We start from the raw sequence: 57,770 nt of genomic DNA, 5'->3' as shown, positions 1-57,770 counted from the left end.
GTGCGTGTGTGCGTGTGTCTTTGGGGAGCGGTGGTGTAGCGGTTAGCGCGCTGTGCTATGAACCGGACGACCCGGGTTCGATTCTCGCTCACGGCCAACACCACGGTGACGATTATCTGAACCGGTCCTGGGCCACCCCTAGGTCGACTCAGCCTCAAATGAGTACCAGGTGCGGTGTGTAGTAAACATCGCCACTGGGGAGACAAAGGCGGCCGGGCGTGGTGCTGGCCACCCACCCCATCGTGTGCCGTGCTGGACTTCGTCGGTGCTCGATAACAACACTTGCCCCAACAATCTGTTCAGGCTATATGGGGGATCTTTGTCTTTCTCTGTCTGTATGTATGTTTATGTCAACATGTCTCTGTTTACGTCTTTGTGTCAATATGTGTGTGTGCGAATGTGTTTGTGCGAATGTGTGTGTGCGGGTGTGTGTGTGCGAGTCTGGCTCTATGTGTGCGTGTGAATCTGCGTGTAGGTAGACATCGTAGTGCTGCCCATCCACCCCCTCGTGCGCCGCAACGGGCCATGATATAGTTGCTCACGAACAGCACTTGCCCCAAGAGTCTGTTAAAGGCTGTTCGGGGATCTTTGTCTTTGTGTTCGTCCATGTATTTGAAGGACAATGCCAATATTCGGCAATTGCTTTGCTCTGGTCAGGTTATGTAAAGAGCGATTGTCTACAGGCAGTCCGCGCGAAACGTCGACGGAGTTCCAGGGAGCCGCTCGTGTCCATTTAGAGCTTGCCCCTAAACAGCCTGAAGCATTTCAGGTGATTTACCTAAATATTTATTTTCAATTGATTTCGTGCCTGCCGTTGTATTTACAGGCTGCGTGTGCCCGTATGTGTTTGTGTGCATGCCTGTGTGTGGCCAACACCATTGACGATTATTTAAACCTGTGCTGGGCCTCCCCTAGGTAGACTCAGCCACAAATGAGTACCGGGTGCGGTGTGTAAACATCAGCACTTGGGGGTGGAAGGCGGCCGGGTGTTGAGCTGGCCACCCACCCCCTCGTGTATCGAGCTGGCCACCCACCCCCTCGTGTGTCGGTGCTAACAGCACTTGCCCCAACAGTCTGTTGAAGGCTATACGGGGGATCTTTGTCTCTTCGCCTCTGTGTGCGTGCTTCTGTGTGTGTACCGTCACACGTGCTTGCACTGCACACGTGTGTGTCGGTGTGTCTCTGTGAGTGTTCCCGTGTGCGTCTGTGCGTCCGTTTGCCTTGCTGCCTACCTCCCGTCTTGTGTGTCTAGGTGTCTGTCTATGTTTACATGTCTGGCCCTGTCTCCACCCTGCCTGCCTTATCGGGAGTCTGTGTGTCTTTTTCATAACCTACCTGAGCACCTACCCGTCGTTATGTGCTGTATGCCTGCCTACCTACCTACCCACCTACCCATACCCGATTTTCTGTGGCTCTGTCTGAAAGGAATGCGTGTCTTTTGCAGTGGGAGCCTTCACGAATGTTCGTGCCTCTGTCCACGTAATCAGACCAAGGAGGCAAAGGTGGGGGGTCACGCAGGTCGGGGTCACGCAGGTCGGGGTCACGCAGGTCGGGGTAACGCAAGTCGGGGTCACGCAGGTCGGGGTCACGCAGTTGAGGCTCAACCCTCTGGTGGATGTTGCCGGCGTGTCTCGCACTAATCGCTCCGTTTATCAGCTCGTGCTGTTTATCTCCGCGGTTGTTTATTTCGGAGTTTGTTTATCTCGGAGTTTGTTTATCTCGGAGTTTATCCTTTGGAGAGATCAGGAATTCTCCTCCCAAGGCTTTGCTCGCGCACGGAGTCGCGTGGCGAGCGCAAGAAACAAACAATACTGTATAGTATACCATCAGCAGCATAGTCACCATCAGCAGCCTAGTCATCAGCAGCAGCATCAGCAGCAGTAGCATTGTCTTAAATCACTGACAGACCACTCCTCATTGTCATTTTCATCTGGCTCGTGTAACGTGGGATTGCGACTCAGACGGGAGAGGAATTGTTATTCCAGCATCGGTCCAACGTATGGGTTTGGATGAACGTTAAAGGTAGGGTGAAAATTATGTTTACGGTTAGGGTCAGGGTATCAGGGTCATGGTTAGGGTTAAGGTTATGATTCGGGTCAGGGGTATGGTTCGGACAATGGCTAGGGTCAAGCTGTCAGGGTTATGGTCACGGTAAAGAGCAGTGCTATGGTTCGGTTTAGCGTGGGTCACCCTGTCTCAACTGAGCACATCAAAGCCACGCAAACGGCTGCTCTTGCTTCGACGCGAGCTGTCGGTGATCGGAGCCGAGTGTATTTGTGTGGAGGTATCGAGTCGCGAGCGGAGGAATTGTTTTGGTTCCGGGAGCTCCCTCGATCGTTGTTCACATGGACGACGTCCTGCTGCGTCGGGGGAACACAGCGGCTGTCCGTCCGTTCGTCTGTCCGCTCGTCTGTCCACGTGTCCGTCTGTCCGTCCCAGGACCCCGTCACGTGATGTTATAACGAAAACTAACAAACAAAAACCTTCAAACAAATTTTTTTTGGGGGGGGGGGGGGGGGTGAAACTAGGCGCACGCACGGCTCACGACTAAGAACGAAGCCCAGGGGTCGTAGAGCTTTTGGGGAAAAATTGGCAACGCAGTGCTGTTGTCAATAACGAGTTGTTTTTATTACCAAATAAATGCCGCGTTACACTGCGAACCCCCGCGTCCGTTTTGCCGGTTTGCGCCATTCCGCGGGCATTGCGTGGTGCGATACCCTCAGGCCGTGGAGGAGGCTCGCTTCGTGCCCTGGCTTGGCAGCTTGGGATCGTCATGGAATTTAACTCACGAACTATTTTTATTTGACCAGGTGAGACCCACTGAGCTGTACAGCTCTTTTTTCAGGAAGCGACCTGGCCACAAGTGATAGCGCAAAGAAATGGCTTATCGTCGTGTGGAAATGCATAGCAGCCAAATACTTTGAACGCGTGTTGATTTTAAATGTGGAGGGGGAAAAAAACGGATGGACCCGGAGAAAAATCCACGCGACCACGGGGAGAGAGACAAGCAAACTCAATATACTGGCGTTAGGGTCGAGGTCGAACGCACTACCTCCTGTATACCAGGCGAGGTAGTTAACATCTCGCCGCCGTGCTCCCAGTTGCCCGCATGGCTCGGGTTGAAGTGGCCGGTGTTTGGCCTAGACCGCTCCCCCCTCTCTTTCCCTTCCCCCCGCTTCCCCCCATTCCACCCCACCCTCCTCCTCCTCCTCAACCCAGATACGACCCCAGCCCCCACCAGCGCGTCAGCCAAGTATTCGTTTCAGGCTGAGTCGACCTCGGGGAGGTCACCCTTGGCTCAGCCGCCTGCAATTAGGACCCAAACATGGCAGAGAAGCGCCCCCCTCCCGGGTGCTGATTTGGATCGGGGACTTGGAGAATCGGGGATGCTGAGGGTCGGGGACTTTGAGAGTCGGGGCTGTGGGTTTAAACATTCGTCTTTGGGGGGCGGGGGAGGAGGAAGAGGGGGGGTAAACCTCAGTGGCCAGAGGGGGTTGAGTTGAGGAATTAATAAGGTGAAGGCGGGCGGGGGGCGGGGGCGGGGGGATCAACCGATAGGGGGAACAGACTCTGGTCCCACGCACCGCGACTGAGTTCGTGTAGGCGGACTTGAGGTCGCGAGGCCCTGCGTGTGTGAGCCTTGGGACTGTGTGTGTGAGTGTCTGGGTGAACGCGTGTGTCTCCAGCGTGCGCGTGAGTCTGGGTTTGTGAGTGCGCCTTGGGACTGTGTGTGTGAGTGTTTACGTGTGAGTCTGGGTCTGTGTGTGCGTGTGTGCATCTGGATACGTGTGTGAGTTTGCGTGTGAGTCTGAATCTGTGTGTGTCTGGCTGTGTATGTGTGTGTGAATATGGGTCTCTGTGTGTCTGGATCTGAGCATGTAGAAATGCAGAAATTATTTCGCACCGTCCGTGGCCAATCGTGCTAATCGGAGTGCGGAGGAAGGACAAACTGCGTGCGAGTCTGGGTGTGGCTGTGTCTGGGTGTGGCCGTGATGTCTGTATGGGGAGCGGTAGTATAGCGGTTAGCGCGCTGCGCTATGAACCTGGCGACCGGTCCTGAGCCTCCCCTAGGTCGACTCAGCCTTAAATGAGTACCTGGTGCGGTGTGTAAACATCGCCACTGGGGAGACAAAGGCGGTCGGGCGTGGTGCTGGCCACCCACCCCCTCGTTCGTGTACCGTTCCGGCCTTCATAGGTGCTCGCTAACAGCACTTGCCCCTACAGTCTGTTAAGGCTATACGGGGGATCTTTGTCTTTGTTTGTTTCTTTGTATCTTTGTGTTGCTGTTGGGGCACATGCTAATGCAAGCTATCGGGGGATGTTTGTCTTTGTTGTGTGTGTGTGTCAGTCAGTCCATCCATGACATTTGGGTCTGTCTCGTGCCCCGTCAGCGAGCCTTCGACACTTCACGTGGCCTCAAAGTGCACCGAGCCTGGCACAAGCGCCTAAGGGACGTCACCGCTACTTAGTGGCGAATGGTGGCTGGTGTTCTTGTACTTGTCTATAAATATGTATATCATTATTGGGTAAGTGCTCGTGAACAGCACTTTCCCCAACAGTCTGCTCGAGGCTATATGGGGAATTTCTGTATGTGTTTGTATGTGTGTGTGTATGAATGTTGTGTGTGTTTGTGCATCCACTTCACGCGAGCTGTCCTCCCGGTCTCATTGTTCTCGGAGTCTGGGTCCCGACCGCGACTCGGGGCACCGCCCGTCCGGGACACCGTGTACCCCACGTCTGCTTCGCGACCTCGCACCCATCTCCCGGGTCCTCCTCCCACCCTCCCTCCCGTTCACCAGCTCCCACACAGCGCATCGGTCCACGCTCACATATCCCAGGTCCCCACTACCCAGGTCTCAGCACCCAGGCCTGGCAGAGTATGGCGCAGAGCTTCGGGGGTGTGTCATGGTGCAGGGTGGTGGTGGTGGTTTAGATGGATAGTGCAGAGAAGCGGAAGGGGGGTGCTGGGTGGTGGTGCATAAGGTAAGGTGTTATCGTGCAGGGTGGTGGTGCAGGGTGGTTCAGGGCGCGCTCTGCGTGACCACGTGATCGCGTGTGTCCCCGACCCGTGTCGCCCGAGTTTCCCAGGATTGAAAACAGGTTTAGTTTGGGGGGGGGAGGCGGCGGTGTTGTGGGGGAAATGGTGGGAGGGGGGTGAAGAGGGGTGTAGCCGGTAATTGCGACGCGCACTCAAGACATGACATCATCGCCGGCGCGCTTTGTATTCACGCGAACTCTAACCGTGAACAGCAGCATCAGTCACCACCTCCACCACCACCAGCATTAAATACAAAGATCTCCCACACAGCCTTCACAGAGTTTTGGGACAAGTGAGTGCTGATAGCGAGCACCAACGAAGGGGGTGGGTGACATCACCACCCTAATCACGGAGCCACATCTTCATTACCACCACCCGCACCACCACCTGTACCACCAGCTGCACCACCAGTATCACTTCCACCACCACGGCCATTAAAATCAGACATGCATCACAACCTCCACCGTAACCATCTCCCTCATCACCTCCACCATCACCTCCACTACCACCTCCACCACCACCTCCACCATCACCACCTCCACCATCACCACCTCCACCACAACAACCACGCTTATCAGCTGTCGTCACCTGACATGAAACATTGTAGCCCAACGGATCAACGACCCCAACGTGGTTGCCCAATTGTGTCAGGGTCAGGATTCCGATACGACAATCGTAAACCGGTAACCGTTTTCGGTATTTAAAACAATTCACCGATTGACTCGCGTGAAGAAGAAACGACACGGGGGGGGGGTATTTGGTCTACTCTTCCACGCTGTGACCACACATGTTGGAAGAGTTGGGTGCACACAAACTTTACCCCGCCACACGCGACCGACTGTGGTGTAGCCATTGATGTTGCCGGGCGGACAGAGACGGGGGGGGGGGCGAGCGGAGGGTTCACGAAACGTTCTTCATTGTTTCACCTGCCGCGCCGGGAGGTCGGTTCGAACCACCATGACGCCGCTGTGGCCGCTCCACTTGGTACTCGGAGTTCGACTCCCGATCACGGTTAGTGGGGAGTGAACCTGCTTTGACTCTCCCCTAGGTCGACTCAGCCGTAACTGAATAACCGGTGCGGTGTGCAACCATCAGGATTGGGGATACAAAGGCGTGCGGGTGTGATGCTGGCCACCCGTCCCAGCTTTCATAGGTGTTCGCTAAAAGCGCTTGCCCAAACAGTCTGTAAAGGATATACGGGGGATATTTGTCTTTGTGTGGGTGTACGCGTGTTTTAGAGTTTGTGTGTGTATCTTTGTTTTACTTGGTGCGTGTGAATTAGTCTGTGTGTACGCGTGTAATGCATGCGTATGTATGCATGTATGCGGGTGTGTGTACGAGTTGTATATTATCTTAGTGCTTGTTTCGCTTTCGGGGAGGTTGAACAGTGTTGGAGTGGGGGTGCTGCTTGGGCTCAGTGTCGGAATGCGTCCCCCCCTCTCCTCCCCGAATCATCGCCAATTTTCTCGCCTGAAATCAATGCGCGTTGGCGATTTCCATCTGGCGTGCTATGATGGTGGCGGTGATAGCAGTAGCGGTGATGATGGTGTGGTAGTGATGACGACGACGATGATGATGGCAGTGAAGGTGATGATGGGAGTGATAAGGATAGTAGTGATGAATGATGATGTTGGAAGTTATAATGATATTGGAAGTGATGGTGATGATGGTGGTGGTGATTGTGATCGTAACGATGATGCTGCTGCTTGTGTGATGATGGTTGTGGTGATGGTAGTGACCACCCACGCGAGTAAATGGATAAATTCGTTCCTTAATTAATTCATTAATTAAGTTCTCGGCAGGGGTGGGAAGTGGCGCGAGGGGAGGGGGGTGCCGCCTTTTCCGCGCCGCTCAATTTGTCGCGAGAAATGCGCCGCGCTGCGGGGGGCGGGGAGGGGGCGAGGGGCGGAGGGAGGGAGGGGAGGGGGCGAGGGGCAGGGAGGGGAGGGGGGAGGGGAGAGGGGAGGGGGGAGGAGAGAGGGGAGGGGGGAGGGGAGAGGGGAGGGGGGAGGGGAGAGGGGAGGGGGGAGGGGAGAGGGGAGGGGGGAGGGGAGAGGGGAGGGGGGAGGGGAGAGGGGAGGGGGGAGGGGAGAGGGGAGGGGGGAGGGGAGAGGGGAGGGGGGAGGGGAGAGGGGAGGGGGGAGGGGAGAGGGGAGGGGGGAGGGGAGAGGGGAGGGGAGAGGGGAGGGGAGAGGGGAGGGGAGAGGGGAGGGGAGAGGGGAGGGGAGAGGGGAGGGGAGAGGGGAGGGGAGAGGGGAGGGGAGAGGGGAGGGGAGAGGGGAGGGGAGAGGGGAGGGGAGAGGGGAGGGGAGAGGGGAGGGGAGAGGGGAGGGGAGAGGGGAGGGGAGAGGGGAGGGGAGAGGGGAGGGGAGAGGGGAGGGGAGAGGGGAGGGGAGAGGGGAGGGGAGAGGGGAGGGGAGAGGGGAGGGGAGAGGGGAGGGGAGAGGGGAGGGGAGAGGGGAGGGGAGAGGGGAGGGGAGAGGGGAGGGGAGAGGGGAGGGGAGAGGGGAGGGGAGAGGGGAGGGGAGAGGGGGGAGGGGAGGGGGGCGAGGGGGGGACGGAGCGTGAAGGACGTAGGGGTCGCGTTCTTGAACCTCCAAGTATTTCACACAAAGTTTCTCTAGTACCGGGGGTTCGTGACGGTGGTGATGGTAAGCGTCATTGTGGTGGCGATGGAGTGATGATGGCAATGGTGTTGTGGATGTTGATGACGGTGTTAGTGACGATGTTAGTGATGATGTTGGTGATGATGTTGGTGATGATGTTGGTGATGATGTTGGTGATGATGTTGGTGATGATGTTGGTGATGATGTTAATGGTGATGTTCTTAATCACGAGGCGTGGCTGCTCACGCCTCTCCGCTCCCCGTGGCGCGCATCGCTTCTATTTCCCGTGACTTTTCATGACCCCCCCCCTCTTCCCTCCAGATCATTCCCCTCGCTCCCAGGGGGGGGTTACGGTGACCCCCTCGCCGCCCGCCCCCACCTGAGGAAGACTCCCCACTACCGCCCCTCCGCCCAGCGTAACAATAACAAGGCGCGCATCCTGCACCCGCATCGCGACCCCCTTGCGCACCACGGGGCAGTTTGATCCCCTGCATCGGTGAGGATGTTGGGGTGGGTTGGAGGGAAGGCGAGTTAGGTAGGGGGATGGTGGGGGGGGTCTAATGTTCTCTGTGGTTTGTTTTATCCGTTGCCCACAAGCGCAGCGCACGCCGATCCCAGGGGGCCGCGGTCTGCACCGCGCTCCTGACGTCACCGCCAGGACCCCCCCCCCCCCTGTATCCCATTCACCGCCCCCCCCCCTCTCTAATACCCCCGCACCCCTATCCCCGTAGCCCCTACCCCCTTCCTGGTGGGAGGGCCGCGCCTCTTGCTTCCCTCTCCAAGGTGGAACTCGCAGCGCGCGCGTTTCCTCGGCCCCGCGTCTGCAGGAGGGAGCCGCGCGCGCGCACGCATTGGTCGCTCCTCGACTCACGCCCCCCCCCCCTGTCTGTCTCTCTGCTCCCCCAGACTCCCCTCTGCTGCAGGAGACTCTCCTCGGGTCCCCTAGACTCTGTCTCCTTCTTTCCGTGTCTCGCGACTCCTTCCTGTTCCCCGCTCCTCTTTCTCGCTCTCTTCTTCCTCTGAGCTCTCCTCGGCTCACGCACCCCCCCCACCCTTCTCTCCTCCTTCTCCGCCGCGCTGCAGTGGAGGGGGAGGCGCTGAGCCTGAAGCTTGGGGCTTCCTACCGGAGGAGAGAGGAGCAGGGAGAAAGAAGCGAGAGCTAAGAGAGAGAGAAAGTGAAGAGAGGAGCAAGACACACAGCAGCGTCGGTTATAGAACTCAGCGCGCAAAGACCAAAACGTACACACACACAGCCAAATATCCTCCGTGTAGCGTTTAACGGACTCTTGAAGCAAGTGCCGTTCGAGAGCACCTATTACACACACACATACACACACCCACACTGCGCGCGTGCACATACTCTGACAACGTGTACATTACACTCCAACCCTACAAGCCTGCGCATCTGAATCCGGGCTTCCACTACACTCATACAGAGCTCACCCCTAACACACCAACGCGCAACAGCACACTCACGCCGCTACCCTCGACCCCCTTGCACCCCTACCCCTCCACACGCCAACACCCCCGACACACTCGACTCGTCCTTCCGCGGACGCGATGGGTGCTACCGGCGCGACGCTGGGGACTCTGCTGGTGGCAATCGCGGTTCTCCTGGAGCCCGTGGAGCCCCTGGAGCCCGCGCAGGCGGCAGCAGCAGCAGGACGAGAGGGACACGCGTACGCGCGGCAGCCGCTGGGCCGTGGCACGATTCGCAAGAGGTTGGTGCCGGGTCCGCCCGGCTCCGCGCGCCTCGTGTCTCTGGCGTGGGACGAGGTGGTGGTGCTGGGAGCCGGGGACACGCGGCACAGCGGGTGAGCGCGTGGGCTGTTCCTCACCGACACCTCCTCACCTCCACCATCTCACTGATGCCTCCTCACCGACACTATCTCACTGATGCGTCCTCACTTCCACCAACTCACTGATGCGTCCTCACCGACACCTCCTCCACCGCCTTACTTCCATCTACCCACCTCCTAACCACCTCATTACCACCACCGCCACTTCATCCAGCGGTGCCAATATACGTCATACGAATACTAATTAATACATATACATGCATGTACACAAATATGTTAATATAACACACGTATACATGGAACACAACATACGTGCACATACACACACACAAAGTGTATGCACTTACACACGACATGCAGCATCCATACACACACCCATACTACATGTACTGTACACACACACATGCACCCACGTCAAAGTACATTACATGCATGTAACATGGATACATGCATGCAAAACCCCACATCTTAATGCGTGAACACATGAATACATGCACACACATGCACATCACGAAAGCACACGTACAAACATGTACACAACGATCCCCCGTGTAGCCTTTTACAGGCAATAAAAAAAAGGTTTTACTCTTTTTGGCCATCAAGCAGGTGTTAAGATGTTCAAACACCAACTAGAAACCTCGTGCAAGGAATCGTGTAACAACTTTTTGAATTTTTTCATACTTTGTGACTGGCAAAAAAAGGTCCCGTCTTTAACAGACTCTTCAGGGCAAAGCTTGTTGGCGAGCTCCGATGTAAACGCCCACACACAGACACGTACACACCACACACACGCGCGCGCGCGTGCACGTGTGTGTGGACGTGTGTGCACGTGTGTGTACACGTGTGTGTACATGTTTGTGTACGTGTGTGAGTTGGGACAGAGGTGTAATCGGGAACTTCTTGTTTTGGTCGGGAATGCCCGGACACAAGCAAAGAGTAATTTAATATCACCAGCAGCAGCGGCACGAGTAGCAGCAGAATCATCACCATTATCATCAATCAGCAGCATCTATTATTGTTATCATCGTCTATGATATTCCTAGGAAAGCCTCACTGAATCTCAAGACGCATGTCACCGTGCGTCCTGCCTCGGGTCGTTTGGCGGATTTCACCCTGGGCAGTTTTGTGTCCCTTGCGCCCGCTCCCCCACGACGCTGCTGATGCTGATGGTGCTGTTACCATCGCTGATGATGATGATGGTGCTGTTACCATCGCTGCTGATGATGCTGATGATACTGACGGTGCTTTAACCATCGCTGCTGATGGTGCTGTTACCATCGCTGCTGCTGATGCTGATGGTGCTTTAACCATCGCTGATGATGCTGCTGCTGATTAGGGAAATGTTTCTGCTGATGATTATTTTGACACTGATCCTGCTGCTGATGATGCTGTTGTTAACGAAGCAGTCACTGCTCCTGCTGCTGCTGATGATGATATAGTATGAGAGTGACGTTTAGAGGTCACGCCGTGTTTACTTTAAGGGGCGATACCCCCCGTGGTGCTTGGTGGGCTGTTTTCGGGGGGTTCGAGGTGGGGAAGGGGGGGGGGTGCAGATTTTAAGAGTCGATGGCGGGAGGGATGGAGGGCAAAGTGGGTGGTGCGGGGATCATGAGAGTGGTTAGTGTGGGGGGGATTGTAAGAGCGTGATCATGAGAGTGGTTAGTGTGGGGGGATTGTAAGAGCGTGATCATGAGAGTGGTTAGTGTGGGGGGATTGTAAGAGCGTGCTTGAAGGAGCGAGAGCGGCTCAGGCTGGCAGGAGTTGATGTGTGTTGAGCGTGCAGACCCACAGTAGTAGTCGAGGAGGAAGAGGTGGGGGGATGGGGGGGGGTGCAGGGAGGGGGAGGAGGAGGAGGGGGGGCTGTAGCTGTAGCTGTCACGCGTGTCTCGCGGCGCCACACAGCCGCCTTTGTCCTCCGCGGCGCTCTCGCCAACTCGATGCGACGCTGATTAAACCCGGAGTCACGGGCGTGACGGCCCCGGGAGGGGTCTCGCTCCTCACGGCTAATTACCCCCCACGCAGCCAGTCGGGGTCGCCGCGTGTGGCTCAGTGCGTCGGCTTGCTGGGGGGGGGGGGTGCAGGGGTGGAGAGGGAGTCGTCCGAAACGACGGAAACAGCGAGAGGCGGTAAGCGGTGCAGTCAAAGTCATCAGGGTCACGAGGTCAGTAATGCCAACGCAGCCATCGCTTCCTTCCTGCCGGCGCATTACGGCAGCTGGTTCGCAGTCGACGCCTATTAATGTCTCACCACCACCACCACCGCCGCCAGCAGCAGTTAGCACGAGACCTCGGGTCTCCTTTTCCCCTTGGGGCACCGGCTTTCGGGGCGCAGCTCCGATGGCCCCCCTCCCTTACCCTGCCCACCACAGCCTCGGCTTCCCCGGGCATCTCCATCGCGCCTTCCCACGCCACGCTCCATGCGGGACTGAGCTCATTTGGACTTTGATTGTCCGGCATGGCATTGCTGTTCGCGGGGTTTGCGAGACGACGAGGGTGGTGAAGAAGGAGGGAAGGGGGAAGGAGCTGGCGAGGTTCGCTATTGGAAGAGTTTTGCGGTGGGGAAAGGGGGGTGAGGAGGGAGGGCTCCTTGGCATGGGGTATTGGGGGCTCGTGACCCCATTGCAAGGGGGCCATTGTTTCCAGTGCGCCGAGTTTTTGTTGCGGGACCAAGAAACGAGGACAAACAAACACAACGACGACAGCCGCCACTCACCGACGGTGACGTCGCCACAGCGCTCGTGCCAGGCTAGGTGTGCACTTCAAGGCTATCGCGTGAAATGTGGAATGCTCGCTGGCAGGAGGTCAACGGGCAGACCCACGTGTTGAGCATGGGTCAACTGAGTGGGATACGTGTATGTGTGTTGAACATCTTTCACATCGTATGGAGCGAACCGTGCGAAACGGAGGTGCGGGGGTAGGACAGCAAACTCGAGACAAAGAGCAATTTTAAAGGAACGAGTTTTCAATTTATATTTTAAAAGTGCATAAGCTCCAGGGGCATCCTGACATCGCAAGGAATATCGTTCCAGACGGCCGCAAAAGCGCGTCTGGAAGCGCGTGGCCGTCTTTGTTCGATGACTCGCCAAAAGCCGCCGCCGCTGCCAGGACGAGCGGAGTTCGCGTGGTTCATTTTTGACGAAGGTCCCGATGACCCCCCGCCCCTCTGCAGGGTGAACGCGTGCGAGGGGGGGCGGTGCTGCCCGGGATGGACGACGGGACCCGACTCCCAGCGCTGCTCCGTGCGTGAGTGGCTCCCCCCCCCTCACCTCCCAAGAAACCTACCCCCCCCCGCCACAACATTCCCCACTCGCCCATCCCCTACCACCCCCCCCACACACTCCCCGCCAACTCCACACACTCAACCACTCTAATTAAGCTTAGTAAACATAAATAGTAGGGGCAAACCAGAGGAATCGCGACATCTGCAGCTTTGCCTATCAGCACGCTTACCTGTCTCCCCTCTCAGCTGTCTGTCCATTCAGCTGTCTGTCCACTCAGCTGTCTGTCCAATCAGCAGTCTCCCCACTTACCCGTCTACCACCTCACCTGCCCTTTTGTCTTCATGTGAGTCCATTCAACTGTCTACTCACTCACCTGTTTAGCCACTCACCTGTCAACTCACCCGTCTACCCACTTACCTTTCTCCATCGCTACATGTAAATCCACTTACCTTTCGACTCACTGACTTGTCTACTTACTCACCTGCCGGCCCACTCACCTGTCCTTCGTCTACAGATCAGCCTCCTTACCTGTCTTAGGCCCCTTCACCTGTATCCCCACTCACCTGTCCACCCACTCCCGTGTCTACCCTTCCCACCTGTCAACTCACTCACCTGTCAACTCACTCGCTTGCCTATCACCACGCCCACCTGCCTTCCTTCCCAATTACCTGCCTCCTTGCCGACCCGTCCATTCGCCCGCCTGTGCTCCCGTCCACGTGCTCGCCGCTGCTCGCCGCTGCTCCCTCTGAGCGGCCCTGGCACCGCGATGCCGCGCTGAGCCACACGGGGGCGCCGCCTCCACTACGTGGGCCGGGAGCCGCAAGGGGCGGGGGGCAGCGGGTGGGGTTGTGTGGGTCAGGGGAGGGAGACGTGGAGGGGAGGGTGAGATGCTGGAAATGATAACGGTGACTGGATCGACGTAAGAATCTAATTAGTTGTAAGTCGTGCGTGTGCACTGTCCATGTGATTGTGAGTGCTTTAGAAAGCCACGGAGTTACCCGCGCCAATGGAGATTCATAGAGAGAATTGGACTGCCGCCCCTCAGTGAATTCCCGTCATGCCCCCCCCCCACCACTCGCCTTGCTTTCCTAGCTAATTGATACCCCCCCCCCCCGCCGCTCTAAGGGTGTTGATGGAGAATAGGCGGAGGCTCTCCCACCCGCAGTGGGAGTGCGACCTCAGGGCCGCAACGTTACCCATGCCCCCTCCCCCCCGCCCGTACCCCCGCCCTCTCTGCCGCTCTAGCTCACCGCACTTACTACCCACGCGGCTGGAACCACAACAACAACTTGGCGACTTTCTCCGTCAATCAGCGCTCACGATGCCGCTCTCGCTCGGTCCTGAGCAGCCCCCCCCCCCCACCGGCATTGTGTTGGGTGGTGGTTTTGTTGTTGACTCCGTCCGGAGGGTGTTTGTGTGGAAGGCGCGCGGGGGGCAACACCCGGCGGCTTCCCGCGGGCACCACCTCTGGGTTTGAGCTCCGAAATTTCCGAGCTTTCTCTCCAAACATCACAACTCACCCCTCCACCCACACCCCCACCCCACACCCCACACCCTCCACCCACACCCCACACCCCTCCACCCACACCCCCCACCCCACACCCCTCCACCTACACCCCACACCCCTCCACCCACCCCACACCCCTCCACCCACACCCCCACCCCACACCCCTCCACGCACAACCCCCACCCTACACCCCTCCACCCACACCCCCCACACCGCGCACTCTCATTTTTCCTAGAAGTTACCGCTTTCCCAAATCGATGGAGGAGAAATCAAAATGATTCACGGAGCCCAACAGAGTCGCCTGGCGGGTGCGGGCAGGGCAGCCTGCCCTCGTCTTTCCACATTAAACTGCTACCCCCCCCACCCCAACCCCCCCCCCCCCCATGTCCAGTTACCCACTACCCTCTGTTCACTGCGCTCAAGGCTCTCAGGATCCAAGTGCGCTCTTGAAAGACCTTCCTCCGCTGTGGAGCCAGAGAGTTGGCGGAGCTCCACTGTGGAGCCAGAGGGTTGGTGGAGCTCCACTGTGGAGCCAGAGGCTTGCAGCTCCACTGTGGAGCCAGAGGGTTGCAGCTCCACTGTGGAGCCAGAGGCTTGCAGCTCCACTGTGGAGCCAGAGGGTTGGAGCTCCACTGTGGAGTCAGAGGGTTGGAGCCCCACTGTGGGGCCAGAGGGTTGCAGCTCCGCTGTGAAGCCAGAGGGTTGCAGCTCCACTGTGGAGCCAGAGGGTTGCAGCTCCGCTGTGGAGCCAGAGGGCTGCAGCTCCACTGTGGAGCCAGAGGGTTGCAGCTCCACTGTGGAGCCAGAGGCTTGGAGCTCCACTGTGGAGCCAGAGGCTTGCAGCTCCACTGTGGAGCCAGAGTCTTGCAGCTCCACTGTGGAGCCAGAGGCTTGCAGCTCCTCTGTGGAGCCAGAGGCTTGCAGCTCAACTATGGAGCCAGAGGCATGCAGCTCCACTGAAAGCAAACAGCGAGCGGTGAACGCAAATGTGAAATTTCAAACGGTGCGCGTCAGGTCACAGGGGAATCGCGTTGTAAACCCCTCCCGACGCCGACACCGCGTTGCGTGTCACTGAAGTTTATTCCGCGGCTCGCGTCTCCCAGGGGAGCTGTTCCACGGCGGAGGAGGCGGCTCTCGCAGCCTGGAACGGGAAAACCCCGCATTGTCGACCGCGCATTGCAGCTTGGCCGTAGTGTCCGTTAGACAACTTGCTGCCCCTGTGCCCTCCCTGCCCCGTGCCCTCCCTGCCCGGTGCCCTTCTTGACCCCTGCCCCGTGCCCTCCCTGTCCCGGGCCCTGTGCCCTCCCTGCCCCGTGCCCTCCCTGCCCCGTGCCCTCTCTGCCCCGTGCCCTCCCTGCCCCGTGCCCTCCCTGCCCCGTGCCCTCCCTGCCCCGTGCCCTCCCTGCCCCGTGCCCTCCCTGCCCCGTGCCCTCCCTGTCCCGGGCCCCGTGTCATCCCTGCCCCGTGCCCTCCCTGCCCCGTGCCCTCCCTGTCCCGAGCCCTCCCCGCCCCGTGCCCTCCCCGCTCCGTGCCCTCCCCGCCCCGTGCCCTCCCTGCCCCGTGCCAGCGTTATTCACGATGGGACAGACGCGAGTCTCGTTCTGCGTCTGCTCGGAGAAATTCACGAATTCGTCACGAACTTCAGGGCGGCTCCTGCTGCATCGGGGGGAGCACGAGCGAGGCTTGGCGGCCGTGTAGCCATGCACGTGGCTTAAGCTCTGCACACGTGGCTTAGCCCTGCGCGTGGTACCGTCTTAGCCCTGCGCGTGGTACCGTCTTAGCCCTGCACATTTTAATCCCCGCATCAGGCGCTGCCGGGTGCCAGCAGCAACAGCAGCGAGGCTTGGCAGTCGATTGGATCGCCTTAGCGCGACCCCGCGCGTCCGCCCGCCTCGCCGCCCCCCCCCCCGCGCCTTGCATTGTGCGTGGTGCAGGAAGATTGCTGCTGGACGCCGCCTCGGCTGGCGAGGAAGAGACGGGCGGAGGGGGGGAGGGTGCGGTGAGAAATTTGTAGGGGTGCACGGAGAAGGAGGTTTGGGGGGGGGGTGAGGGGGGGTTAGGGGGGGGCGCCCTCCCTTCCCCCTCCCTCCCCCCCTCGTGCCGGAATGTGCAGCGGTGAACATTTTATGGAAATGAGATCACTGCTACAAAAGTAAGTAAATAAATAAGGCCCCGAGCCCCGTCCGCATGTTTCAGTCTCGCCGAATTAAAGTAACGAATCGCGATGACGAGGGGCGGATGGGAGGAGGGGAAGGAGGGGGCGGAGGGGGATGAGGTGGTGAGGGATGGGGAGGGTGCTTGAGAGAAGGGAGAAGGAGGGGAGGGACGCGAATGATTGCAGGGGAAGAGCGGAGGAAAGTAAGAGAAGGGATTTAAGGGAGGAGAAAGATGCGCATGATGGGGACGCGAGGGTGGGATGTGAAGAAGGGGAGTGTATTGTGACTCTCCCCTCTCGCGTGGGGTCGTCTGTCTCCACCCATTACCGTCCACGGATTGACTCCACAGTCCTTGACATGGGCGAGGGACGTTGCAGAGGGCTGTGTAAGACGGGGACAGAGGCGACGATGGCAGAAAGAAATGCGAGGAAGATCGGAACGGATGTGAGAGGCGCGTGAGGAATGTGAGCTCGAGACGTGAGAGAGACGTGTGCGGTGTGAGATGTTACAACTTACACGTCCGTTGTACGTCTCGGTACAGATGGGGAACGCTCACACCTGCGCTTACACCTGTGACCCCGCGTGACCCCGCGTGACCCCTTGTGCCCCCAGCTCTGTGCCACCCCCCGTGCCTCAACGGGGGCATTTGCATACGGCCGCAGGTGTGCGTGTGCCAGCCCGGGTCCCGTGGCCGCAGCTGCCAGGAGCTCACCTCTCCACCCCCCGCAGCGCCGGCCATACCTCTTCCTCCGGCGGCGGCCCTGCCATTGCCCCTGGCCGTGCCCTTCGCCCAGGCTGGGATGCCCTCGCTACCCCCGGCTGCCCTCGTCGCGCCGCCGCGGGGTCCCAAACGATCGGCGGAGCGCGCCGTGGGCCCCCCCGACTCCCACGAGGCGCCGGGGTCCGCGCCGGGCGTGTCGCTGCTGCGGGAGGGGACGGCGGTGGTGGTGATGGGCACCCCGGGGTTGCCCTCGCCGCATGCCCCGCCGCCCCAGGACCTGCCCTCCCTGCGGGACCTGCCCTCGTCGCCCGAGGAGGTGCAAGAACTGCTGCGCACGGCGCCGGAACGCGTGGCGCAGATGCTGGCGGGGTCCCTGGGCGAGGCGGCGCGACGCCTGGGGGGGCCTCCGGGAGGAGCTGGGGCCCCGGGGAGTCCGGGAACGCCTGACTGGGCAATGCTGAGCGCCGTGGAGGAGGCGGCGCAGAAGATCCTGAGCCCCTTGGGGGGCACGGCGCACATGACCGTGCGCATCCAGAGGCAGCCGGCGCTGGTGATGTCCAACCAGTGAGTGAGGGGGAGGGGTGGGTACAGCGCATCACCTTTTGGCCCTGATGGCGAGGAGAGCGCCGATACATATCAGGCAGTTTATAGGCAATCGATTCAAGCGAGCCAGACTGCTAATGAGACACTGAATGTGGAAACGGGTGCTAAATCAATGCTGCTGAAATTGTGCACTTCCAGAATGTCGTGTGGCCATTGGCTTGTGTAAAGACATTCCTTCGTGTTTTGTGCGCAGAGACGGAGATGTCTCGGCACAATCCGGGTCTGGCGAATGATCACCCCTCGAGACGCTCCATAAATATGCAGAGGAAGAGCAGCGTAGGGGGGAGTGGTGGCGCAGTGGTTGTCCAACTGCACTACGAACCGATCGACCTGATTTCAATTCCTGGCCACAGCTGACATTAGTGGCGCATGATATATGACTCCCCCCCGCCCCCATCACCTAACCCGAATACTAAGCAATTAACGCTGTCTGCGTTTATTGGATCCGATTCAAATTAAGATTGAGATATCTGTGTGTGTGTACACGTGTTACACGTGACGCAGACAGCGCTAGTTGTTTAGCGTGTCACATGGGACGTGTTTAAAAGCATCGGAGGCGTGCAGCGTGGAACGAGTTAATTTGTATTTGAATGGGGAGGAGTAAATTGGTAGACGTGGTTGCGTGGTCGCGTGGTCGCAGTTGGGGGGAGGGGGGGGGCGCAAGGTCTGGAGTTCGTGAAACCCCGGAGCAGAGCGAAAGTCGCCCCTGATGAGTGCTCGCGGTGCTGCTGCTGCTGCCATGCCGCTTTCCCTCTGCCGTGATTTCGGGCTGTACCGCCGCGCGTCGTTCGGCACGATGGCCGACGTTTCGCTCCACGTGCTGGGAGCTTCTTCGGGAACCGCAGAGGGAGGTGTTGACCCTGGACCTGGACAAGGGGAAGGACCCCAGCAGGGTCAGGCCATGGAGGAGGCGGCAACGCCGTTTGTGGGGCAGCTGCCTGAGAGGTGACGGTGACCCCGTCGCGGTATTTCCCACGGAGCTGACCTGGCGGTGGGCCGGTTCGTGCGTGTCTTGCAGGGTGCGGACGGTACCCCACGGGGTTCTGCCCCCTCCCCAATCTCGGGGCACCGAGATGCGCCTCTCCGCGGCGGGGGGGTCCCCCCACATGATCAGCACGGGGAGCCAGCACTTCATCATCGGTGGCGAGGGCAGGGCTGAAGGTCAGTCCGGCTGGTACTTGCCTCGTTCATTCACTCACTCGATTATTAGCTCATTCACAAACGCATTTAATCTGTCGTGCGTTCAATCAACCACTCATTCATTACTTGGTCAGTCACCCACGCATGAATTCACAAATGCATGCGTTCATAATGTTAATTAATTCACTAAATTAATTTGACACGCACTCACTGACCCGCACACACGCCTGCTCACCCACCCACTCACTCATTCTTCCATTCACCTAGCCAATCAGTTTCTCACTCTTAATTCATTCATGCGGTCTTATTAACTCAATAACCCACTCACTTACTCACCCACCCAATCCACTCATTAATTTGCGTACTTAGTCATTCACCCACTCACATGCTCTCCAATTCACTCACTCATCCACGGTCTTTTCACTTACCCACTCGCTCACCGATTCACTCACCCACCCACCGATCCACGCGCACATCCGCTCAACCAGCCACTCAACCAACCACTCACCCAACCACTCACCCAACCACTCACTCACTCAATCACCCACTCGCCAACTTACTCGTCTATCCGCGACAGTTTGTCAAAACGCTGCAGAACGAATGCAGACTCGTACATGGTGATATCATGGGAAAGAGGAGGGATTTTATTTACGTGGAGGAAAGACGGGGGGGGGGGAGGACATGAAGGTAATTCGTGCCAATAATCTATCGCTATCGCTTTTAGCCGAGCGGTTGTTTTATAACCCTCAATGTGTTCTCGCGCGCTCGCCTTAAACAGAAACACGGGCGGGACGCGACTGAGCGCGCCCGGGGAAATGAAACCCACGTGGAACCCACGTTGGACGCGCGGCCGCTAATTGAAGACACGTGACCGCGCCTCTGCCGCTGACAGCTCATTAAGGCAATCGCAGAGCCACGCGCCCCCCTCCCCCAAATCGCCCCCCACCCCGACCACGCGTGAAGTTTGTTTCCCCGTGCATAGACTGGTTTCCGCCGTGGGAATGTGGGATTTCGACCACTGGCTGGAGGATTGCGCAGTGGATTGTGGCTGCTGCCACGTGCGAGGTTTGGCGATGGAGACAGCGGCGCTCCACGCAGCAGTGCGGAGAGGAGGGGGCGCCTGGCCAAGCGGCCGGGCTGAGGTCAGGGGTCAGTGGCAGGGAGAGTACTTGTGGCTGGGTGGGTCGTTGGGTGGTTGAGTAGTTGGGTAGATGAGTAGTTGGGAAGTTGTTGCGTAGTGTTCGGCGTCTTCCTAGTTACTCGCGGCCCCTTGGATACGTCGTTCACCTTCGGAGTGTGGGGTAGGTCTCCCGTTCGGTTGACTAGTTGGTTAGTGCCAGGGGGGGTAGCGCTTAACGCAGTTGTTGATTGGCTAATTGGAATATAGATAGAGGTAAACCGAGTAGCTGATTGATTGTTTAGGCAGGGCTCGAGTTGATGGTTGGTCCGTGGTTCCCCTCCCCTACTACACACCCGGATCCCCCCCACCACCCCGCCCCCCCCCCCCTCACCAAACACTCACCACGCTGTCAGGCTGGAATGGCGGTGAGGTGCTTTGGCTCGGAGCCGAAGTCTAAAATGGTTCGAGCCCACAGGGGAGCACGAGAACGGTGCTGGGGGGGGGGCTCCTGTTAACTCCCCACCCCCGCGTTTTATGTAACCACTTGTTACACAACGTCCGTGTCAATCGGCGCGGCACGACCGTCATTGCGGCGTGACGAGGGCATCGATTCATCGCGCAAACTGATTCGTATGGAGAGAGTGGGGATGGGAGGGAGTGGGGATGGGAGGGAGTAGGGATGGGAGGGAGTGGGGATGGGAGGGAGTGGGGATGGGAGGGAGTGGGGGTGGGAGGGAGTGGGGATGGGAGGGAGTGGGGATGGGAGGGAGTAGGGATGGGAGGGAGTGGGGGTGGGAGGGAGTGGGGGTGGGAGGGAGGGAGTGGGGGTGGGAGGGAGTGGGGATGGGAGGGAGTGGGGGTGGGAGGGAGTGGGGGTGGGATGGAGTGGGAGGATGGGAGGGAGTGGGAGGATGGGAGGATGGGAGGGAGTGGGAGGATGGGAGGGAGTGGGAGGATGGGAGGGAGTGGGAGGATGGGAGGGAGTGGGAGGATGGGAGGGAGTGGGAGGATGGGAGGGAGTGGGAGGATGGGAGGGAGTGGGAGGATGGGAGGGAGTGGGAGGATGGGAGGGAGTGGGAGGATGGGAGGGAGTGGGAGGATGGGAGGGAGTGGGAGGATGGGAGGGAGTGGGGGTGGGAGGGAGTGGGGGTGGGAGGGAGTGGAGATGGGATGGAGTTGGGATGGGAGGGATTGGGGGTGGCAGTGGGAGGATGGGAGGGAGTGGAAATGGCAGTGGGGATGGCAGTGGGAGGATGGGAGTGAGTGACGATGTGATGGTGGGAGTGAGGATGGAAGGAAGTGATGCGTGAAGAGAGTGAGGGTGGTGGGGTGTATGGGTGAGTGGTGGTAGCCAGTATGGGAGGGTGGAGGGATTGAGGATAATTTGGAGTCTTGGGGCACGAATGAATCGCGGGGCTCAACTCCGGGCGGGCGTAGCAACGACTTTCAAACGTGGGGGGCATCTATTCCCCCACCCGACCCCCACCCTCACCCCCCACTCTCCACCACTCCCTCTTCCCCTCTCATAAATTCACATCGCCGTGTAGAATTTAAAAACCGCGGGATACCCGTGGCCCGAGACCCCCCCCACCCCCCACCCCCCACCTTTCCCCTGATCCTGCCCTGTCCGTCTTTGTATCTCTCGCTCTCTGTCTCTCTGCGTCAAGGGCTCCACCCCAGCATCCCGACTGTGCGCGAGGTTTGTTCAGGGCCAGGTCTGCGTGCCGAGTGCTGCGAGCGTGTGGGAAGAGAGTGGAATGCCGGGAGTGAGACCCACGCCAGCGAGGGGGGGATGCCACCCAAATTGTCGGTTGCGCGCTGCGCGTTGCGCTCAAAACCGGCGGCCCCGTCGAGGCGAGGGAGGTGGTGCCGCCAATAACATCTGGCAGGCGAGCAGCAGCAGCAACAGCTCTGTACAGTGCTTGTTTGAGGATGGGAGCCGTGTTTACATGGGGAGACCGCGCGTGAATCGTGCAGATTCGCGTTACTCGGAAACGGCAGCGAGCGAGAGTTGCTTGGCCGAGCGGAGCGGTGGCGCGGCGGTCAGCGCGTTGCACCCTGCACCCGGTGCGCCGAGTTCGATTCCAGGCAACAGCTTGACATCGATAGCGAGTGATGTCTCAACCGATCCTGGGCCACCATCCCTTCACCGACACGCACTGACCAGCATGGGGAGGTATGGTCAAACAAACTCCAATACCCACACGCCGTGGGATGGCCTTCATCCAGCAGTGGATTGACAAATGCCTATATGTTGCGGCAAGCGAACCTATTTGGTATACTCTCACCTGCTGGGCAACGCTCAGCGCTGCAGGCGGGGAATCACCCGCACGTGGTGATGATGTCAGCGTGGTCACACTCAACGTGGGTCAGCTGGGATCAAGGGGAGGGGGGACGGGGGGGGACACGCCGGGGTCACGAAGATAGAGGGAGGGGAACGGGGGGGGGACACGCCGGGGTCTCAGGGGTCACCAAGGTAGAGGGGGAGGGGGGGTTCCCCACACCCAAACCCGACCCCGTAGCGGGGATACGGCGAGGAGATCTTCCCGAGCCTAGTGGGAGAAGTCATCGCGCAGCTGCGCGGCATCGCTCCCCGCTCATCCCTGCAGCCGCACAAAGCAAACATTTGTAAGCGACTTGGCAGGCGAGGCAGGTGGGAAACAGGGGGAGCGTTTGATGTCCAATTTCAACTCCCCACCCCCACCCGCCACCCACCCCTGCCACCCTCCAAACTACCCCCCACACCCTTCAACCCTCTCCTCAAATACACCAAGCAAGCGAGCCCGGCCCCATCCGCCCTCCTCTCTCTCAGTCCCCACGTGGCCCCCGCATCTGATGTCATTTTGGCAAAAATGCACAGGGGGGGGGGGGGGTTAAGGGCACCGCGCCTCTCGCCTCCACCGAGGCCCCCGGCCGCGCTCCAACTTTGGCTTTTTTGGGATTTGGGTTTTGGGTCGCTGCTCCCCCTCGTCTCCCTCTCCCCCTCTCTCCTCCCCCCCCGCCCGCCCGCCCGCCCCCCCCCCCTCTCTCAATAAAGGTGTCCGCGTCTCTCGGCGGGACTCACAGTCTCCCCGAGAGGCGAGAGGAGCGCGGCGAGTAACGGAGAATTGCTGAGCGGCGCGCGCGAGTTCTGTCTGTCTCGGTCTCTGGGTGTCATACTGAGCCACACGCAGACAGACACGGTTATCGATACACACACACACACATATATACAAAAACACATCCACGGGCGCACACGCACTCCAACACACACGTGCGCGCACACAAATACGTAGCCACCACACCCACAGAATCGCACATTCACCCCCATACACCTACACGCGATGCGACGCAATCGCTGGCCCAATCGTGGCGGGCCCCCCACCTTCCCCTACGCTCTCTCCGGGTCCCCCGCGATGCCCGTGGCCCGCCTTCTCCTCCTTGCGTCCGTGGTGGCAGCAGCGGTCGCAGCAGCAGCCGCGGCGGGAGGCGGGGGAGCGGCGAACGGCACGGGGGGGCGCATCAGGGTGGTGCTCGCCCCCACGGTGTGTCGCGCCGTGTGCTCGGCCCGCACTGGGTGCCGGAACGCGTGCGAGCGCGGGAACGCGACCACCCTGGTGAGCGAGACCGGGCGCGGCGTGGACACCCTCACCGGGGCGGGGTTCACAGTGGGTGAGTGGCGTGGCGCGCGCACGCGCGCACGCGCACACGCACGCACCTACAGCCAGCTATGGCGACACACACATTTGCAGCCAGTGTGATTGACTAAGCCATCCACGATAGCGGCACCATCACTATCAACCCCCTGCCCCTCTTCACCAGCTCTGGCGAACTCGGATTCGCATTCGGAGTGAGACAAATCAGACTATGGGCAACACAACTTTGATTGCATTTATGTCCAGTCCAATTTGAGTTCATCGCCACCGTCATCGTTTTCGTATTCCCGATGATTGCACTCAAAGTAAGCGAAGTGATGATGCAAATGTTGCATGTCTAAAACACTCTGTGTGACATTTTACGTCTCCGGCATATCGAATTGTGATGAGCAGCGATCCGTATCCATCCATTCCCATTCTCTCTCCGTGGAAAGTCTCACAATGTATCTGACGTACAACTCTACCTCTCTGCCCTCATAATGTGTGTGTTTGTTTGTTATTTGTGCGATTCTGCTCTTGTGTATGCCGGTAGCAGAATATGGCTAAGAGCTCGATACCAATGTCGAGGTCTGATGGCCACGAGAGGGCTTCAGCAGAGAGAGAGAGAGTTCGTGTCGTTTGGCTATTCCTGCTCTTCCTCCTCTTCCGTTAGAGTGCAGACCGCAGTGGTTTACTGTGGTCTGGTCGATATTTAAGGTTGCATGGCCATAACATCACGACTGTGGCTTTTCTTTAATGCGTATCTTTGTATCTCTGGGGATTTTTTGTATGAGTCTCTATGTATCTCCATGGGTATCTGTGTTTATCGAGGAGTGACTATTAATCTCTATGAGTGTCTATGGGTTTACTACATGGCCCATAGCTTGGGTTACATGACCACAGTTACACCGTGACTTGTCTTTAATGTTCCATTCTTGAAGGAGGTGTGCGCATTTGCCTGCTCATGTGTTAATGCGATGGATGGTTACACCGGCAACTTCGAGGAGGAATGTCAAAGATCAGGAGGTGCAATTTTTGGGTCTCTGAAGTTTTTTTGTTTCTGGACGTCCGCGTTGTTACACTCTGGTCACCTCTGTTCCCACCAGCGTCCTTGTTGTTTGTGCAACGCTACCAACGCAGCAGCAGCATCACCAGCAGATAATTCGGGTCACAACAGCGGTCTCAACAACTCGTGCGCGCTTTCTACCGCTCCCTCGATGACTTTCCCAAGCACCACCCAGAACAGCGTTAACTCTCTCCGGCTCCTCCAGCCACACTCTCACCACCGCGCGCACCATCTCCCTTTGCTACTCCACCTCTACTCGGCTCCACCCGCGTCCCCCCCCTCCCTCCTCCACCCCCCACCGCGCACTGCCACTGACCGGACACCGGTAATGGGTGTTTGTGGGTGTTGTTGTGGTTGTTGCTGTGGTGACTGTTGAGGCTGCTGCGGTTGTGGTTGAGTTGAAGTTCAAGCGCACGTGTGTTTTTTATGGTGGAGTGTCAACGTCTGCGGTACACACAGAGACAAGGACCCCCCCCGTATAGCCTTAACAGACCGTTGGGGCAAGTGTTGTTCAGCGAGCATCTTTGAAGGCTGGCACGGCACACGAGGGGGTGGGTAGCCAACACCACGCCCGACCACATACACTCATACACGCTTACACACGCACACTCCCACACATTCTCCATTCCCAGACACACACAGACTCATTCATAAAACACACACTTACCAAAATACACACGTTCATAAAAACAGACACAACATTCCCACGTATAGCCTACATAGCCTGTTTTGGGAAAGTGCTGTTAGCGAGCACCTATCAGGGCCAGTACGGTGCACGAGGGTGTGGGTGGCCAGCACCACGCCCGGCCGCCTTTGTCTCCCCAGTGCTGCTATTTACACACCGGACCAGGTACTCATTTGGAAGTGAATTGACCTAGGTAAGGCCCGGGATCGGTCTCACGTACTCACCACTGTTATTGTTCGTTAACGGGAATCGAATTCTGGTCGCCGGGTTCGTAGCGCAGTGCACCAAACCACCGCGCCACCGCTCCCTCCCACACGAGCACACGCGCACCCTGACGGAGACGCGCGCCCCACCTCCGTGACCGCGCGACGCTCTCCACGCCCGTTGCTTTGATCCCCGCTTCCGAGGCGGATGGCCGAAGCGAAGCCAATCGCTTCCCCTCCACTCAGCCGCGCTAATCTGCTGCCAATTGGAGCCGATTTAGCGCGGTTCATCCGCGTGGGGGCGCGAACCGTGGGGTTTTGCGGGCCCGTGGCCACGCCGCCACCCCCCTCACCAGGTAGCTGTCTGACCTCTCACCTGATCGCTCACCTGGTGAGGCCCTTCTCGTCTCGGTGACGTAGCGGGGTGGTATGGGCTCTGATGTAATGAATGAAATGAGACCCCCACCACAACCCCCGTTTTATTTCTACCGCGCTCGCCTGCCCCCCCCCCCCCCTCCAACGGTCCGCGTGGATCCGGTGCAGTTGGACCGCCTGCACACTCGATATCTATGGCGCTACAGTAGCAGCAGCAGGTAGAGCATGCAGCTGTGTAGAGACGGCATACCCAAGAACGCCGTGTACAGGTGCAGTACAGCCCTGATCCATCCACTGCTGGATGGGGGCCTTCCCCGCGCCGTGCGGGTCTAGTGAGTTACTTGACCATACTTCGCCATGCCTGGTCAGTGCGGGTCGGTGAAGGCGGGTGAGCACAGAGCGTCTGTATATTGTAACAATGGATATTGCTCCATCCTATAGCCCAGGCTCAAAACGCCTGCCAAGCTTCCTGTGTCTGACGAGGTGGGGGGGCATTCCGCGTGATTTTCTCACAGTGTGCACAGGCGTGGGTGGGCTATTAGAACTAGTGTAGTAGTCACTAATAGTAGGAGGCACACACGTTTATTCTACACTTCCACAGTGCAGGGGACAACTACACACGGGTCAAGGCAGCCGGCACACTGCCTGGCCCACAACGCCGAGGAGGTAAAGACGTGGACGAAGACTTACGTAGACGATGGGTTCCATTCCAAATGACAGCCCTGACCCAGCGTCGGGGCCTCTCTTTTATCCTCCCCAGCGTGGCCTGGCTCCGCCCTCGGCCACGCCCCCTTCTGGAACCTACCAGAAGGTTCTGGGATTCGCCCCACGTGTACCATCTGTCATCTTTACCCCACATCCCTCACCCCGGCCTATCACATGCCCTGCTGGCAGACCGGATGCTGTGTCCTCAGATCCCCCCTCTCTGCCAGCAACTAGCGTCTCGCGCCCCAGTGGCAGACTTCACCTGCCCTGCTGGTCGACCGTGCTAACTACACCCACAATCCCGCTCTCGCCCAGTCACCAGCGATACGCGCCCGAGTGACCCATTCTATGTCACGACACTATGATGAGTGGGAGCTTCCGTGCATTTCTATTGACCGGGGGAGGGGTCGGGGAGGTTCTTGATTTACGCGACCGGGACCCGGACTCGTGACGGTGATGTATTGAGGATGAAGATAACGCTGATTTAGACGACAAATTATTAACACATGATAACGGTACAGCTGTGAACTGATGCATGACCATCGGACTCTTGGCCCGTGATGATGAGCGCGTTATTAGCTGGTGAGCATTACACTACTTACTGGCGCATAACTGGGCAATGATGATTTGATTAATCGATGACAGAACCGTTGGCATACGTTGATGGTGATGCTGCTGCTATGACCTGACACTGATTCGCCGTGTTACTTCTCCCCCCACCACCCCTCTCCACAGTGGTTTGCCCCATTCCTTGCCGCAACGGAGGTACGTGCTCCGCGGGGGGCCGCTGTAAGTGCCCCTCGGAGTTCACGGGAAAGTTCTGCCAGATGCCGGTGTCTCCTGGAGCCCCATCTGAGGGAGACCATCAGAGACCTTCCAGCCAGGGAGCCCTGAGAGGTAATGCGCTGAACCCGACCCGTGCCCAAACCGACCCCACTCAACCCGACCCGTGCTCAACCCGACCCGTGCTTGATCTGACCCACGTTCCAACCGACCCGTGCTCAATCCGACCTGTGCTCGATCTGACTCGTGCTCCCCACCTCACCCCGCTCCACTCGACCCCTCACTCCACCTGACCCACACTCCACCTGACACATTATACCTGACTCGTGCTCCACTCGACCCACGCTCCACGTGACCCGCGCTCCACCTGTGTGTGTCTCACAGTGGTGCTCCACCCGAGCGAAGCGGTGAGTGTGGACGCTCGCGAGTCGCGGCCTCGCTACCACATCCTGCCCGTGGTGCAACAGTATCACCATCAGCAGCAGCATCATCAACAGCAGCAGTATCACCATCAGCACCAGCAGCAGCAGCAGCAGCATCATCAACAGCAGCAGCAGTATCACCATCATCAGCAACGGCCCCAGTCCGTGCCCATGGTGCCGGGAGCGAGGCTGATCGGACGCGTGAGCATGAACCGGGTGAGCGGACTCCACGGGGTCCAGCGTCACGGGGCCCAGCAGCAAGGGTCCCTCGGTCGATGCTTCCAGGACGTGGGGGCCAAGGTGAGGAAAGGGCGAGGCGCGTGGGGGGGCAGGGGCACGCGTCATCGGTTTTCTCCGTTTTTTCCGTTTTAACCGAAGTAATCCAGGCACCAAACTCTCGTTGATGGACTACTCTTCAATAAGTACCGTGCCGCGGATCGCACGAGGTCCAGAGTCTTGGACATCGTGCCGAACAACGCGCGGCACATCAGAGAGTTGGATTCCCAACCGGGACCAACATCAGTGGTCAAATAGCACCCCCATGGCCGACACGGCGTACAAGTATTGCTGATATGCTTAAGAAAGTGAAATTCCATATTTGGCAATTGCGTCCAGACATTCAGATGGCAACAAGTCATCCTGATCCCTGCTCCTCCCTCCATCTCGTCATCCTCCCTCAGCACGACAATTCCAGATCAGATACGAGCCCGAGTCCACAGAGTCCCCCGTATACTCCACTGCCCACCATGTCCAACACGCAGGCGGCCCGGCCCTGGCACCGCTCACATTTCCATTCGTTCATCCCGAAGGAGCTTTTGGCCTACGTGGCGAACAATTTTTGTGAGCGATGGCGTTGTATGCACCGGATGCCGTTCCCCCCCTCACACCCCCCCCCCCCCACGGTGACGCACGCGACCCTGCTGAGGACCCTCTGCCCAGATGGAATCCTGGCCACGGCTCTACGTTGGCGCGAGTGGCTGGAAGGGAACACGGAGAACAGCGTTGAGAATCTGCCAGTTGTTCACGGCACTTTCCGTCGATGGAATGACGCAAGGCTAGACTCATCGTGTATCGTGAGCAGCCGTGATCAATTCACTGCTGTTTGATGAAGGCCTCCTCAAGCTGTCGCTATCGATGTAACAATCCGTCTGGCACCTGCAAACAAGACTCTCTCTCATCGCTCCGTGTAAACGACTGCATAAACAGCCAGAGCAGTGGACATCGGTGGAGACGCTAATAGGTGCTCGCTAACAGCGGCTGCTCCATCGCCCCGCGTGGGCCAATGCGGCACCTGCAGTGCAGCGCGGCCCTCACGCAGCCATCACGTGGCCCTCACGTGGCCATCACGCGGCCATCACGTGGCCCTCACGTGGCCATCACGCGGCCTCGCTGCCCACGAGCAGCCCCTGCGTGCCGGGAACTGAGCGCTGGGTGCCGGGTGTGGGAGCCGGGTGCTGGGAACCCGGCTGCGTGTGTTCTCACACCTCGTAAATCCCGTTATTTAACCTTTCCCTCCGGAATCTCCCTACCGCCTTCCCCACCTCGTCTTCCGCCTCCCCCGCTGTTTAAGTTTCCGCGGAAATAATTCGCGAGGAATGAGGACGCGAGGACATTTCTCAAACGCATCCCCCGGACGAGAGGGACTGGACCCTGGGCGCCTCCCTCCCCAGCCCCCCTCATTCCCTCCTCCTCTTCACACACACACAAACATCCCTCCCCTACATCCCTCCTCCGTCTCGACTCCTCCCAAACCTACCATTAAATCTGCCTGCTTTCCCTTCCATTTCTCAGCATCCCCTCTTCCCCCACCCCAAACGAATCTTTCCCCTTCTCCCCTGCTCGTGACCAAGGACACTGAGCCAGAACTCGGCCCCAGAGCTGCTCAGGGAGCGTTTGAATCTGTGCCCTGGCCAGGTGGGGACCCCTGATGATCCCAAGGTGTTCACAGCCCCGAGCCCCACACCCCGTGAGAGCCGCTGCGAGACCCCTGCTGCTCCTGCCTGTGAGAGGCGAGAGACGTCGCATTACCTCCTGGACGACGAGGGGGTCGCGGGGGTGCTGAGGATGTAGTGCCGAGGGTGGGCGGGGCGCGGTGATGGAGGAGGGGGGGAGGGACGTGGAGACGGGGCCCGCTCCTCGGGCGTGAGATTTGCCAGTCACGCGGTGATTGCGCGAGAGGGGCCATTGTGAACCCTAATCTGTGTTTGTGCAGCCGCGACGGCGAGACGCCCCCCCCCCTCCAGCCAGCCCATGAGCCCCCCCCCCGCCATCACCTCCACCCCACGTGGCGCATCCGCTGTGCGTGTAACGCAGTAGTCGCGCTGCTTTGCTCACCTCCCGCGCTCCACTTAATCTCACCCGGGGGGTCGCGACGCCTTCCTAAACCCTAACGCCCCCCTGCTGCCAATCCCCACGTGTTCACTTAGAATGTAACATAAAGTCCCCCCCCCCCACCGTTATAACGGGCCATGAGAGATGGTGGCAGCTTGGGGCGGCCTTCATCCATCAGGGCCCCCCCTCGAATTGGGAGGAGGGGTTTCCAGAGGAATCTGAAGAGAAGCGGGGGAGGGGTGGATTTTGGGTGTTTGGAGGGTTGTTTGTGGGCGCCCAAGGGGGGGGGGGCGTGGGGGAGGGGGGGTTGGGCCCCCCACCGCGTCATTAATCTCGGTCCCTTCCCGCAGTGCACGGAGCCCCTGCCCGGGCTGAGCAGACAGGAGGATTGCTGCGCGACTCTGGGCACCGCGTGGGGGATCAGCATGTGCTCCAAGTGCCCCCCAATACCAGGTGAGCAGCCCTCTCCCCACCCTACCCCACCACGGTGTTATCCCTTCCCACCCCGCCCCAGTCCATGCTGTTATCGCGTCTCAATCCCGATCCTGGGAGCCACAATCTGAACATGGCCCCCCTCCCTCAAACGCCGCCACCATCTGACTCCCCTTCTCCCCCCGACGAATGTCTAGCAATCCCACCCCGCTCGTCCCCAACCATCACCACCACCACCACGGCCACCACCACCACCACGACCATCGCATCTTGCCCCTCCGTGTTCCTTATCGTCATTCTACCCCCCCTCCCCCCACATTTTAAACTCAGCCAGACCCCCTCCAACCCCACCCCCCGTGCACCTCGCCATACTCTCCCTCCACCCCATACACAACCCTTCAACGCCACTTATCCCGTTCCTATCCAGGCAGCCTTAGCCCGGATGCCGAGATGTTATCTCCCTCGCCTGGTATGCAGGAGGTCGTGGGTTCGATCCCGACCCCGACGCCTGTTGTATATTTGGAGTTGCATGTTCTCTCTCCCCGTGGTCACGTGGATTGTTATCCGGGTCCTCCGGGTTTTCCCTCCACATTTAGAATCAACATCACGTGTGTTTGCAGTATTTGGCTGCCGCTATAAATTTCCACGCGATAAGCCACTTCGTTGGGCTATCATTTGTGGGCCCGGTCGCTCCTTAAAAAGAGCCATAGAGCTCGGTGAGCTTTACCTGGTAAAATAGAAAAGAGTTTCGAGTTTTAGTTGGTTTAGCCCAGAGAAGAACGGGGTGGTGGGGTTGGGGGGGGTTGGGGGGCTGGCAGAGGAGAGGGGTGGGGCGGGAAAATGACAGCCCCCGGTGCGGTGAACGAGAGCAGGCGCTAGTTACCGCAATCACGCGACAAGTGGAGCGGCCGTGTAACCCAAGCGGCGGCTCAGAGGCAGCGTCAGCCCTGGGGGCTCGAAGGGGCGGGCGGTGGTCGGTGGGGGGGGTCCATGAATGGGGTTCGCGCGACCTGGGAGAGGGGGGGGGTGCCCTGTGCGTGAGCGCAGCGCGAACTCTCCATGGGATTACAATTATTCACTCCTGGCGATTCGATTTCACGGTAACGATTCGTTTAATGAACCTGCCATTTAGCCATGGTGGTGCACGTGGACACTGGCGCCTTCTGCAAGGGTTCCATGAGCCAATCACGGGCTGCCGTCTCCGGGCCACCGCCTCGCAGCCCAGCGAGGTTCTTTGTTGGCGGAGGGGGGGGGTCACATCTCCCGTGCTCAGTGCCGGATTATCCAAGTAGAAAAAGTAGCTACACATGTAGTCGCTACGGGCCCCGCACGTTCAAGTGCCCCGGGCTAAATGCTTTCAAGTGCCCCGAGCTAAATGCTTTCAAGCTATCAATTCCGGTTCAGTGATTCTGCACTTGCTCTATTACTATAGTACTATACTGCCTTCAACTTTTATGAACGACTGGGTGTTTAAAGTAGGCGATTTGTCGTATTATCTGGCTGTATAGCCAAATGAAAAAATATAATTACTTTACTATGCGAGTTTACAATTAGTGTTTCAATATTTAAGTTTTTATTTATTTAGGGCCCCTTTATAACATCAAATGCTCCAGGCCCCGTTCTAACCTCGTCCGGCACTGCCCCCCCCTCCTCCTCTTCAACACAGAGACCCCCCGCAGCGGCCCCGCCCCCGCGCCCGGACAGGCCCCTGCGCCAAGCCCCGCCCGCACCCGCGCGCAGCTGAGCTGTCCCAGGGGATTCAAGCTGGACACGCAGGGGAAGTGCCGAGGTGAGGGTGCGTGTCTGTCTGTGTGTGTGTCTCTGTGTGTGTTTGTGTCTCTGTCTGTCTGTGTGTGTCTCTGTATGTGTGTCTCTGTCTGTCTGTGTGTCTCTCTGTCTGTCTGTGTGTCTCTCTGTGTGTGTGTGTGTGTCTCCGTCTGTCTGTGTGTGTGTCTCTGTCTGTCTGTGTGTCTCTCTCTGTGTGTGTGTCTCTGTCTGTCTGTGTGTGTGTCTCTGTGTGTGTGTGTGTTTCTGTCTGTCTGTGTGTCTCTGTCTGTCTGTGTGTGTCTCTGTCTGTCTGTGTGTGTGTCTCTGTCTGTCTGTGTGTCTCTGTGTGTGCCTCTGTTTGTGTGTGTGTTTCTGGCGGGGTGTGTGCACGCGTGTGTCTGTGTGTGTGTGGGGAGCGGTAGTGTAGCGGTTAACGCTCTGCGCTACGAACCCGGCGACCCGAGTTTGATTCCAGCTCACGGTCGACACCGGTGAATATCTGAACAGGTCCTGGGCCTCTCCTCTAGATCGCATAGGCCTCAAATGAGAGAACTTGGTACGACGTGTAAACCTCGCCACCGGAGAGACGAAGGCGGCCGGGCACGGTGCTGGCCACCCACCCCCTCGTGTGCCGTGCCCTCCTTCAGAGGCGATCACCGACGGCACTCGCAGTGCGTGGAGAAAGCAACTTGCACGGGGAGGGGACAACGCTCCAGAGCAGCACCGCTACGTCCCTGCCTGCTCGGCTGATGTCGGCGTGACTCCACAACCCTCTGATTCCCCCCCCGCCCACCCTCGCTCACACTGCCCACCCCCCCCCCCCAGACGTGAACGAGTGCCAGGCGGCGGGCACGTGCCCACATGCGCACTGCTCCAACACGCAGGGCAGCTACCGGTGCGAGTGCGAGCCCGGGTACCGGGCCGACTCCTCGCGCACCAGATGCCTGCGTGAGCTGCACGACTTGAACAGCAGCTCACCAGCTCACCCCTCCATTCCGCCACCCCGCCACCAAACCTGCACTCAAGTCTCACTCCCCCACTCACCTCGTCAACCCCCACCGCTCCCTCGCTGCCTAATCCCTCAGACTCCTCCCTCTCACTCCCCCACATCGCCCGCTTCCACCCGCACTCCCTCACCACATCAGCCCCGTTACTTTCACTTCCTCAAACCCGACCACCCCTCCCCCTGCCTCCAATCCCCTTGCTCCTTCAACCCCACTGCTGCTCCCCCCTCCCGTCTCAACCTCAATCGCCCCTCTCTCCCACGCTCACTTCGCGTCTCTCCCTACCCAACTTCACTCCCCCACCCCCCTCATATGTTCGTGTGTGTGTGTGCGTGTCTGTGAGTGTATGTGTGTGTGCGTGTCTGTGAGTGTATGTGTGTGTGCGTGTCTGTGAGTGTATGTGTCTCTGTGTGTAGCAGTTTGCGCGCTGCACTACGAACCCGGCGACCCAGGTTCCATTCCCACTCAGGGCCAACACCAGTGACGATTATCTGAACCGGTCCTGGGCCTCCCCTTGATCGATTTACCTTTAAATGAGTACCTGGTGCGGTGTGTAAACATCAGCACTGGGGAGACTAAGGCGGCCGGGCGTCGTGCAGGCCAAACCACCTCTTCGTGCGCAGTGCAGGCCTCTATGGGCGCTTACTATCGGGCCTTGGCCCAACAGTCTCTTGAGGCTATACGAGGGGTGGGGAACCTTTGTCTTTGTGTGGGCAGAGGTGGCAGAGCAGAGGGGCAGCTGCTACCGTGCAGTGACGGCGGGCCGCTGCGTGGGGCTGCTCGCGTTGCCCATCCCGCGCCACATCTGCTGCTGCACCATCGGCCAGGCGTGGGGGCCCTCGTGCGAACGGTGCCCCCCACCCGGCACAGGTGAGCTCAGTTTGCCCCCCCTCAAATCCCCACTCACCCTGCCCTGCCCCCTCCCCAATCCCCCACTCAACCTGCCCTGCCCCCTCCCTCCCCAATCCCCCACTCAACCTGCCCTGCCCCCTCTCTACCCAATCCCCCACTCAACCTGCGCTGCCCCCTCCCTACCCAATCCCCCACTCAACCTGCCCTGCCCCCCCCCAATCCCCCACTCAACCTGCGCTGCCCCCTCCCTACCCAATCCCCCACTCAACCTGTCCTGCCCCCCCCCTCCCCAATCCCCCACTCAACCTGCGCTGCCCCCTCCCTACCCAATCCCCCACTCAACCTGCCCTGCCCCCCCCCAATCCCCCACTCAACCTGCGCTGCCCCCTCCCTACCCAATCCCCCACTCAACCTGCCCTGCACCCCCCTCCCCAATCCCCCACTCAACCTGCGCTGCCCCCTCCCTACCCAATCCCCCACTCAACCTGCCCTGCCCCCCCCCAATCCCCCACTCAACCTGCGCTGCCCCCTCCCTACCCAATCCCCCACTCAACCTGCCCTGCCCCCTCCCTCCCCAATCCCCCACTCAACCTGTATGACCCCACTAAATCCCCCAAGTATCTTGTCGTTTAACCTGCCGTCGTCCCCGTGGTACCCCTACGTTCACTCCTCCTTTGGCCTCGCGCATGCTTGGGTTGACCCCTGGATTGATTTACTGCAACCATAATGCTACCCCTGCTTTGACCACCAGATTAAACTCTGGTGTCCCTGGCTTAACCCCCTGCTTTGACCCCTTGTATCTGACTGCCGCGACCCCGCTTTCTCCCTGCAGCCGCCTTCAAGCAGATCTGCCCGGCCGGAACGGGGTATTACTTCCCCGTGACGGGCGTGCGGATGCGGCCGGAGACCCCTGCCCGGCCCCCCGTGGCCCCCGTGGCCCCCGTGGCCCCCGTGGCCCCTGCCGCTGTTCCCCGCGTCCCCGTCAGGGAGCCGCCCCCCTCTGTGCGCCTCTCGCCCATCGTCACTCTGCCACCAGTAAGCAGGGAGGGGGGGGGATCGCAGTCAGAGCTCGACTCGCCCCATCATTCTGCTCGGGTCAATAGAACTGGTACCACACTCTGTGGGAACGCAGCAGTCACTGCCCCATGTCAACACTCATCATCGTCATAGGAATGTTGAATTTCCACCTCTGCCTCGAGGCAGTGAGAGCCACGGCTCCGTCGTTTGAGCCGGATCCTACGTGGACTCGAGCCATGGGGGATGCGTGGCGTGGTGGGGTGAAGGGCGCATCCACGCTTGGTTAACACCTCTCCTCCTCCGCTCCGCAGCGACAGGGCGGTGACGGCAGCAGGGCCGAGGAGATGGACGGCCACAGCCCAGGTAACGGCGGCTACGCCAACTGCACGTCCGTGTGTCCACCCCTACGTCTACTCAGCCTTAAACGAGTAGCTTGTGCTGCGTGTAAACATCAGCATTGGGAAGAAAAAGGCGGTTCGGGAGTGGTGCTGGCTACCCCACCCTTTTGGGTTCCGTGCCAGCCTTCATAGGTGCTCGCTTACAGTACTTGCCCCGACAGACTGTTAAAGGCTACACGGAGGACCTTTGCCTTTGTCCGCATGTCCGCAGTGCTCGCGGTGCGCCCGCTACCGCCCACGCCGGTGGTGGCCGTGGAGCCGGAGGTCGTGACGGTGGCGGCGCAGGTCATCGGGGTCACGCAGGTCACAGGTGGCGCATGCAGCGACACGCACACACGCACGCATGGACACACACGCACACGCATGGACACACACACACACACGCATGGACACACACACACACACGCATGGACACACACACACACGCATGAATGCGCGCACGTGCCACGTTTCACTCGGCCTTCAGCTCAGGTGGATCACCTTGACCCCCCCGCCCGTGGCACCCCCTCCGTAGACGTGGACGTGTGTGCGGTGAGCCCCGGGGTGTGCGGGGAGGGCCGCTGCGTGCCTCGGCCTGGAGGCCACACGTGCCAGTGCCACGCGGGCCACCAGCTCAATGCGCGCACGGGCACCTGCACAGGTGAGACTCACCTGGGCACACTCACCTGGATGCACCTGCAACACACACAAACCCTGGTGGTGGTGATGATGATGTTCATGGTGGTGGTGATGATGATGGTGATGACGATGATCATGGTGGTGGTGATTATGATCATGATGGTGGTGATGATGATGAAGTTGGTGATGATGATGATGATGATGGCGGCGATGATGATGACGATGATCATGGTGGTGGTGATTATGATCATGATGGTGGTGATGATGGTGATCATGGTGGTGGTGGTCGACGCGTCTGTGTAGATGTGGACGAGTGCTCGCTGGAGCCGAGGCCGTGTCAGGGCGGTCGCTGCGTCAATTCTCCGGGCAGCTTCGTGTGTCACTGCCGCCCCGGGTTCACTCTGGACGCTACCACTTGTCGTGGTGAGCGTGACACTCGCACCGGGGTCACGGTGACACCCACACCGGGCTCACGGTGATACTTGCACCAGGGTCACTCTGACACTCACACTGGGCTCACGGTTACACCCACAACGGGGTCACGGTGATACTTGCACCAGAGTCACTCTGACACTAACACTGGGCTCACGGTGACACCCACAACCGGGCTCACAGTGGCGTCACCGGTGACGGTGAACATCGCGACGTTGATGTCACTGCTGTATTTCTCGTCACCGTCGTCGCCCCGCCCGGAGAGTGCAGACGTGGACGAGTGCGAGTCGTCCCCGTGCGGGCCGGGCGGTCGCTGCGTGAACTCGGAGGGCTCCTTCGCGTGCCGCTGCCTCCCCGGCTTCGCGGCCCCCCCCGGCGGCGGCGGCGCCCGCAGCATGACGTGCGAAGGTGCAGGCCTCCCCTCTCTCCCTGGCAGGCCCCCCTCCTCTCACAGGCCCCCCTCCCCCCGCAGGCCCCCCTCCCTCGCAGACCCCCCCTCCCCTCGCAGACCCCGCTCCCCCCGCAGGCCCCCCCCTCCCCCGCAGGCCCCCCTCCATCGCAGGCCCCCCTCCCCTCGCAGGCCCCCCTCCCCCCGCAGGCCCTTCCCTCCCCCGCAGGCCCCCCCTCCCCCCGCAGGCCCCCCCCCTCCCCCCGCAGGCCTCCCCTCGCAGGCCCCCCCCCTCACCTCGCAGGCCCCCCCCCTCCCCCCGCAGGCCCCCCTGATCGTCAACCAGCTGACAAGTTGATGGATTGGCCGGTTATTGATCGGCTGATAAAGGATCGACTCATTATAAATAGGCTGGTAATCGCGTGATGCCATTGGCCGTGCATCAATCAGGTTACGATCGGCCGATTGTCCATTGTAGCGCAGACTGAACGGCCTGAGCATTGTTTGGCTGATGATCTATGGACTCACCCTCGAGTCCGAGCCTTCGAATGCTCTGGATCTTAGGGCGTCCAGGGTCCCTCACTCCCCACTGCCTAGCCGCCCCCCCCCCCCCGTGTTTACCGTGTGCGAGGGCTCGCTTGGCGACCCCGCGTTTCCGCCCAGAGCCGGCCTCGCCCGTCGCCACGCACGGGAAGCGGTGATTTACAAGCGGCGCCTGGGAGAGGGGGCAGGCAGGGGGGACCGTGGGGGGGGGGGTGGAGGGTGGGGGAAGAGAGAGTTGGGGGAGAAGGGGAAGAGAGTGGGGGGCAGTGAGCACAAGTCTCGGAGCAGGGACCAACCACAGTCCTCGGTTTTCACAGACCGCCTCACTCCCTCGCTCACAGGCGCCAACTCATCCAGTCGCTCACTCACAGTCGCTCACTCGCCCACTTATCCGCTCGCCCACTCACCCCCTCAACTATTCACCCGACCGCGCAGCCCCTCACCCCGTTTAATTTGTGGCTCACTCGTCAATGGGTTGACCAGCTGATTGGCTAACTGATTGACTGACTGCTTGATTGATTTACTGGTTGGTTGGTTGGTTGCCTGGTTGTTTGACTGGTTAATGGACTGAATTATTGGTTGATTGGCTGCTTAGCTCGCTATTGAATTACTTGGCTGGTTGCCCGGCTGGTTGCCTGGCTGATTGTCCGGCTGGTCACCTGGCTGGTCACCTGGCTGGCTGCCTGGCTGGCTGCCTGGCTGGCTGCCTGGCTGGCTGCCTGGCTGGCTGCCTGGCTGGCTGCCTGGCTGGCTGCCTGGCTGGCTGCCTGGCTGGTTGCCTGGCTGGCTGGCTGCCTGGCTGGCTGCCTGGCTGGCTGCCTGGCTGGCTGCCTGGCTGGCTGCCTGGCTGGCTGCCTGGCTGGCTGCCTGGCTGTATGGCTAACGAGCGGCGCTCTGTGTAGACGTGGACGAGTGCCTGAGGCCCGGACTCTGCCGCGGCGGCCGCTGCGTGAACCTCCCCGGCTCCCACCGCTGCGAGTTCTGCGACCCGGGATTCCAGATGAACACGGAGTGGGAGTGCGAAGGTGAGGGTGGGGGTGAGGGATATGGTGTGGGTGAAAGTGGGTGTGAGGGTGAGGATGGGGGTGAGGGTTCGGGTGAGAGTTGGGGTGAGCCCTGGGTGGTGTGGGTGCGAATGGGTGTGAAGGTGGGGGGTGGTTAAATCTTCACTTAAAGCTTTTGTGACTGCAGGAATTCATATTCTTTTGGTCTTTCGCTAAAGTCACGAAAAATAGGTTTTTCGTGACTTTAGCGATCGAAAAATCACAACGTCGTAGTTTTTGGTTATTTGAACCTATCTACGTGACTTTACCGAAAGACCAAAAGAATGTGAGGGTGGTTGTGTGGGTGGGGGTGAGTTAGGGTGGGGATGAGGGTGAGAATTGGGGTGAGGTTGAGGATTGGTGGCGATGGATTCGTCGTTGAGGTGGTGCCCGTGCGTTGACCCCTTGACCCCGCTAGACGTGGACGAGTGTCAGGACGTGAGTGTGTGCCCGGACGCTCGCTGCCTCAACACGCACGGGGCCTACGAGTGCGTGGCGTGCGGCCCGGGATACCGCGCTCAGCTCGGGTCCTGCACCGGTAACTACAGCACAGTCCGTCACAATGACAACAAAAGCACAGTCCGTTACCGTGACAACAACACTACCGTCACCACGACGACAACACCCCTGATACTTCGGAATGTTGTTGTTGTTGTCGTTGATGTTGTGGTCATTGTTGCTAGTTGTTATTTGATTGCTGTTGTAGTGTGGTTGTTGTTCTGTTGAAGTAGTGATTATGGTTTGTGTTTGCAGTGGTTGTGGTTGTTGTAGCTGTGGTTGTGGTTGTTGTGGCTGTGGTTGTGGTCGTTGACACCGCGGTGGCGGCTGTGGCTGTAGACGAGGACGAGTGTGCGGTTGGCCGTGTGTGCGGTGACACGGGATTCTGCACCAACACGGACGGCGCCTTCTCCTGCACCGCGTGCCGTGCCGGCTTCGAGCCCGACGCCAGCGGCACCGCCTGTCAGGGTGCGTGCACTACCACCAGCAGCACCATCAGTAGCAACGTCGTCATCCTAGTGACTATTGTTTATGTGTGTGTGTGGGTGTGTGTGCGTATGTGTTGGGGAACGGTTCGATTCCCGCTCACGGCCAACACCAGTGACGATTATCTGAACCGGTCCTGGGCCTCCCCTAGGTCGACTAAGCCTCAAATGAGTTCTTGGTGCGGTGTGTAAACATTGCCACTGGGGAGACAAAGGCGGCCGGGCGTGGTGTTGGCCACCCACGCCCTCGTGTGCTCGGTAACAGCACTTGCCCCAAACAATCTGTTCAGGCTAGACGGGAGATCTTTGTCTTCACACTTCACGTGGCCTCAGAGTGCACCTGGCCTGGCACAAGCGCCGTGGTGAGGTCACCGCCACTTAGTGGCGAATATCGGCGACTGTTGCTGCTGTTGTTGGTGGTAATTGATGGCCGTGCGTGCACCGGCGTGCAGGGCAGAGGTTAGCACGCTGCGCTCTGAACCTGGCCACCCGAGTTCGAGTCCCGCTCACGGCCAATATCGGTGATGAATGTCTGAACCGGTCTTGGGATTCCCCAAGGTCGACTCAGCCGCAAATGAGCACCAGGTGCAATGTACAAACATCACCACTGGGGAGACAAATGCGGCGCGGCGTGATGCCAGCCACCCCACCCCCTCGTGTGCCCTGCCGGCCTTCATAGGCGCTACTCGCTGACAGCCCTTACCCCAACAGCCTGTTAAAGGCTACACGGGGGGCCTTTGTCTGTGCGCGAGTGTAGATGTGGACGAGTGTGTGGGCGAGGACGTGTGTGACGGCGGCACCTGCGTCAACGTCCCCGGCTCCTTCTCGTGCCGCTGCCTCCCCGGCTTCCAGCCTTCGGCGCCCGGCGACGCGTGTCACGGTGAGGCCCCTCTCCCTCCTCTTCCGTGTGTGTGGCCGTGTGTGGCCGGGTATATCCGTGTGTGTGTGTCGGTGTGGCTGAGTGTTTCTGTGTATCTCTGTGTGTCGGCGTGGCTGAGTGTATCTCTTTGTGTCGGTGTGGCTGAGTGTAACTGTGTGTGTGTGTCGGTGTGCTGAGTGTATCTGTCTATCTCTGTGTGTCGGTGTGGCTGAGTGTATCTGTGTGTGTGTGTGTCGGTGTGGCTGTGTGTATCTGTGTGTGTGTGTCGGTGTGGCTGAGTGTATCTGTGTGTGTGTGTCGGTGTGGCTGAGTGTTTCTGTGTATCTCTGTGTGTCGGTGTGGCTGAGTGTATCTGTCTATCTCTGTGTGTCGGTGTGGCTGAGTGTATCTGTGTGTGTGTGTGTCGGTGTGGCTGAGTGTATCTGTGTGTGTGTGTGTCGGTGTGGCTGTGTATATCTGTGTGTGCGTGTCGGTGTGGCTGAGTGTATCTTTGTGTGTGTGTGTCGGTGTGGCTGAGTGTATCTGTCTATCTCTGTGTGTCGGTGTGGCTGAGTGTTTCTGTGTGTGTGTGTGTCGGTGTGGCTGAGTGTATCTGTGTGCGTGTGTCGGTGTGGCTGAGTGTATCTGTGTGTGTGTGTGTCGGTGTGGCTGTGTGTATCTGTATCTCTGTGTGTCGGTGTGGCTGAGTGTATCTCTGTGTGTCGGCGTGGCTGAGTGTATCTGTGTGTGTCGGTGTGGCTGTGTGTATCTGTGTGTGTCGGTGTGGCTGTGTGTATCTGTATCTCTGTGTGTCGGTGTGGCTGAGTGTATCTCTGTGTGTCGGCGTGGCTGTGTGTATCTGTGTGTGTGTGTCGGTGTGGCTGAGTGTATCTGTGTGTGTGTGTCGGTGTGGCCGTATCTCCCTCGGTGTGGGCGCCGGTGCAGACGTGGACGAGTGCGAGATGGCGCCGTGCGGGCCGTTCGGGACGTGCGCCAACAGCGCCGGCTCCTTCAGCTGCAGCTGCGGTGACGGCTTCATCCTGGGGCCCGATGGCAGCTGCCACGGTGAGGCCCGCGTGGCCCTGGGGGGAGGGGGAGCGGAGGGGTGGGGGGCACGCGCCCCGTGCGCCCTCAAAGGGTTACGTGATCTGACAGGGTCGGCGTCGTCACAATGGGCCACGACCAATCCGCTGCTGGATGAAGCCCTTTCCATGCCGCCAACATCTCTCACGACCTGTGATGTAATGATCCGCGTGGCTCCTGCCAACGGGTCGATTTCATCGCTCCGTCTCCGTGGCGCGCGTCCTCTCGGCCGCCTCTCTCGTTATTCTCGACCTCCGGCCATCTACCTTAAATAGGTCACGTAGCCCGCGTGGTCAATCTCGTAGAGGTCACAAGGTCAGCCTCGCTGCCTCTGCCAGGAACACGTGCATGGAATTGGGACATACGTGGCATGGTGGTGGTGACGCAGCGGCGGTGATGGTGGCGGTGGCCGTGGTGCTGTGGTTGTTGTAGCCATGTCTGGTGGCGGTGGCCGTGGTGTTGAGGTGCGCGGTGTGCGGTGTGCGTGGTTGAGACGTGGACGAGTGTGAGGACGCGGAGCCGTGCGAGGGTGGACGCTGCGTCAACACGGAGGGCTCCTTCTCCTGCGAGTGCCAGGCCGGCTTCCGTGCCGGCGCCCGACCCAACACCTGTGTGGGTACGCATCACTGCACCACGCGGCACCGCACCAAACCACACTGCACCGCCACGTGAGCGTGTGTGAATGACCGAGCTCGCTCTTGAGCGAGTTTGTGAGCCAGTGAGCGAGCGAGTGTGCATCTCCGTCAGACCTGGACGAGTGTGTGGAGTACGGGGACGCGGCGTGCGGGTCCTGGCAGTGCGAGAACACGCCCGGCTCCTACCGCTGCATGCAGGACTGTCCGCCCGGATTCACGCGGCATGGCGCCAGCAGCTGTGAGGGTGAGGACCCGCCTCGCCCGTGCAGGCTCACCCGCCGGCTCGCTCACCCGCCAGCTCGCTCACCCGCCAGCTCGCTCACTCACCAAATTGCTCGCTCACTCCCACACTCGGTCAATCGTTTACTCGCTCGCTCATTTGCTCACTCACTCACCCACCCACTTGCTCACCTCCTCGCCTACCCACTCGCCCACCAACTCCCGCGTCACTCTATCGGGGTTATGCGAGGGCCCCCGAGTGATTTGCGTGTAATTGCGAGTACGAGACGCTTGGCCTGCTGAGAGCGATCGGTGCAATTCCCAACTCTGTCCGTGCCAACATTTTTCTGTGTCTACCCCCTCCACTCTGGCCATCATTATCCTCCCCCCCCCCACCGCCCCCCCCCCGACCCCTAGACATTGACGAATGCCGCGGGAACGCGTCTGCATGCGGGAGCCACGGAGCGTGCGAGAACAGCGCCGGATCCTTCCGATGCCTGTGCCACCGCGGGTACCAGGCGTCCCCGGATGGACGTACCTGCGTCGGTATGCACGCGCGCGCGCCTTCCGCGACCCGCAAACCAGACCAATGGGGCGTTTAGCGCCGCCGCCTTCTCCTCCTCGCGGTGACGTGGGGGTTCTAGGCACCCACAAAATGTGTCGAAGTGGCAAAGAAACCCCCCGCAAAATGTTCTGATTTGAACACACACCGACACAGTTAACACACAGCACACGTACGCATGTTCACGCGCGCACACACGGCACAGCTGTACTCATGGCCGCACCGAACCCCCGCGCTGCGCCGCCAGCGTGCCCCCTAAACCAAGCGGTCAATACCGGCCCCCCTCCCTCGGTTCGACTTTTCCAACCCCCTTTGTTTCCGCCACCCGCCCCCGCCCCCCCCTACCCGGCCTCCACAGACGCTAACGAGTGCGAGACGCTGTCGCGCGTGTGCGGAGAGGCGCTGTGCGAGAACGCGGAGGGCTCCTTCCTCTGCGTGTGCCCCCACGAGGAGCACGAGTTCCAGCCCATGACGGGGATGTGCGCACCGCGCGCCCGCGCAGGTACTGCACCGCTCCACAGACGCCACACACCGCACACACTGCACACACACCACACACACGCGCACTGCACCACACACCTCCAACACCAAATGTGTTGCGATCTCGGTACACGTGGCGGGCTGCACGCAGCTCGCCACCAATCCCTACAGGGCCCCGCATTCTGCCGGTCGCGCGGAGCTCTCGCCGCCAACTTTATCACTCGAGCTGGTGCTGTGCCTGACCGGCTGACTCGAAGACAACAAATCAGGCCTGATAAAAATGTAGATATTTGTTTTCCCAAAAGGGCGGGTAGCGGATGGGGGGCGGGCGGTAGGGGGGGGCAGGGGGGGGCGGGGGATAGGGGCTTGTAGTGCGCACGCCGATGCAGACAACAGATTTCCTAGCGGCATCGGGCGCCGCCGGAGCGTGCATTGAAGACTCTCCACCTCCGTTTAAAAAAAAAAATCCGTGAAAAATTCCAGACACTTGAATAAACACGCACGGCCGAGGGGGCGGAGGAAGGGGGAGTGCTGGGGGAATGGGGGGATGGGGGGATGGGGGGATGGGGGGATGGGGGGGATGAGGCGATGGGGGGGGGGCCCGCCTCGCTGTCAGCATTGGGCGATCGCGGGACCCGGGCAGGGGAGCGAACTTCCAGGCAACATTCCGGGCCGGCCATAGTTGCAGCTGTTCGTACCCCCCCCCCGCTCGCAAAATAATGTTGATTATTACGTGTGTTTGGTCGCGTTGTGCTGGGTGCTGCTGCTGTGGGTAGAGGCGGTGGTGGGAGGGAAGTGGGGGGGGGGGAGTTCAGGAAACTTGGCCCAACATTTAAGCTGCCGCGCAGGGAGATCGAATAAAAGCAGTGACCCGTGAAGTCCAGTGGGCGAACAATATAAACTAAGATTTCGGGTGGGTTTTTTTTTCCTTCTACAGTATTTAGTTAAATCCATGAAAAAAAAATCTAAAATTATCTCTGACGAATAACGGTCGTCTCATTTAAAAACATGGTGGTGAGGGGGGGGGAGCAAATGTCTCCTTCCCCCCCACCCCGCTCTCCGCCCCCCGTGTTGCAGTCAAAAACGCGCGCCTTGTACATGGAGAGCGTTACACAGAGGAGCAGAGCAGCGGAACGGCGGTGCAGCGGTTAACGCACCGCGCCATGAACCCGGCCCCCTGAGTTCGATTCCCAGCCATGGCCGTGAGAGATGAAAAGCGAGAATCCGGCCTGTGCCCCGGGATAGATTTGTAGCATCGCAGACGGCTCCCTGGGGGAGGCCTGCATCCAGCAGTAGAGAGATCATGGCCGCGCTGGAGACGAGGCCACGGTGAAGGAGTCCGTGTTCACGTTTCGTGCGTTCTTTGATTTTTTTTATTCAGAAAAATGTTCCCGCTCCGAGGAATTTCCACTCCCCGCAGGAGCACGGGGCAGATGGCGCGGAGGGACCCCCCTCCTCTCCGTCTGTCGTTCAATGTTTCTGAAATCGTCTGTGTCTCCTCTCCCCGCGCTTCTCGCGCCGGCATGGGTCGGAAAATCCGGTCACTCGGGCACAGCAGCAACAGTGCGCACGGAGAGGGGGGGAGAGGAAGAGGGAGGGAGGGGGGGAACGTAGGGAGGGAGGGGGGAGAAAGTGAGGGAGAGGAGAGACGGAAGGAAAGAGGAAGGTAATGAGAGAGGGAGCAAGGGTGGGAGAGAGAGAGAGAAGAGGGAGGAAGAGAGGGAGGGAATGAAGGAGCAAAATGAAGAGCGTGGTGGAGAAGGAGCAAGGGAGCGAGCGAAAGGGGGAATGGGGAAGAAAGGTAGGTGAGGAGAGAGCAGCACAACAGGGAGGGTGAGGGAGGAGAGGTGAAAATGAAAACTTGAAGGAGAGATGGAGCGATGGGGGGAGCAGTCCCAGCCCCACCCGTGTCCCTGTACTCCCCGCCCCAGCCCCCCCCACCCCTCGTGTCTCGTTCTCTGCTCTGTTTCACCCAAACCCGCCACGCCCCAGGCCCCATAGAGCCCCCCTTTGTGTTCCCCCTCCCCGCCGCCTCCCCGACCTGGGGACCCGCCCGAGCTGAGAGCTCCCAGCTGTGGTGGTGCGGAGCGGCGGCGGCGGCGGTGGTGGTGGTGGTGTTGCTATGGGAACGCCCAGCGGCAGCAACAGTTGTGGGCGAGGTGGAGATCCCAGAAGTCAGGCGACATCCTCCACTCTTCCCCATCCTCCACTCCTCCTCAGAGGAGAAGCACGGCGTGCAACGTGCAAAGCCCCCCACGCCCCCCCCCACAAACACCGTGTGCATCTCATCGCCTCTCCATCTCTCTCGGGCCCCGCTCTTGCACCGACTGCAGGGATCCCCTCTTGTGTCAGCCTCCTGCTGCTTGCGCCAGTGTTTTGTGACACCGCAGTGGCTTAGCCACAACTCCAGTGACTCCCCCCCTCCCTCCTCCGCGTCTCCCCAGAAGTGTCCGCGGCGCATGGGGAGTGGGCGGGAGCTCACGGCCAGAGGCCGCCGCCGCCGCTGCCAGCGGCACCAGCGGCAGCTGCAGCATCGATGCCATCGGGCGGCGCTCAGGGCGACAGAGCCGCGTGCTTCTACAGCCCCGGGCAGGAGGGGGGCGCGGGGGGCCCGGAGGACGGGGAGGAGGAGGAGGGGTGCGGGGCCCCCCTGGGCGCGAACGTGACGCGCCAGGTCTGCTGCTGCACGGTCGGCACCTCGTGGGGCAGCTGCGACGGGCAGCGCTGCCCGCCCTTCGGCTCAGGTGTCTGCCTCGGGTCTCCGCGTGCGGGGGTGGGGGGGGGCAGCCACGGCACTCACTGCGGGCCTCGTGACAGCCCTGAACCCTCGTCACTACAACCCCACGCTCGCACCACAGCCCTAACCTTGACCATAAACATAACTCGAAATCTACACCTAAACTCCGAGCCTTAACCTGGACCATAACCAAGACGCTCACCATGACCCCTAGGCTTTAGCGAAAGCCATGACCCCTGCGCCCGGGCCCAAGTGACCTTAGCCCCAGTTCCACCATTGACCTCACGCTGCGCCCGGATCTCACCGCCTCTCTCCTCTCCCTCTCTCTCTCCTCTCTCTCCCCTTTCTCTCCCCTCTCTCCTCTCTTTCCTCTCTCTCATCTCTCCTCTTCCCCCCGTGCAGCCGAGTTCCGGGAGATGTGTCCCAAAGGGAGGGGCTACATCCCCGCGGGGGACTCCGTGTACAGCGCGGGGAGGGGGCGCTACAGAGGTGAGAGGGATGGTGAGGGTGAGAGTGTGAGAGGGTGGGTGAGTGGGTGTGAATGTGAGAGTGAATGAGGAGCGGTAGTGTAGTGTAGCGCTACGAACCTGGCGACCTGAGTTAAATTCCCGCTCACGGCCAACACCAGTGACGATTATCTTAACCGATCCTAGGCCTCCCCTAGGTCGACTCAGCCTCAGATGAGTACCTGGTGCGGTGTGTACACATCTCTACTAGGGAGACAAAGGCGGCTGGTCATGGTTCTGGCCACCAACCCCCTCGTGTGCCGTTCCGGCCTTCATAGGTGCTCGCCAACAGCACTTGCTACTCCAATCTGTTTAAGCTGCACGGGGGGGGGGTGATCTTTGTCTTTGTACGATAGTGAAAGTGGATGTGTGGGGAGATGAGTGTGGGTGGATGAAAGCCTACACGCACGCGGGAACGTTGTCTTTGTGCGCGCGGGGGCCCCTGCTGCGCGACCCAGACGCGGACGAGTGCGAGCTGTTCGGCGCCGAGATCTGCCAGCAGAGCTTCTGCATCAACACGGAGCCCGGCTACCAGTGCTTCTGCCGCGCGGGGTTCGACTACGACCCCATGAAGATGCAGTGCTTCGGTGAGACACGCCGAGCCGTCACGCGTCCGGGTTCGACTCCTGACTCGGGCGCCTTTTTTCTGTGTGTGTGGAGTTGGTGTGCACCTTCCTCCCTGTTCTACAGAGTGTGAGTGAGTTGTGGTGTGGTGTGGCCTTCATAGGTAGTCACTTACAGCACTTTCCCCAACGTCTGTTTAAGGTTATGAAGGGGATATTTGTCTTTGTGGTGGTGACCACACCACCCCCACGTGTGCCGTGCCAGCCTTCATTGGTGCTCGCTAGTAGCACTTGCCCCTACCCCTACAGTCTAGTCGGGCTATACGGGGTGGGGGGGGGGTCTTTGTGAGTGGGTGCGTGGAGTTTGTATGTTCTCTCCCTCCTGTTCTTGCATGGGTTTCCTCCGGGCCCTGCGGTTTCCTCCCATCGCTAAAACATACCGCGCAGTGCAAACAGCTATTGGCCAAAGCCACATCGCAATGCTGGAAAATGACCCGCAAATTGCTCGGTGTGGATTGCACAGAACAGCAGCAGCAGGAACAACAACAAAACAACTGTGGAAGGACCCTGCTGAGAAATCGTCTCTAGACTCGGTGTGGCTCCCCTCCTGGCTGAACGAGCGGGACAATGGAGCCCGTAACCCCATGGGGTCCAAAGCCAACGCCGTGCGCTCACTCCGGGCCGTGCGCTCACTCCGGGCCGTGCGCTCACTCCGGGCCGTGCGCTCACTCCGGGCCGTGCGCTCACTCCGGGCCGTGCGCTCACTCCGGGCCGCGCGGGAGCTCGGCGAGAGCGCCGCAAAGCGTTCTCGCCGGAGAGGAGCGCACCACCAATCGCTCGCGTCTCGCGTGCATTGCGTGTGACGTGGACAAAAATTGGCCATTACTTTGAGGTGTGCGATTTCAATAGCGATGACAAAATGCCAAGAAAGTGTGTATCTAAGTTACGTGCATTCTCTCAAGACTCTACTGCCAATGTCTGCAGGCAAGAGGAGGTTGGCTCGGTTAGGGGAAGGGGGGTAGGGTTTGTGGTAGGGTTCGGGGTAGTAGCAGTGGTAGATGCTGGTTGCTTAGGGGTGGGGGTTAGTAGCCGTGGTACGTGCTGGCTGGCTAGGGGTAGTAGCCGTGGTAGGTGCTAGTTGGCTATGCTCAGCGGCAGAGCTCGTACCGGTGGCGAGTCGGCGCGGGTGATCGGTGAGCGTTGTGAGCAGTGCGTGGGTTCACGACGCAGCGTCACCCCTGCAGCCACTGGAGGCGCTACAATCGGCACCCTCGAGCCGAGTTCACGCGCCCGAGGCCGCGAGTTTGAATTCGTTGCGAGTGGCTTCCATCCCCGCGCGGCACGCGTTTTCGCTCCCGCGAAATATCCCGGCCCCTTAACGAGGCTGTGATTACTCGGGCGGGGTAGGAGGAGGAGGGGGTGGGGGGGGTAGTAAGGGAAGAGGGAGGGGGGCGGAGGGCTCTGAACCCACGCCGTCCGCTCAGGTTGAAACGGGAGCGGAGGGGCCGGTGGTGGGTGGGTGGGGGTCTGGCTGAGTGCCGCCACATTTCCAGGAATTTTGGATCCAACACAAAATCCACAACCCCCTCCCCTCGTCTCCGCTGGGGTCCGATTCGTGATGGGCAGCATTGGCTCACAGCAGGGGGAGGGGGGTGGGCATCCCAACACCCCCCCCCCCCAGGTGTCTGGTTGGAGGCCGAGTAGAAAGCTGAGAGTGCGCGTTTGAGGCTCTGTCTCCAGGATTTACAGCTCACTTGTCAATCCCCAGCTGGACTCATGGAGGTTGCTTGACCGTACTCCACCACGCTTGCCAGCGCGGGTCGGCGACTTTGGTGGGATGAACCATGACTGACTGGTTCAGGCATCATTCGTCACTGTGGCAGGGAATCGAACTCGGGTTGCCGGGTTTTTTTCAGCGAGCGCAGTGGGCTAATACCCGCGTCCCCGCTCCAACGCTCGTCAATATAATCACTTTGCAATTGCTCATTTCAGGCTGAGTCCGCCTATGAGGAGTGGCAGGATCAGTCCAGAGACCAGAATCAATGGGAAGCCACCCAAGGGGACGTAAAATGTGGCGTCGCGTGATGGTGACGCTCTGGCAGCCGCGTTCGGAGCACGAGAATCGCGGTCTTCACGCCTGGAAGGGCTCGCGAGCGCTTGAATGGATCGCTTCACTTGCAGCGTGAGAATATGGGGACTTTTGAGCGTGAGGAAGTCGTGCAGAGCAGAGAGGGAGACGCGACGAGAAAAGTTCGGCTCCGAATCGAGGATGAATCCGAAATTATCGTCCGCCAACCACTCTCCAACTCTGTAAACAATGAACGGGAATATGAATTCTAAACCGGACCCCCCCCCCCCAATCCCGCACCACCGCCCTCCTCTCCCCCTCTATCTTATGTAACCCCTGCGGCTACTGAGGTTTAATTTGACCACTGATGGGGGAGCGCGTATGGTCGCCTCGACTAATGGCTCCCGTCTGCGTCGCTTGCACTCCCCTCCCCTCCTCCCCTTCCACGCTCCCCTCCCCTCCCCGTGCCCTCCTCCCCTCCCGCGCCCCCCTCCCCTCCCCTCCCGCGCCCCCCTCCCCGCGCCCCCCTCCCCTCCCCTCCCACGCTCCCCCCCCCTCCCCTCAATGGCGGAGCCAGGATTTTCAGGTAGGGGGGGGGCAACCCCTCCAGCAATGAAAAATGATAGAGGAGCTGTTAGTAAGTGAGGACTTGTCCCTTGCGTTTTATTCGACGCGTGTGGGGCGATGGCGCAGCCATCGATCGAGGGTCGAATTCGTGTTGTGTGATCGGTATCGCGCTCGCTGAAGGCGTTGATGTCTTCCGGGAGTCGTGGACTGTCTTCGCAACTGCACACAATTCTGTGAGTCACTTATAACTGCTTTGCCAGTTACTTATTGCCAATGATGTCCTATCATTTCATAGAGTCCCTGGCAGATAATATGCTACACAGTGGTAGTGGGGGTCGCAAAATGCAGATTTATTACTAATAAACCCCAATAATCTAAATCCCTAATTTCGATCGGATCATTGGGGGGAGGCACGTGCCACCCTTCCCCCCGCCCCCCTTCCCGCCCCCCCTCCCCGCGCTGCGTCTCTTCTATCACGAGACGGGGCACTAATCACTGCCATACTGGGGCTGTGACTCTGTGACCCTGTGACCCTGGGGCTAGGAGCTGGGGATGAGATCTCCTGTGTGGAGATGGTGATGGTGAGGGCCATGGTGAGGGTGATCGTGGTGACGGTGAGCGGTGGGGCTAACGCGTTGCAGCTAGTGCCTAAAGCTTTGCGCCGAGTTGGCGGTGCTGCTCAGGTTGATACTCTCACCCTCACCATCGCATCACCAGCGCCCTCACCATCACAACCATTATACTGGCCACAGTATTAGACACGACAACACTCACCATCGCGCACTCACCATCACGCACTCGCCACCACCAACACTTACATCACGAGCCACAACGCGCGTTAGCCACAGAACTGCGTCACCCACCGCGGTTGACCTCTGCTCGTGACCCCTCGACTCTGAGTCTCGGGCCGGGACCAGGTCTCGCGTTTCGCCCCTCCCCCTCCCCCGCCCTCCCCCCACCCCGTTGCCTGGCAACCGCTTCAGCTCTTGAGGAGACGCGACATTCCCGGAGGGGGGAGGCGCGGATTTAAATAAAAACTCAAAACTCTGTTGGAATTAAAACCAGGCGGGGCGCTGGAGATGGGCGGTGGGGGTGGGTGGGTGGGTGGGGGGGACTCAGGGATCAGAGGGGCGGGGGGTTGGGGTGCAAGGCGGGGGAGGGATTAGTGGAACTAACTGCAGGAAACTGATACACCACCCTGCGTACCGTGCCCTGCTCCCGCCCCCACCGCGCTCCTCCTACTCCCTCTGCTCCTCCCCGTCTCTCCTCCTGCTCACGCCCCCCGCGTTCTCCTGACCCCCCCCCCTTGCCCCCCTCGCCAGATGTGGATGAGTGTATGGACGGCTCGAGCTGCGTGGGGGGGGAGTGCGTGAACACCCCCGGCTCCTACAACTGCTTCTGTCGCCCCCCGCAAGTCCTCGACGCCACCGGCCGCCGCTGCGGAAACAGCTCCACCCCGGACGGTACGGGAGTGCACCACCCTGGGGATCCACCCGTGTGCTCCACCCACGTGTGCTCCACCCACGTGTGCGCTCCACCGGTGTGCTCCACCCACATGTGTGCTCCACCCTGGTGCCCCGCACATGTGCTCCACTTGTGTGCTCCACCTGTGTGTTCCACTCGTATGTTGCACCCGTGTGCTCCACCCACGTGTGCTCCACCCATGCGCTCCACCCACATGTGTGCTCCATCCTGGTGCCCCGCCCATCTGCTCTACCTCTGTGCTCCACCCGTATGTTCCACCCATGTGCTCTACCTCTGTGCTCCACCCGTATACTCCACCCATGTGCTCCACCCATGTGCTCTACCCGTGTGCTCCACCCACGTGTGCGCCCCATGTAGGTGCTGCTCCCACATGCTCCACCTGTGCTCTCAATGCCCCTCACAGTGCTGCACCCACGTACTCCACCGAGATGCTCCATCTGTGCACATCACACCACGTGATCCGCGCGTTCGTGTCCACGGCAAGGCGGGGGCACACCATGGCGACAGGAGCCTGACTGAGACTTCGAGTTTGTGTCTCCGAGTTACACTTTAACATTCCTGCAGCTGGTGGTGCTGCTGCTGCTGATGATGATTATGATCATGATGGGTGGAGGTGATACCGTTGGTACTGATGATGGCGGTTGTAGTGGTGCTAGTGGCGATGCTGGTACTGATGTGTGCTGCTGATGATGATTACGGTGGTGGTACTCGTGCTGGTAGTGGTGTGCTAAGTGGTGCTGTTGCTGCTACTGCCGCTACTGCCGCTGCGTCAGATGTGCCGGAGGAGATGGACATCCACATGGACCTGTGCTGGAAGCGCGTGAGCAGCGACTTCATGTGCAGCAGCCCCATCGTGGGCAAACAGACGACCTACACGGAGTGCTGCTGCCTCTACGGGGAGGCGTGGGGCCACGAGTGTGCCCTCTGCCCCATGCGCACGTCCGGTGAGGACTCCGCACTCACCCCGCTCATCCAACTCACTCGGCACCCTGCTCACCATCACCGCGGAGATGCATTCCGTCACCCGCCCCCTGTCCCGAGTTCCTCTCCTCCCCAAACGGCGCGGCGTCGCCCCCTGGTGGAGAAATAGAATACACGGGGAATAGCAGAGTAACACGTGTGTGTGTGTACACGTGTGTGTGTGTACACGTGTGTGTGTGTACACGTGTGTGTGTGTACACGTGTGTGTGTGTACACGTGTGTGTGTGTACACGTGTGTGTGTGTACACGTGTGTGCAAGGCTGCGTTGGCTGTGTCATGTAGCCCGCATGCCCAGCCACCGCATGCCTAAACAGCTTTTGTTCGGCCGGATCGAGAGGGCTAAACGGGCGCGGCATGGGCTAGAGAAGAGATGGAGTGATGTTGGTACAGGAGGACGTGGAGCTGAGTGGACTTGCCGATGACTGGTACCAGCGGTGTCAAGATCGGCCTCTGTGGACGAGGCTCGTGAAGGACGCTACTGGGCAGTTGGAGGCAGTCGCCCTCCAACAACAACGGAGGGCGGAGGAGTGACGCTCACAACAACGAGCAGAGCGTCGGGTAGCTAAAGCACAGCAAGTTGGTACAGTAAGGGGCACAGATGGTGCATCAGCCAGTCATCTTGGTCATCTCGGTCAGTCGACCCGTGGCACCTGGGTCTGCCCCGTGACCTCTCGCTAACAGAACTTGTCCCAACAGTATGTTAAGGCTATACGGGGGATCTTTGTCTGTTTTGTGTACACGTGTGTGTGCACGTGTGTGATTGCGTGTGTGTACGCGTGTGTGTGTCGGGGGGTGGAGCGGTAGTGTAGCGGTTAGCGCGCTGCGAACTTGGCGAGCTAAATTCCCACTCAAGGCCAATTCCGAGTGATGATTTTCTGAACCGGTCCTGGGCCTGCCCTGCAGGGACTGTGTAGAGCTGCATTCTCACCATACGGAGCTAACGGTGCTAATCGATTCAGCCTCGAATGAGTGCCTGGTGTGGTAAACATCGCCACTGGGGAGACAAAGGCGGCCGGGCGTGGTGCTGGCCACCGAGCCCCTCGTGTGCCGCCCCGGCCTTCATAGGCGCTCGCCAACAGCACTTGCCCCAACAGTCTGTTGATGCTCTACGGGGGGTCTTTGTCTTTGTGCGTGCAGCTGACTATGCCCAGCTGTGTAATCTGCCCCGCGCGGGCGATGGGGGCCCGGGGAGGACCCTCCACGAGGGCTCTCACTACGGGGAGGATATGCACGGCCCCCCCTACCTGGAGCCGGGGTTCGCGTACCCAGGGGGGCCCGAGCCCCACCCCGGGATGCTGCCCCTCTACATCACGGACGGAGACGGTGAGCCTCGCCATCGTCATCATGAAAATAATTATAAGTATTATTATCATGTCATCGAAATCATTATCATCATTAACATCAAATAACAATCCTCACTAATCAAAATCATCTCCATCAAACTGATCATGTGTATTATTATTATCAAAGTATAAACATAATCATCATTGCCACCACCATCATCTTAATTTTCAGCGCCATAATCATCACTCCCTTAAATATCATTTTCATCATAATCATCATATTAACAATCATGACCACCATCACCAACCACTTCGAAGCCATCGCAACTTCATAGTTCATGCCGCGTCTTCCACAAAGGTGACACATGCCCCTTCGCTCCTGAGCCCCGTCCCCACATTCCCTCATTTTCTTGCCCCCCCCTCCTCACCCCCACCCCCTCCTCACCCCCCCCCCTCCTCACCCCCCAGGCTACTACGGCGAGGGTTCGGAGGGGCTGCAGGGGGAGGAATGCGGCATCCTGAGCGGCTGTGAGAACGGGCGCTGCGTGCGCGTGCGTGAGGGGTTCACGTGCGAGTGCGACCCGGGCTTCCAGCTGGACAACTCGCGCATGCAGTGCCTGGGTACGGCCACGCACGCACGCACGCACCACACACACACAAAGACAGAGACAAAGATCCCCCGTATAGCCTTTAGCAGACTGTTGGGGCAAGTGCTGTTAGCGAGCACCCATGAAGACCGGCACAGCACATGAGTGGGTAGGTGGCCAACACCACGCCCGGCCGCCTTTGTCTCCCCAGTGGCGATGTTTACGCATCGCACTAGGTATGTATTTAGGGCTGAGTTGACCTCGAGGAGGCCCAGGGTCGGTTCAAACATTCGCTATCATTATTTGTAGTAAGCGAGAATCAAACTCGGGTCACTGGTTTAGTAGCGTGGTGCGCTAACCACGATACTGCCGCTCCCCACACATATATACAGACCTCTATACACACACCCGCATATTCACCTCTATACACACCCTTCTACATTACTAAACACACACAGACCTCTGCACACACCTGTACACGCATCAATGACATTTCTGCCACGCACCTGTACACACACACCTGTATATGCGCCTGTACACAGCTCCCTACACACCTGAAGACACATGCCTTGTACATGTTTCTGTACACACATAACTACATCTGTGCACTCGTATTCTCGTACACATGGTCACACTCTCTGCACCCCCCCCACCGCCACCCCCCCCCCCCACCGCCCCCCCCCCCCGCCCCCCCCCGCCACCCACCCCAACAGACGTAGACGAGTGCGAGGAGTCCAACCCGGGTGGCCCTCTCTGCTCCAATGGCCACTGCACGAACACGGAGGGCTCCTTCAGGTGCAGCTGCCCCCAGGGCACGGCCCTGGGCCCCGACGGGCGCGTGTGCGAGCCTCACCGGGCCCCCAGGGCCCCCAGGGCTCCCAGGGCTCCAAAACCCTCCAGGGCCCCAAAACCCTCCAAAGCTCCCAAACCGTCCAGGGCTCAGCCGCGTTCCCACCGCGCCCGCAGGGCCCCCTAGCCGCTCCCTCCTGCTTCCCTTGCTCCCCCCTCCCGCTACCACCACCACCACTAATAATGTTATTGTTGTTGTGACTGCTGCCTCTCTGGCGTGTGAGTGTGTATATGGTCTCGCGTGATCCGTCCCCGTGGCCTCCTCTCCCTGGGGGGAGGGGGTCCCATGGCCGCGGTGGCTGTGTTTGGTGCCGAGTCGGGCCGGGCTTGGGGTGCTTGTGTGTAGGGCAGGTGGTGGCGACTCGGGGTGGGAGATGTGGGGATAAGAATGACGACGGGAAGATCTGGGAGAAAGGTAGGGGCCCTGGAAGAGACGGGGCGGGTGGGAATATCTCTCACAACACAGATGTAGGCCTCGTCATCCGCAACACGTGTCACTAGAGGTCACTAGAGGTCACGGGGTCGCCCCACACTGACCGCCCCACGGTGCCTCACTCACACGCAACGCGCGAAGCCACGGTGGAGCAGAGAGAGCGGGGGGGGGGGGGCAGTGAGCGATGTGTAATGTGCGTGCAGGATATAGAATGGGCAAAGGCGCTACCCAGCAATTGCTGGCTCGCGCAACTGTTGGCCGAAGGGGCGTCCACTCGAGGCCACTCCCTCGAGAGGGCTATTTGGCCTACTCTTCCAAGCTAACCAGACGTCTGGAACGAGGCGGAATTATCCACGCTCTGCCCCAGCACACACACGCGAACCTGCCAACCGACTGTGTGACCCATGTCTATCACCGCTGGGTGGACCGCGGCGTTGCTGTATAAACCTCGATTGGGCCACAGCTGATGAGCGGTGTCGGAAGCCTGGCCACTATTATGAAATAATAATAATTATCAATGGGGATAATAATAATAGGCTGCATCCCATAACGCTGTTATTTGCCGCTTAGTTTACATAATTTAAGTCTCACTCGCAGCGGAGCCCCTGAGCAGCAGAGCCCCCTCCCCACGCCACCCCCCTTTTATGTTTATATTGTTCATATTAAAACGACAGACGAATAATCAGACTTTTTAAGTGAAAACTATATATTGTTCCCTGCGCCCCTCCGCAGTTTTGCTTCCTGAGAGAGATGTCCGGTTTCCCCAACCCCCTACCGCCCCCATCCAAACCCCGACTCCCTCCCCGCTAAATCCCCGGCATACGGCCCTGACCCCGGGGGCCCCCGTGGGAACTCGCGAGCGAAGAGGTGGGGACCGCGGTGCCCGCGTGAACTAGCGATGCGTGGTTCTGGTGCTACAGCCACCGCGTGGAGCCACTCGAACGTGAGAGCGGGTTGCTGCTGCTGCTGCTGCGTTCAGAAATGGTGCTCAAGCTCAGACTTGAAACTAAAACCTCGCGCCCCCCCCCCGCCGCACCCCTCCCAGCACCGCTGCCTCGTGCCCAGCCAGGGTCTGAATTCGGCCGGGTCTGTTCAGGTTCGGCGACAAGGGAAATTGTTTTACGGTTGTGCCGTGGAGTGAAACGTCGGACATCGTGCAGAACAACACGCGATCCAACCCCAAAAGCTCAAACTGTGCTGCACAACCGACGAAAACCCACGCACGAGCGTGGCCAGGTTAATTTTTAATTGCCACACCACTTCCAGTATATACCTTGGTTGTGGCCACTAGCCACTGGCGCCTACGACTATAGTCTAACAGCGACCCTGAAAATGTTCAGTGAGATATCACCCCAGCCCCCTCCCCCCCCCCCCTCTTAGAACATTAGAAAATAAAACAAATCCCACTTATTTATCCAGAAGACGGCTCGCTGAGCCTCAAGATTAACGTCTGAAGGCGGGTGCTGCTACATTTGGATGTTTGGCGATGAATGCCACGTAGCACCGGGGGCAACCACCCTTGGCTGTGCTGCCATCTGGCCACCTCGCAGCCCAAGCCGAGGACACGTGGTGGTACCCCCTAGGCAGCCTCCTCTCGCCCAAACACCAAGCAGTCGCAAGATCCGCGCTTACCTTCCGAGATCCGACCGGGCGCGGGCCAGAGGTTGAATAGTTTGGCCGTGGGACGGTTACCCTGTGGAGGCCGAGGTAGGACCGCTGCCCGAAACGTCCACGTGGTGTCGTATTTGCTGCTGGGTGCGAGGCGGCGGGGTGCGGCGTGGTGGCCGTGGTGGGTGCTGTTGGGTGCTGTTGATTCGTGGGGTGATTGTCTCCGGGCCGGGAAGAGCACCCCAATGCCTCGGGTGGACGGGGCGCCCGGGAGCGAGGAGCCTGAGCGTCCCCGCTTGAAGGATGAAGCGCGATTCGCGTGGTGGTGATGATAAATGGTTTGGTGTTGTTGTTGTTTTTTAATATGAAATGTACAGTTCATTTACACGATGCAGTGAATATCTCCGTAAAGATAAAAGTTTGTTTTGTAAAACAACTCCAAGCTGTCGTGGTCTGTGTGGAGCGTCTTGTGCATCACCGCCGCCATCACCATCATCCACACTCCGCCCTGAGGGGCATTCCCCGTTATCCCCATGTTGGCCGATGGGGCAGTTCGTTTCCCTGCCATTCGTTTTCGTCCGTCCTTCCGTCCGTCCTTCCTACCCTTAAACTAAGATTGCTTTAACGCTTGAATTTAGCACGGCAGCGGCGCTGCAGCTCTCGCGGCGCGTTCGCCGTGGAGGTCGCCGCGATT

The 57,770-nt window shown here is 59.7% G+C and overlaps 1 protein-coding gene across 3 annotated transcripts; it reads left to right on the top strand.

Moving 5' to 3' along the window:
- Positions 1-8,436: 8,436 nt before the first annotated feature.
- On the top strand, positions 8,437-57,512 carry LOC144941707 (latent-transforming growth factor beta-binding protein 1-like). Of its 3 annotated transcripts, none has more exons than XM_078868091.1 (34): positions 8,438-9,458; positions 12,612-12,685; positions 16,939-17,611; positions 18,669-18,811; positions 23,352-23,561; positions 27,294-27,455; positions 27,726-28,063; positions 30,445-30,547; positions 32,193-32,315; positions 33,119-33,241; positions 34,015-34,167; positions 34,982-35,184; positions 35,478-35,529; positions 35,776-35,874; positions 36,079-36,204; positions 36,486-36,605; positions 36,885-37,022; positions 38,448-38,570; positions 39,007-39,126; positions 39,426-39,554; positions 40,329-40,451; positions 41,376-41,495; positions 42,007-42,129; positions 42,261-42,392; positions 42,785-42,913; positions 43,288-43,431; positions 45,854-46,153; positions 46,549-46,635; positions 47,111-47,239; positions 51,173-51,313; positions 52,109-52,279; positions 53,454-53,639; positions 54,068-54,220; positions 54,900-57,512. In XM_078868091.1, the coding sequence occupies exons 1-34, from the start codon at positions 9,205-9,207 to the stop codon at positions 55,160-55,162; spliced, it is 5,667 nt and encodes a 1,888-aa protein (XP_078724217.1). In that variant the 5' UTR covers positions 8,438-9,204; the 3' UTR covers positions 55,163-57,512. The 3 variants fall into 3 exon arrangements, with proteins under 3 accessions (XP_078724218.1, XP_078724217.1, XP_078724216.1); XM_078868090.1 differs by having other exon boundaries at positions 23,349-23,561; XM_078868092.1 differs by lacking the exons at positions 36,885-37,022; positions 38,448-38,570; positions 39,007-39,126; ... (1 more) ...; positions 40,329-40,451; positions 41,376-41,495 and having other exon boundaries at positions 8,437-9,458; positions 23,349-23,561.
- Positions 57,513-57,770: the final 258 nt, after the last annotated feature.

This window comes from Lampetra fluviatilis, chromosome 25 (assembly GCF_964198595.1).
Source record: "Lampetra fluviatilis chromosome 25, kcLamFluv1.1, whole genome shotgun sequence".
Taxonomy (NCBI): Eukaryota; Metazoa; Chordata; class Hyperoartia; order Petromyzontiformes; family Petromyzontidae; genus Lampetra; species Lampetra fluviatilis.
The sequence above is the reverse complement of the archived record's forward strand: the minus strand, read 5'-3'. Positions and strand labels throughout refer to the sequence as shown.

Coding starts and splice junctions, on each gene's coding strand:
- LOC144941707 (XM_078868090.1), top strand. CDS start 9,205: ATGGGTGCTACCGGCGCGACGCTGGGGACTCTGCTGGTGGCAATCGCG. Junction 32,316..33,118: donor CACGCAGGGGAAGTGCCGAG/GTGAGGGTGCGT, acceptor CCCCCCCCCCAG/ACGTGAACGAGTGCCAGGCG. Junction 53,640..54,067: donor CTACATCACGGACGGAGACG/GTGAGCCTCGCC, acceptor CTCACCCCCCAG/GCTACTACGGCGAGGGTTCG.